This window comes from Leopardus geoffroyi, chromosome A3 (assembly GCF_018350155.1).
Source record: "Leopardus geoffroyi isolate Oge1 chromosome A3, O.geoffroyi_Oge1_pat1.0, whole genome shotgun sequence".
In the NCBI taxonomy this organism is placed as follows: domain Eukaryota; kingdom Metazoa; phylum Chordata; class Mammalia; order Carnivora; family Felidae; genus Leopardus; species Leopardus geoffroyi.
The window spans coordinates 131465763-131533759 of record NC_059336.1 but is presented as its reverse complement, the minus strand read 5'-3'; the positions used below and the strand labels follow the sequence as shown (position 1 = coordinate 131533759).

Here is a 67997-nt window from a genome sequence, read left to right as displayed (position 1 = left end):
ATGAGTCACTTGTGGGGAAGGGGAATCTGAGGGAGCGGAGGAGGGGCCTAGATGTTGGCAGCCTGCCATGGGCTGACCCTGCAAGACCCAAAGGGCCCAAGTAGAAGATGATTAATTAAGGAGGCGGGTTGAATTCCTGCAAGAGTAAACCGATCCAGAGCAACACAACACAATACAACACAACGCATCCCAACATAACACAGCACAACACACAGTACAATCCAACCCAACCCAACTCAACCCAACCCAAGAGCAACACCAGTGAGCATGATGCCAGATTATCCAGCATGGGATATGGTTCTTCCTGATGGAAGTTTTCTTTCCTACTCCCAGTATCTTCCAGGCCCTGCAGAGTGAGCACAGTCACGTTCCACAGAAGATGTGCACCCTCACGTCGCTCCCCGCTCACCGTCCGGGGCAGGTGCTGGCTGCCACCTGTACCCCGGGGGAAGCCCAAGGTCTGCAGATGAAGGCGACTTCCCCGAGATCCCCAGTGGTCAAGAACTGGGCCTTGCCTTCCAGCCAAGCCCTTTTCACTCCATTTCCCTTTGTGTGCCAGAGGCAACATCTTTAAAAAATAAATATTCATGCTAATGGGCCTCTCATGACAAGGGAGAAAACACTGGCGCCTTCGAGCCTGGGAGACTGGCCATGCGATAAACCTGGAGGAGGGGACCGTACTTTCGAGAGGGGGACGGGAGGGTCAGAGAGCTGACCGGGCAGATGGAAGCTGTGGAAAGGACCTTGCCACTTTGATGTTCTCCCAGGGTAATGTCGCCCAGTACGGGAAGGTGTGGCCTCGTCAGACAATTCGAATGTTGTAGCAAACTGGGTGGGTCCGGCCTGGGAAACCAACCAAGGGAAATCCAAGTGAGGAAATAGGGTGTGATTTCCTTCATGTCTGCTTGGTTCATGTTCACTATACTTTGTAGTAATTACTCTAATTAGTGGTTTGAGCATGATGAAAGAAAATAATTATGAGTATTTAGAGCTGGTCAGTGGGTTACAGACTGGACAACCAAGCCTAAGTTTGGCTGAATTTACTCGATGTCATAGTGAAAATTCACTACATTCCTCGTTACATTCATCTGGCAATAGTACCCCATGTGACACGAGTTCGGAGCCACGTAAGAGCAGTTTTGGAGGCAGGGTCCCTGGCGTGATTGATCTCTGTGTCCCAGCATCTGTGACCGGCGCCATACCGTGGGGGCTGGTTGAGGGAATGAAATGAATTCGCATAGAGCTCCACCATACTGCATTCAGAAAGGTCGAGCACCTTTGTTCTGTATGTGAAGCCTACCTCTCAGGCACATGAGAACAAAATGAAATGCTGAAAATGCACTATGCTCTTGGGGTCAGGGCGACCTGGTCGCTTTTCCTTCGTGAGTCCTGGTAAAGACAGACTTCCGGGTGATGTACTAAAGTGGGACCATTCCTTGGGCGTGCCCTGTCCGTTACTACCTCTGTTTCACAACTTATTATTTATATGATTACGCTTCCTCCCTTGCAAGATGGGATCAAAACCACTTAGCTGATCACTCTGTCAGGATTCGATGTATGTATTCTGTCCAGCACGGGGCAGGGGCACAGGAGACGCTCAGTATATATCCGATGTCACTCCGCAGCATTATCGCCCCATTCTTGTCTCCTCCTTCCAGGGCTCCTGACAAGCCCCTGCTTGTTCTCCACTCCTTCAGGTCAGCTCGCCCACTCTACCCTGAAGTCTCCCGGTCTCTCCAGCGTGCAATCAGATCTCAGTTCTTCACAGTCTTGTAGCACTGCCTCTTGCTTGGTGCACTTGACCGTCTCTCTAAGCTCCCCCGTGGGAGACCAGGGATCACATCATCTGCTTCTCTCTTCTGCTTCTCTTTGACCCAAGTCTTAGAGCATGATTACAATTAGTTAGGTACGATTAGACCATCCGGATTTGGCCACTTACTAGCTGTGTGGCTTTGAGTCGCTCACTCTGCCTCTTGAGCCACAGTTTTCTTGTCTGTGGAAAACGGCCTGATAACGTCTACCTTGTAGGGTTACGGTGATTAGAAAGAGTGATTTTTTCGGGGCGCCTGGGTGGCTCAGTCGGTTAAGCGGCCGACTCCGGCTCAGGTCACGATCTCGCGGTTCGTGAGTTCGAGCCCCGCGTCGGGCTCTGTGCCGACGGCTCAGAGCCTGGAGCCTGTTTCGGATTCTGTGTCTCCCTCTCTCTCTGACCCTCCCCCGTTCATGCTCTGTCTCTCTCTGTCCCAAAAATAAATAAACGTTAAAAAATTTTTTTTGAAAAAGAAAGAGTGATTTTTCAGTGCCTGGTGGGGTTTTTGGCACAGAGAAGGGGCTCCACAAACAGGGGACAGACGATGAAGATGAGGGAACTATGTTGATAGTAGCAACGAGTGACAGTAGTGACGATCTAACCAGATGCTTGCAAATGATGTTTCTTATCCACCGTGTCTTAACCGGGATGAATTCAGCTATAAGGAATTCTGAACTTTGCAAGAATCTCACGAGAAAGATGAGGGAACACGGTAGGAACAAATCTCGGAGGACTACCTGGGTGCCGGCTGTTTTATCGCTGCATGAAAGTCAGCCACTGAAGCCACAAAACCCGCGATAATAACTAATTCGCCCAAGATGGCACACTTAGAAGGGAGCACAGAGCCGGGAGTTTAGCTCAGGTTCTCCCGATCTCAAAGCTCAAGCTCTTTCATGGTCGGCTGTGGAAACAAGGAGCGACTCTAGGAGAGCAGAGCGGGCTTCGGTGCCCACCTATGAAGTGTGGGGTTACAGCCCTCTCACAGTGTCCTAGGGACGTGGTCCAGTTGGAGTTGGCTCAGGCCGTGTGAATCTTTGGCAAAATGTCAGTCCCGGGGAACGAGGGAAGACCCTACGAGGCTGAACTGATGTTATAATGCGGGAGTGTGAAAAGCTTGGGGCTCCAGAGGCTTGGTGCCTTGCAGAAGCTTCTCTCCTTCAGGGCTCTGTAGACACACGGAGCCTTGGGCCAAACTCTGTTCCAAAGAACACAGCACGCGGGAAAGTCCCGGGGGATGAGGTACGGTCCATGGCCCGAGCGCAGTGATAAATGCCAAAGCTCCCTTTCTTAGTGAAGGCCAGTTGTCTTCTTCAGGATCTTCTTAGGAACAGGTCAGGGTTAGACTTAGGGGGCATCGTCCTCGGACCTGAAGCTCATAGAGTGGGAGGTCACGTAATTCACACGGAACCCCCAGAAGGTTGTAGCATCGCTTACTTCGGAGGATCGCGGAAGCGACACGATTTTCCCAAGGTTCTACAGCTCTTAAGTGTTAGAGCAGGGGGTTGAACGGATGTTCTTTGCTTTTGTTGCTTGAGGTATTTGCCCTATTCCAGAGATGGGAGAGGGGATTCCAGGAGACCGGCAGGGACGCGGAAGGGAGGACGGTCACAATGTTTATTTGACACAATTGGGTGAGCGGATCGTCAGGTGGAAAGCTGAACGCCAAGCCCTGATGTTCCTGAAGAACTTCTCTGAGTGCTTTAAAACTGGACGTGTGTCTCGTCCTTTAGGACCACGCACGTGATGTCTGAACTCTGATCTCTCATTGAAAGTAACGGAGTTTCGGGAAGGTTGGTCTTTGGAGCCAGATGAAATTGGTTCCAAACTCTAGTTCCACTATTGACTAACCTCTCTAGACTCAAGTCCTCCATTGAAAATGGGTATAACAAAGTCTGCCTCGTAGGATCACCGCGCGGGGTGGGGTCCAGGGTAAAGAAATCGCCTCGCCCTTCTTGCCGTTTCTGCTGTCATGACCCTCTTAGCGCTCTGCCGTCTGGGAGGCTGCATTCAGCAAGGACTTCAAAAGGAGAGAGAGATGGAGACGGAATAGAGGAGGGAGAAGTAGGACAGAAGGAGACAAGAGGAACTGCTTTCTCGGGGATGTGGGAGGGAGCTCACTGTCCGGAAACCAGCTTCTTTTCCTTTGCGCTGTCCTTCAAGCTGTAGGGCGTGCCCTGCGTGCACAAAGTGTGTTTGCAACTCAGCTCTTCGACCAGCCTCTCCCACAGACGGAGGGGCAGCCTCCAGCCTCGTGCCTGGTGTGCAGTCCCTGGCGACCGGTGACTTCAAGGGCTCGGAGAGACTTGTTGGAAAATTCCAGGGCCGGCTCGACACACGGCGGCTACCACTACGGTTTCAGCCCGGAACCTGGGGTCCGTCGGGGTCGCTGGGCCCCCTTTCTCCAGGGAGAGAATTTTCCAGGGCCCGTCACCTGCCTACTTCACAGCTGAGTCTGGAGAATACGTGCCCTGATCTGCCAATGGGTTTGTGGCCAAATGCCTCCACCTACGATTCAGTCAGGCGTTTGAGAGACGTTTATCAAGCACCTACTATGTCAGGTCCTGAGCCAAGTAGTCACGGTGCAACTACTGTGCTAATGATTAGTAAGGATCTAGTTGCCACTTTTTGAAGATGCAGCCAGGCCGCAAGCATATGAAGCGAGACGCAACAGCGGCAATGACGACGTTCACGGTGTTTTAGCTCCGTTTTAGGCTGGATACTCGTACTTCTGTTCCTGTGTCTACACCTCTTGTAACAGGGAGATCAGTCAGGAACTGATACAATTGCTATCTCTCTCTCTCTTTTAAAAAATTTTTGAAGTGCTTATTTATTTTTGAGAGAGAGAGAGAGAGGGGGGGGGAAGGGGCAGAGAGAGGGAGAGACCCAGAATCGGAATCAGGCTCCAGGTTCTGAGCCGTTAGCACAGAGCCTGACGCGAGGCCCAAACTCACGAACCGTGAGATCATGACCTGAGCCGAAGTCAGACACACAACTGACTGAGCCACCCAGGTGCCCCTCCCACCTATTTTTAAGTGTATTTATTTATTTGATTTATTTATTTAGAGAAAGCGAGTGAGCACGAGCAGGGGAGGGGCAGAGAGAGGAGAGAGAGAGAATCCCAAGTGGGCTCCACCCTGCCAGCATAGAGCCTGAGGTGGGGCTCAAATTTATAATCCATGAGATCATGACCTGAGCCAAGATCACGAGTCGGTCGCTTAACTGACCAAGCTATCAGGTGCCCCACGTTTTCTATCTCTTAAACATTTCATCGCTCGTCACCTCCCCAGGAAAGACAATGCTTAGAAAGAAATATTTATTTCAAATGCTAAGTATTCCTCACGTGCCACGAACCTACCGCTTCTCTTCCTGGACGTCTCCTGGCTGAGGGAGCTTTGAGCAGTCGTCTGGGATCCTCATGCCAGCTTGGTATCGGCCATGTGTCCGTGAGGCAGACGCAGATGATTTTCCGGTCAGGTGTAACTGTAATGTATTTTCTCAACAAAGTCTGGCAGGCAATCCCATCTCTGCAAACGCGTATCACATCTCATAAAGAAACCATGCATATTGCATGAGCCTCCAAATGTAGAAACAGATACTCATAAAATACAAGTCTCAAAATAAAACCGAAACATTTCAAAACAACAGCAGTGGCAACGCCACTAATTTATTTATTTAATCTTTTTTTTTTTTTTTTTTTTTTCATCGAGATCAAGGGGGAGAAAAAGAAAAAAACCTTCCCACAGTCCTCGGGCAGAACCTGAAAATCCCAGCAGCCGCGGTGAGAGCTTGAGATGGGTCCTTAATACAGGTGTGGGAAAGCAAGAGACAGGCAGCCTCATGAACGAACAATGTCACTGAGCAAAAAGTTCTCCTCCTGCTCTGGAAGTCGGCAAAGAGAACAGCAAAATCAAGGCAGCAGTTTTTTTCACAACAGGGTGAGAAGATCTCGTTTCTAAATGATTTGAGGTCTTGGTGCCTGTGGGTGGGGGGTCGGGTTCCACCCGGGTCTGGTCATTTTCACTCTCCGGTCTGGTCGTTTTCACTCCCTGGTCCCGTTTTCGCTCTTGCTTGTGCGGTGGTCCCTGGCAGGTGCTGGGCTGCTTTCCTGCTTCTTGTTTTAGCCGGGTGCCTAGTGCTGTGCCCGAAGACCTGGGGCTTCATGATTGTCGACTGGGGACATTTCTCAGACCCTATCCCAAGTAGTTCGCTCTAATTCCACATCTGTCTCACTGCAGAACACATGTTAGTATCTGTGTTAGGGAGATATGTTAGAGATAACCTTGAATGTGCTCCAATCTACGAAAATCAGTAGCATTTTAGAACTTGGTACTTTATTATTAGTGCCCTGGACATCTGCTGATTTTAGGTTTCTAGAATCTCTTTCTCCTTCTTATAGTAACCACTACATCCCTTCTTTTGGGAAATTGACCTTCCTTTCTTCTTTCCTTGACGTTCTGGGACGTCCAGTCACAGTGGTGGTAGGTCGTAGGAATTAAAAGCAAAGACTGATTTGAGAAGCATGTGGCCGAAAAGGTCAGCCAGACTTGGTAGCTGTTTGCACGTGAGAGGTGAGGACACCACGGGGAGTCTGGAGGGACTCCCAGGTTTCTGGCTTGGATGACCGTTGGGGCCAGAGAAACAGGGTGAGAAGCAGGTCACTGAGGGGACCCTGAGTGTGAGGGGTCTGTGGACTCTCCGCCTGAACTTCTCCCCAGCACTGTGCACCTTGCACCCCTGCATTTTTGCTCAGGCTTCCCCCTCGCTCAGGCTCGCCTTGTGAAGTCTCTCCCCAGCGAGGATTGATCGCTTCTCCCCTCCGTGTTCTCTGCATCCCACGCAGATTTAGGCAGAGTTTCTAGAAGCCAGTACTCGTTGATTTGCCGGCCTTCCTTTCTTCTCCCCTAGACTACGTGCTCCCAGCACCCGGTGAAGGATGTTTAGGTATCGTGGAGGCTCTGGGGGGAAACCTACTAATGTCATGCCTCCATATTTTCACGGGCAAGAGTGATACCAATGCACTCATTCGACAACCACCTTGAGGGATTTCCTGGCTGTGGGATGGGTCTGTGCGAAGTCGCCCTCACGCCCGCTTCTGAGCCTCATTTATGTCCTGCAGCTGTTTCTGTAGTTCTGTGGTCACAGACCAGAGCAGGACCTCGTGGCTTCTGGTCGAGAAGCCCTGACACCTTGGGTTTATGATCACAGGGCTGTAACGAGTGAAGCCAATACTTACAGGAACCCCATGGGGGGACCTGTGTCCCCCTACCTTGACCACCCTGGCCTGCTGGTGTCAGCAAAGGCCACATTTCAGCTAGCTTTGCTCAGGTACAGAAGCCAGGAAAAAAGAAATCTGTCATAAGAGTATAAGGGTGCACACACACACACACACACACCACACCATTACGTTCACTTCAGCAACTGACAAACATCTGTTTCTTTGGAGGAAAAGAGGGATCATCCCCATTCCTGTTTCCAGGTACCTGTGGTGTTTGACATTAGGATTGCCATTAGATTTTTTTTTTCTTTTCTTCTTAAGCTGTTTTGGGGGCGTAGGATCAGATGGGGAGAGGGGAAGACAGAAGTTGCAAATCCTTTTTTTGTAGTGCTGGGGGGGGGGGGGGAAGAACACACCCAGCAAATTTGTGGATTGATAGCACACCTTGGCCCTGATCCCAAGTCAGCCTCAATTTCGGGGTCAGCACTCCATGTTCCCTGTGCTCCCTCAAAGCGCGGTCTTGTGAATTGCAGAACTTTTGGATTGACCCTGGTAAACAAGCAATTAACAATGGTTTCTGTCTGTTTCTGTCTGTTTCAAAGTCTAGTACCTTGAAATAGCAATTAAAAGCGATGCCTACCTGGTCACATGGAATTCACAGTTGGACTAATTACTACCCTCTGGGCATTTGATAGTTTTGAATGCATTCTACCATCAGAATCTGAACCCAATAAAGTGAAGATAAAAGGTGGGGGAAACAACTTGTTTCCTATCTTTGGCCCGTTTCTTTCTGTGCAGCGGTCTTCTACTAACGCCAACCCCCCACCCCCGGTGATAGAACGTTCCTCTTTTCCAGGGAAATCCTTTCGTTTTTCCGGCTGCTGCTCTTGGGGATTGTGTTGCTGCTGCGGGGTTTTCCAAGCCCACAATGCTGAGGGCCACTCTGCGTTTGCAGCCCGAAGCACCCCTCCTGCTCCGCACACACTCTGTCTCCCACAGATGTGTTGGTGCAGATGTGAATCCTCTCTGAAAACAAACTGAAGATTATTTCAAGAGTCAGTCTAATGAGTAGTGAATATGAGCTGATTACTGTATTTGCAGAGAACCTTGTTTTCCCCCAACATTGTACGAAAGAGCCGCCTCGTGTTTCCTCGTAGGCTTGTAAATGTAAGCAATCAGTGTGTTTATGTAAACATTTAATGATGTCCACACTCGTGTTTATGAATCAATGGGCTATCATAATTGCTTCTGTGTGAACCGATAGACACACGCGTAAACAGGACCCACGATATCTTAGGAGGCCTCCTCGTGGAATTCAGAAAAATATGGTGATCAAACAAACATTTATACCACATGGAAAAATCCTCTAGGAAGAGTGATAGGATTCATGCTTGTCTACAATATAGTCAATGATAGATATTTTTATTTGTGACAATTTCTTTGTGATTGAGGTGTGTTTTTTTTGAACTGTGGTGAGAACACTCAACTGAGATTTACCCACCTGAATTTTTTTTTTAATTTTTTTTCAACGTTTATTTACTTTTGGGAGAGAGAGAGACAGAGCATGAACGGGGGAGGGGCAGAGAGAGAGGGAGACACAGAATCGGAAACAGGCTCCAGGCTCTGAGCCATCAGCCCAGAGCCCGACGCGGGGCTCGAACTCAGGGACCGCGAGATCGTGACCTGGCTGAAGTCGGACGCTCAACCGACTGCGCCACCCAGGCGCCCCTAACCACCTGAATTTTTAAGTACAACAGTAGAGCAATGTTACCTATAGGCAAAATGCTGTACAGCAGGGCTCTAGAACTGACTCATCTTGTGTCACTGAAACGTTATAACCATTGGACTGTTTTCTTCTCCTAGTGACTTGGGTTCTTGGGCTCTCAAAACTGCTTTCGGTCTTGATTTTCTGATTCCACCAGGCATTGGATTATTTGCTCACGACCTCACAAACGTTCCCAGAACAGACACTTCTTGATTTTGGGCTGTGCCATGTGGTTCAAAGTGCGGAGTCACTGACAGAGACCTGGCTTCGGTTTCTGACGGTCTTGGGTACAAATCAGAGTTTCTCCATTTGTTCGTTGACTCTGGGCAGGTCCACGAGTCTCTTGAGTTCCAGCTTCTTCAGCTCTAGGATGGGGAGATTTATTTACCGGATAGGGCTGGTGAAGATTTTTTTTTCTTAGCATACCTTAAAGTTTCTGGCGGATTGTAGGTGCACAACAAATGGTCATTTCTTCCCATCCCGCTTTCTCTACCCGGAGGCCTGTTCTAGAGCAGATATGAAAGAGAACCAGAAGAGCATTCCCTGAAACATTTCTGGCTTAAGTAGCTGGCAAAGCCAAGTAGCGTATGGAGACAAGGGAGAGAAGAAGGCACGCCGTGATGGTATTTTTGGCGTATACACCTAGTGTTTGTTTGTTTTTTTTTTTTTAACACCTGGGCCAATTGATATTCCTTCAACCTGAAATGCTTTTTCTGGCCTATTCCTTCAAGTAGCACATGTCCTGCCCCAAGCTTTTCTTTATGACTTGCCCTGCCAGAGTCGCATATGAGCCCACGCGCCTCTGGACTTGTACGATCCCTCTCGTGTTTGTCTTTGTATCTTTTTATAGCTGTTGTAGATTTGGGTTATAGCCTTCGCTGGAATTTACTGAGAGAAAAGCCACCTTTTGCTTCATCATTGTGTGTGGGCACCGAGGAGACCTGGCGAAGGGCTGTGTGTGGTAAGTTGTGGTGGAGAGAGAGGTGTGAGTCTGGAGGTTGGAAAACCTGGGTTTTGATTCTAGCTTTGTTGTTTATTGTGTGGTGTTGGGTGAATCCCATAGACTTTCTTAGATGGTGTTTCCTCATTTATGCAATGGTTGCAATAATCCTATTGGTCATTCTTTTTTATAAGTGTCCCCTAAATCCCACTCAAAAGGGGTGCAACACACAGGTGCCCGGGTGGCTCGGTCAGTTGAGCATTTGACTTCTGATTTTGGCTCAGGTCATGATCCCAAGGTCATGGGATCAAGCCCCACATCGGGCTCCACACTGAGCGTGGGATCTGCTTGCGATTCTCTCCCTCTCTCCCTCTGCCCCTCTCTCCTATTTGTGCGTTCTCTCTCGCTGATAATAATAATACTGATGATGATATTAAAAGGGGATACAATACAAACAAGATGAATGGAATGGTTTCTACTCTACCTTCATTATGGGACTGTTGGACAGCCATGGGAGACCACAGTTGTGGAAGTATTTGATAAATAATAAATGTTGTACACATGCTACTTAGAATCATTAGAAGCTCATTAAATATTTCCTGGATCAATGCTTAATGAAAATAAGATCCCTTCCCCTTTCTCTTCTATTGGCCTGGGAAGGAGGGTGGCAGGTTGAACATACACCTGTGGGGACAGGAGAAGCATCTCTCATTGGAAGGGGACAGTCGAAGGAAGACAGCATCTGACACAGAGTAGGTGCTAAATAAATCTGTGTTGAATACGGTTGATTGAGTTAACATGGTAGTGGTTGGAAACCTATCTCTTAATGCAGGAAAACGCCGAGAGACCACAACGAGCCAATGGAACGTTGATTAGACATGTTCCTCTGGCTCTGACATTTCCCATTTCCTTTCCATGCGTTATTATTATGGTTTATTTTTTAGAGCACTTTATGCTTACTTATTTGCTAATGTCTTCACGTGTTTGTTTATTTATCTGATTAATTAGGGTCTCTCTCCCTTTGCTAGATGATAGGCAATCTCCGTGAGGCAGCGATCTTTGGCTGTTTTACTCACCCCTGTATCCGCAGTGCCCAGAAAGGTGCCGGCACAGAATAGGCACTTCACAGATACTTGTGCAATTGATAAGTGATGGATTTTATTGTCTTCCTTACCCAAGGAAGATATTTAGAAGAAACATCTTTCTGGCCCCAGGATTTAAAAAATTTTTTTCCCCTGCACGTGGTCACTCTTACGAACCACCCAGTAGGGGAGACGCGGTTATGGAGGGCAGGATGGGGTACAGGGGTGGGGGTGTTTTTAACTCTCTTCGCTTTGATCAGCCTCACTTGTGAAGTGTCCATTCCTCTTATTATTTACTGTTAAATTTCTGGTTTCCTGCTTATCCCCGTCTTGGATTATCTTGTCTATTTATTGGTTAACTTGTTTGCCATTTGTCCCTTCCACTCAAAGCCAAGTAGTGATCTGAGTCCGGACGGCTTGGGGTTGAATTTTGGTGCCGTCACTGACCAACCGTATGGTTCTAGACAACTTGCTTAACCCCTCAAAGTCATATTTTCCTCAGCTGTAAAATGGGCATAATTGCAGTATTTGTCTCCCAAAGTTGTTGAATTTCTGAATGCACATAGGGCACTGAGAAGAACACCAGGCACATAGTAAATGCTCAATGAAGTGCTGTTATTGTTTGAATGTAAGTTATAAGACGACAGGGGCGTTAGTGTTCTAATCTGTTATGTTGCGCCCAGTGTCTGGGATAGAGTAGTTACTAAATATTGAGAAGCCAGTGAATAAATATGTCAGAACAACTAGTTGTCATGTAGACATTTGTCTTAACATCCTAGGCACAAGGAATTTTATGGAATAAACATTTTTAGGGAGCACCTGCTATATTCTAGACAGACTCTATTCATTCCCAGGGGAAATCTATCCATTTCTTTAGCTTTAGCAAACGGTTATTGACCACTTGCTCTGTGCTAGGGGCTGTTCTAGGTGCTGTGGACAGTGGGGACGAGTCAGACACAAGCCCTGCCCCCAAGGAGCCCGTAGGGTGCAGAGGAAACAGTCCTGGGAGGTGAGGCCAGATCTGTGTCTTCAGGAAGCTTCTAGCCGAGCCTGGAAGTGATCAGGCCAGAATGCCACTGTGCTCAGTGGAGCTGCACCAAGGGCTGGGGACCCCGAATGGCTGGTTCCAGGGCAGCTGGGGACTAGAATTCTATGGTCTAAGCTGCTCAAAGTGTGGCTGCCGGAATCTGAGAGACAGACTTTCACAAAAATTTTACAAATTTTTTTGTTCAAAATTTAAAAAAATTTAACAAAATGTTTAACAAAATTCTTGAGTGGTCTGCATGCCCAGTAAAGTTACTGACTAAACAGGAAAGGCATGATGCCTGTCTCACAGGCAGGAAACGGGCACCTGTCATTTTGGGGGCACACGTAGGAAACTGTACAGAACTGAGCTAAGCGGAAGTTGATGTTGGTGAAGTGTGGAGCTGTAACAGACCTCACATTCCCATATGTTCCTTTAAAATGGGAGAACAGACCAACACAATATCTTCTAGATCCATCTGTGTTGCTGTAAATGGCAAGATCTCATCCCTTTTTATGGCTGAGTAGTATTACATTGTATGTAAATTACCACATCTTCTTTATCCATTCATCAGCCAATGGATACGTGGGCTGTATTCATGTCTTGACTATTGTGGATAATGCTGAAATAAACATGGGGGTGCATGTATCTTTTCAAATGAAGTGTTTTCATCTTCTCTGGGTAAATACCCAGGAGTGGAATTACTGGTGTTTTTACTTTTAATTTTTTGAGATTGAATCCCTGTGTACGCCCGGAACTGATGGTGGGTCGACTACACTCACATGAAAATAAAGTGGGAAAATAGATTTAAGGGATCATTCGCTAAAGGACATTTAAGTAGATAAAAAGTCTTGTTAGAGACAAGTTATGAACTTAGCTTGGTACTATGAAAAGAAATCCAGGGGGTGACAAAAGTCTCGGGAAAAGTGGGGTGTCTTCTAGGGCTGACCCAGATCCGAGTCCTGGCTCTATCCTTCGCTGGCTGTGTGCTCTTACTCAACGATTTACATTTCTGAGCCTCAGCTTTTTTATTGGAAAAAAAAAAAAGGAATGCAATATAGCTCCTTTATGGGATGTTTTTGAGAATTAAATGTTATAACACATATAAAAAGAGTGCTGCATATTCTAAAAGCATAATGGAGTTATTGCTATTGTTCTTACTAAGCTTTGTGCAGAAAGCAAAATACGTTTCAGAATATGGCATCAAGAAACTTTGTTCCTGGTCCCAGCTATGCCACTGAGTAGTCGTGTGGCTTTGATGATGGCAGTGGGAGCTGAGATTTGCTGAAGTCTCACTACGCCCGAGGTTCTCAGCTTACGGCTTTCACGCGCCACCCCAGTCAGTCATCGTAAGCCCTGTTGGCTCGTGGATATTTTCCTGTTGCAAATAAAGTCAGTGAGGCTCAGGGAGAGTGAGTAACGTCCCCAAATCTAGGACGAGCTGCATGTCTGTCTGGCTCCCGAGCTCTCTTGGCTTCAATGTTTCTCCCTGTAACATGGAAGGAGATTGAATCAGCTTTCTCTCCAAGTTTTTTTTTTTTTTTTTTTTTTTTTTTTTTGACGAGATATTCTGTGATCTAATTAGGTATGGAAACATACATAAATGAAGACAGCAAGCATGGCTTTCTGTCCATACTCCCTTGTCTGGCATGGAACCAAGGCAGAGTAGACAATCGAATGGTGATTATTGAAATAGCCCAGATAAATCTCTGAAATCAAGTAATCACACTCTGAGCATGCCTGCATCACTATTTTTTATTTAAAAACACTTTATTATTTCTTTATTTCTTCTTTATTTTATTTTTTTATTTGGAGAGACAGAATAAGCGGGGGAGAGGCAGAGAGAGAATCCCAAGCTGACAGCATGGAGCCCGTTACGGGGCTCGAACTCACAAACTGTGAGATCATGAACTGAACCGAAACTAAGAGCCGGGCGCTCGACTCCCTGAGCCACCCAGGCGGCCATGCCTCACAATTTAGATGCATGCATCTAAGATCTGCCTTCATGGCCTCAAAATCCCAAGGACTTACGCATTCTGGTGAGAAATAGTGATTTGGACCAGTCTGGGATGGGGCCTCTTGGCTAATGCCCTTGATGAATGTTTCCTGAACGTTCCCCGTGCCAGGTTCTGGATGGGCGGCAGGGGTACAGGGATGGGAAAAGGCCAGTCCCTGTCACAAAGAGCCCATGGCATGTGACCGTGACGGTCACGGTGTGCTGGGCCGTGGCATCTAGGGTAGCACAGACTCGAGCGTTCAGATGTTGAGCTACAGCCCCTGGTGAGGGGCCTCCAGGGAGCCTCAGGCACAGACAATTGAGCCAATGTCAGCAACGGTGGAAGGCCACTGCGCATCAGTAAACAGGAACTAATTACGGGACTTTTTAAAGGTATATAATAATTTTGAAATCCCAGCTGCAGTGATCGTTCATGCTTTAACAAGCTGATGAGTCATCTCAATGCAACAGGGACCAGAGTTCTTTGAACTGTATTGCTTAGATCGTTTTATACTTTCAGCTTCTATTTCCTTTAATTCTATTCACACTTTTCATTGGCTGAGCACATCCTTTCTTCATAACCGTGAAGAGTCACTGTTGGCCTTGAAGATGATTATAAATCCAGAATTTATAGCCCCCAGGTTATTTACATTTTGCCTGAGGAGTAAGATTTGAGCCGTCAGCCCTCAGACAAGCCTTTCTTGAAGACGCCGCCCTCGTCGTTAGTTGTATTGTCTTCTAAAAATACACGGTCATTGCCCTCTTCATAAGGGGTTGCGATTGTCCATTTATCTGTTTTGTCCCCACTACACAGGGCTCAGCGAATATGTGTTGAACTGACTTGATCCACATTTCCAGGTGTATTCGTTTCTGACGGCGGGTGTAACAAAGTCCCATAAACTGGGTGGCTTAGAACAGCATGATTGTACTCTTTCATTTCTGGAGGCTAGAAGGCCAAAGTCAAGGTGTCGGCAGGGCCCTGTTCCCTCTAAAACTCTGGGTAGAATTTTTCCTTGCCTCTTTTTAGCTTCTGATGGTTGGCTGGCAATCTTCAGTGTTCCTTGGCTTGTAAACGCCTCACTCCACCCATCAGCCTTCCCGTGGCTTTCTTTCTGTCTTCCCATCGTCTTCCCTCTGTGCAAGTCTGGCTCTATGTCCGCATTCTTTTTATTGTAAGGACATCAGTCATTTGGATTAGGGCCCACCCTTAATGACCCCATTTTAACCTGGTTAAATCTGCAAAGACCCTATTTCCAAATAAGGTGACATGTCAAGGTACTGAAGGGTTAGGACTTCAACGTATTTTAGGCGGATGCAATTCAACTCTTTTTTTTTTATTTTTTTAATGTTTATTTATTTTTGAGACAGAGAGAGACAGAGCATGAACGGGGGAGGGTCAGAGAGAGAGAGAGAGGGAGACTCAGAATCGGAATCAGGCTCCAGGCTCTGAGCTGTCAGCACAGAGCCCGACGCGGGGCTCGAACTCATGGACTGTGAGATCATGACCTGAGCCGAAGTCAGACGCTTAACCAACTGAGCCACCCAGGCGCCCCGCAATTCAACTCTTAACACCACGCTAGGGAGCTAGGGGTGTTAACAAGATTTGGTTAGCATTGCAGAAGGCTGCAATGGACGTGGACGAGGCTGGGGGCTTCCTGGGGGCTTCACTTGAGGAGGGAAGGCTGTGAAAAGCCAGCCTTTAACCAAAGGCTGAGCCCCTCCTTCTGAGGCTCTGCTGAGGATATTTTGCCTCTTATCTTGCCAGAACATTGCTTTATAACTTCTGGGTCCAGCCTGCTAAATAGGACCCTGACATCTACCCAAAGGGCTAGAGTCTGCTCCTGCCTTTCGGGCTCCACTCTCTGACTTCAGTCATCAGCATCGTCTCTTTTGCGATCTGGGTCCATTCAAACCAACTCTGGGCTCGCTTTGCCCTGTGGGCTCCTTATAGCAGTAGATACAGCAACATGGTTTCCTTTAGTTGAGAACCTCAGAGATCCCTCTTTTAATACCTAAGGAGAGGTATAAGGCCCGTCATCTCTGGCTCTCATGACAGCCCCACAGGGGACGTTGCACTGGGGTAGGGTGGAAATGATCTCTTTGGAGTAAGAGACACGAGGGAAGTTTTTATACCTATTCCTGTTGATATCTGAATAAACCAGCCTCCGAAATGGCCACCAGCTCCTTTGAATCAAGCCGGAAAGCGGGAGTGGACGAGACAAAGACAACCAGGTCATGGAACATGTTCCTCTGCTCTCCTGTGTGTGGCTCTCTGGGCTTTATGCCTTCTGCTGCCTGTGCAGGGCTCTGGAATGCTCGAGTGCTCCATGGAGCGCTCTGGCCTCAAGGCTGAGGGGAATCCATCATGTTTCAAAGTAAGTGGAAGATCGGCCTTCCAAACCCTGCCCGCGAGTTAGCGTTCCGCTGCCTCCTCTGACATCCTGGTTATAAATGGTGTTCTGAAAGTTTCCAAGGTTGGGCAACCAAAGAGAAACCCGAGCAATAGGCTTGACAGACACGTGTGCTGACAGAGAGACTTCATTAGTGGCCAAGGTCCCAAGTCACTTTGGTGTCTCTGGTTCTTATCTCTCTCTCTGTCGCCTCAGAGGCATGTGGGAGGCTGAGAGGCTGGGAGGGCAGATACCACGCTGGCTGTTTTTGTCAGCCAAGCCGCAGAAGGGAACCACACGGCCCCGAGGCCAACCTTGGCCGACCACAGGGGCCAGCTCTCAGGAGGGACCATGGGGACAGCAAGGTTTGGGTTTCCGCTTTCTCACAGGAAGACTCAATTGACTGCCTCGGGACCACAGGCGCCTTGCCGAGCAGGGGTGACTCAGCTTCCTCTGTGTGCCACACGGCCTCGCTGAAAGCAGGAGCCCTGACAGCCTGGGGTTCCTCATGCCCGTGTGCTGCCTTTCCAGTTCCTGCTCTAGAAAACCTCCAGAAAGTATTCAAGTCTCTGTTTACCTGAAGACTTCCTGGGCAAACAAGTCTGCCCCTTGAATGCCCACGGCGTTTGACACTTGACAAGAACCATTCCTCACTCGTTGGTTTAGCCGCTGTGCACACCTGTTCTGAGCTGGTCGGGAGGCCCTTGCCATTGCTGTTACACAGATGAGGACAGCGAGACCCAGCCCAAGGCCACATGGTGTGTTGACGGAGGGATTCTGGGATACTCACTCAGGACCTTACTGCGTTCTCTCCGATGGTCATGTGCCCTTGTCATGTGCTCACCGCGTATGACAAAAGCGTTTGCTGACTGAGTGGCTGATTGTCATTTTCCTCCGTTGTGAGATCGATCATGAGGGCTGAGTGAGCTGTCATGGCGGTGTGGGAAGGACACAGGCTTTAGAGAGACGATTCAGTTCAAGCTACCCTGAGACCCTTATTAGCTGCGTGATTTCAGATAAGGAGCAAGTTTTGCGAGCTGCAGTGTCCTGTGAATGAGGGACATAAGAACGCTGAGTTTCAGGGCAGTTCCAAGATTTAAGTGAGACCATATGGGTCAAGGGAGAGCATAGCGCCTGCTACGTAGAACGAGTACGACAATTCAAGGCTCTCAGTCACGCTTAGCTTCCGAAACTTCGGATCGAAGCAAATCTTGCAGACATTTTCTTTCTACGTGGAGCAAGGCCTTTGCTTGGTATTTTTGAAAAACTAAGGACGTACACACACACAGTAAATAAAGCAGGGTCCTGGCTCCTTGAGTCACTATCGTCGGGAAATGAGCTATGTCACATACGTGAACGTCCTAGTTCAAGACTCCGCGTTGACCTAGTTCAGATAGATAACATTTTTAGCCTTTTTTAACAGATGCGTTGTCCTCGGCATCGGGGATTCTCTGTGTCTGTGTTTCTCACTCATCGCTGACCATCCTACCTTCATTGCACCTTGTTCTTGCCCACCTTTGAGGGGCCCCAGAGACACTCACCGAGGGGAAGAAGGAGCGTTGGGTCTGAAACTTCAGGCTCAGAAACAGTACTCAGCATTTTGAGAAAACGCGTAAGCAGTCAGGATGTTCTTTCTTAAAAGACACTCTTTCTTTATTCCACCAATTAGATGTTTCCTGTGGGTCCACAAGTTTTCTTTGAAGTTGAATATATATCTAGGAGATGTTGACCCTCTTGATGGTCAAATCTTAGATGTCAAGTTCCTTATAGTTAGGAATTCTGTTACAGTCATGACCATATACCCAGGGCTGGTTCACAGCGGATTCTTTTTTAAAAAATTATTTATTTATTTTGAGAGAGAGAGAGAGAGAGAGAGACAGAGGGAGAGAGAGAGAGAACATGTGTGTGAGCAGGGGAGGGGCAGAGAGAGTGGGAGAGAGAGAATCCCAGGCCGGCTCTGCACTGTCAGAACAGAGGCTGACGTGGGGCTTGAACCCATGAATCGTTGAGATCATGACCTGAGCTGAAATCCAGAGTCGGCCACTTAGCCAACTGAGCCACTCAGGCATCCTTCGTATCAGATTCTTAATGAGCCGTTCTTGAAGGAGCAAGACTGAAGCATTCATTCCTTCATTTAACAAGCATATACCTTGAATAAACCAGAAGAATTGTTCAGATGGATAAGTCAGCAGACTGCTTTCAGGAGCCCCAAACAGGCATGTTGCCTGAACAGAATAACGGGGCGAGACCGGGTCAGGAGACGAGGACATCAGGCAGAGGGGCAAGGTAGGGCGCATCGTGGTTGAAGGTGGCAACTGTGAATGAATCGAGTGAGTCTCCTCACTGGGTGTGGACCAGGTGACGAGAAGAGAGAGATCTCCCACCGTAAACAGCCAGAGCCAAATGAGCGAGGAGTCATTTGACCACGGAGAGGCTGGCGAGGTGTTCTGGGAGAGCTGGGGCTGGGAGGTGCCGTGCTTCTGGGAAATCAAAGCCGCTCACTCAGCACAAATACAACCTCACCTCACATGTAGGAAAGGGGCTGGCATGATTAATACCTGCGGAGGACCAGGGACTATTGTGACCCTATCTGCCAGTGGGGACTTTGAATGTTGATGCAGCCTTTGCCTGACTGAACAAGAAGGGTGTAAGCACTTCCAGGGAGGAGACGTTTACTTTGTGGTTGAGTGACCTTTTTTAGGGCCACTGTTGTTTCTTGATAAGGAGGGTTTAAATAATTCAAAATTTTTGTATTTTTTATTTCCAGAATTACACTGTGGTGGGAAATGGGAGAACGTGTTAGAAGTCACGCCCGTGACTTACATAGACGTTCACTCTGCATTCATTTGGCACGTTTTATTGAACACCTATCCGGTGCGGGTCTTGAACTGGGAGCTCAAAGGTGGGCAAAGTCTATCCCTTCCACTTCTAGTGGAAGAGGGTGACTCACAAATTGTGACAGTACATTGTGCTGAGTAGAGAAGGGGGGATAAATAAAAGAAGGCAGAGGAGGGGGTGCTTAATTATGCTATTAGCAGTCAGAGGAGTGTCACGGAAGATGTGCTGGGTTTTCAGGGATGAGTAGGAGTTTTCTAGTTGCGGAGAAAATAGCACTTTAGGGGCGCCTGGGTGGCTCCGTCGGTTAAGCGTCTGACTTTGGCTCAGGTCACGATCTCACGGTTTGTGAGTTCGAACCCCGCATCGGGCTCTGGGCTGACGGCTCGGAGCCTGGAGCCTGCTTCGGATTCTATGTTTCCTTCTCTCTCTGCTCCTGCCCTGCTCACACTCTGTCTCTGTCTCTCAAAAAGTGAATAAACATGAAAAAAAAATATATTAAAAAAAAAAAAAGAAAACAGCACTTTAGGTAGTGAAAATGGCTTGGATAATTGCCCAAATGCAGGCAGATGCCCTTGTTTGGGAAATAGTGATTAGAGTAGTGTAGCTAGAGTAGCTTGCTGAAAAACATAAAGGAGGCCCGGCAGATAGACATTGAATTTCAGATAGACATTGAATATTCTTTTAACATCACCATGTCCCACATATTGAATGAGACATGCATATACTGAAAACATTATTTGCTGTTTATCCAGACGCAAATTTAGCTGGGCATTTGTATTTTTATTTGCTAAATCTGGCGACAGTAGGCTAGAGTACAAAAGCGGGTGGACCATCTGAATTCAAGTCTTCGAAATCCATGCCAGAAAATTTCCACTCCGACATGGCAAGGTGGTCTCGGAAGGTCTTTAGACTGAGAAGTGACGTAATTAGATTTCTGTTTCGGAAATATTACTGTGGCTCCATGGAGGGTGATTTCGAAAGGGGGAAGCCGGAAGTAAGGACATGAATTTAAAAAGAGCGAAAACGGGGCCCTGACCTGGGACAGTAACCGAGGGATCGGCCAGCAGCACACTCCAGGGATATTTTGGAGATAGAAGCAGGAGAACGAGCTGAGCAGGAGAAGAGAAGTGGTGAGTATTTGTGTTGGCGTTTCTTCCTAATTGCGGACACAACGTATTTGTCCTTGAAGGTTTATGTCCTTTTTTCAGGAAACGTTTCTTTCTTTTGAGAGAGAGACAGCATGAGCAGGGGAGGGGCCGAGAGAAGGGGAGAGAGACTACCACGTGGGCCTTGATCCCGGGAACCCCAAGGCCATGACCTGAGTTGAAACCAAGAGTCGGAGGCTCCACGCACTGAACCACCCAGGGGCCCCTAAAGCTTATGACCTTCTGAACGTTCATTCCCAACAGATTTGGGGGAGCGGATTCTATGGAGCCTGGGTTATATACTCTGGCTAACCTCCGAGGCAGACAGTGACATCTCGATTACACGGCCAAGTCCATGCTGGGTACAGGTGGAAACACTTAGGGCCATAACGTTAGAAGGGTCTATAAAAGGCAATGTCTTCCATACTTTCTCAGGAGAGATTTATTTTTCTAAAGAAAGTGTATATTTTGGAAAGTAGGGACAGCGTTTATTTCCGAGCTGAAATGCACCTCCCGAGTTATAGAACATACTTGAGTTCTTCAGACTTGCAGGGAAGTCACAGAATCGTGTTAGAAGAAATCCCATGGTCCCTCTCCTCTTGTTATAGTTGGGGGGCTGGTGTCTTCGAGAAGAGAGACGGCCGGTGCAGGGTGGCGGACCCGAGGCTGGCGCATAGGATTCATTACTCCTGCTAACGTGTAAACTAGGATTTGCACGATGCTTAGGCTTTCTCTGAACCTTTCGAGTTTGGAAACGCGGTGCCGTTCTCTGTAACTACCCAATTGCAAAGAATGTCTCCTGGAGCTTTTTCAGTTAGAATGTGAGTATTAATCCAAGTTGTTTTGAAGGGGCTTCGTGAAATTGTGTCACTTAAGAACAGCCACAGTCTTGATAGTCCTGTTGGAATAGATCGGCACCGTCTAATTCCTGAAGGTGTTCAGAGTTTTGGGAATTTGGAAAAAGAAGCATTTCTATAAATAGGAAATAATCGTTATTTGTCGGATGCACTTTGTGTTGCCTGATTCTGACATTTTGGCAAAGGTAAACTTTCCTTTCAGCTCTCGGAGCCAAGCTGTGTTTAAAAAGAATGGAGTGAAAAGTATTGTATTTACATCTCAAGGATGAAACGTCTCTCCTTCTTAGAAATCTTAGGAATGCTGTCTGGGACCACAGCACAGCCTGCCCATGCTTCTTTAATTCCTGGGAGGCCTTCCCTGCTAGAACATACCAGAACAACGCCGCATTCCTGTTGGAGGGATTTGCACCCAATAAAGGACATCAAAGTCCTCTCTCCTCTCCTGAGCGATGAGAAACCACAACCAAATGCGTCCTGAGCTATGAGTTATCTGTTCCACATTTTCAATCCTCCTGGACAACTTGAGTTTGTTTTTAATATCCTGGTTCACTGGACATCTGTGCTTTCATATCCGGTATGCGGTGCCTTCCAGCCCCTCCTGGGACAGGAAGGTGTGGAGAAGCAGAGAGCAGGGGTTCTGGATTGAGAGGGTCCTGGGACTGTGGTCTTTACTGGTATCATTTCTTTGTCTTTTTTTAAATAAATTTTTAACTTTATCTATTTATTTTGAGAGACAGAGCGAGTGGGGGAGGGACAGAGAGAGAGAGAGAGAGGGGGAGAGGGAGAAAGGGGAGAGAGAATCCCAAGCAGGCTCCGCACTGTCAGCGCGGAGCCTGATGCGGGGCTCGAATTCACGGACCGTGAGATCACGACCTGAGCCAAAACCAAGAGTCGGACGCTTAACTGACTGAATCCCCCCCGGGGCACCTCTTCACTGGTGTCATTTCTAACCTCCCCACCTCTCGTGACACAGCCCTGGGCCCTTCACGGGGATTTGCCACGTTCATTCCTCCCTGTTAACGGAGACGAAAAGTGTCATAAGCCGTAAGTGCTAATCACCAAGGGAGGCGTCTAGACAGGCAGGGCCCCAAGTGGACTCTTAGGGTTGGTACCGAACACACTGTAAATAAGCCAGGCCACGATGGATCAGGTGTCTCCCAACCTCACCACCCACGTCTGCCCTTCCGGCTCCCCATACTGGACCCCGTTGATATACTCAGCAGTAGGTGTTGAATATCTTTGCGCACCGGTGTTCTGGGTGTTGGCGTGTTTGGTTTTGGCAATGAACAAACAGGCCTGCATGCGCCACGTGTTCCTTGCCCCTGACCTATTGATAGCCAGGGGCCCCAAGTTCTTGGTGTCGCAGTAAATTCGATGCGGGTGTAAAAAAAAAATGCTTCCGTTTTCATTTGAGGACAATCTAAAAATTAGCACAAACTATGATCTGGATTGATTGCAAGATTGGCCTACAAGGGTCCTGCTGTAGGATCTCGGCATCTGGGTTTACATTTGTGTCACTGAGCACATCAGAGCCGGCGACTGTTAAAATGACAGTCACCTTCCGGTGTGCTGTCTCCCAAGTTGGAGGCCAGCAGCGTTCTCTTCTTTCGCATGCGTTGTATGTATTCCTCAAATTGAATTAGTGCTGGTCTACAGCAGCCTCCACACGACTCCCAAACTTTGACGACACAGGTTTTGTGGGAGGCAGGAAAATGGCCCGCCAAAGATGCCCACACCCTAATGTCTATGAATATGGTACATCCCATGTGTACAGGTGCAGTTCAGGGAGATTATCCTGCACTCCCTGGGTGGCCCTTGAAAGCGGGAGTGAGGCACACACCCCAAAGAGCTCAAAACAGATAGTCCAGCGAATATGGGCACATGTACGTTCACACCCGCCCTATTCATAATCCTCAAAAGGTGGCGAGGACCGATGTCCACGAATGGTTGTGTATACACGATGGAATAGTACTCAGTCCCCGAAGGGAATGAAATACTGATAAATGCTGCCGTGTGGCATCTGATACACGTCAGAACTTATTCCTCCGAGCGGAGCAGGGCTCACTTGGGTCACTGGAGCTGAAGGCATCTGGGCTACCATGTCCGCTGATAAATGCCCTTCTTCCTACGTCTGACTCTGCCAGAAGGGCCCTGCTAGGAAACTATCTTGGGGTTGGAGGTGAGGAGGGGTTTTGAAGGAGAGAATGACAGGCTATCAGTGGCCCCGGTGACCGAGTGTCTGGGCCCGTAGGCAGGGTTTCTGGAAGAATGGTATAGTAAGTGGCTTCCAAGTTTCAGTTTGGAAACCTCTACACTTTCCTTACACCCCCAAGAAGAAAGGACTAAACTATGCTGTACGTCGTTTTGTCTTAAAACTTCCTCTCTCTGCATTTTCCTAACTTCTGTAAAAATAACGTCACGTTGACACGAGAGTCATTTGTGAAAATATAAGCCAATGAAATGGAGTTTATAAACTTTAAGAGAAGTAAATGTTTGGATTGTCTTGTTTCAATGAAGATGCCGTGCCTTTGGCCTTTCTTTTTTTCTTTTTTAATTTCTTTATAAGTTTATTTATTTATTTATTTATTTACTTACTTAAATATGAAATGTATTGTCAAATTGGTTTCCATACAACACCCAGGGCTCATCCCAACAGGTGCCCTCCTCGATGCCCATCACCCACCGCCATCAACCCTCAGTTTACTCTCAGTATTTAAGAGTCTCTTTATGGTTTGGCTCCCTCCCTCTCTAACTTTTTTTTTTCCTTCCCCTCCCCCATGGTCTTCTGTCAAGTTTCTCAGGATCCACATAAGAGGGAAAACATATGGTATCTATCTTTCTCTGCCTGACTTATTTCACTTAGCATAACACTCTCCAGTTCCATCCACGTTGCTGCAAATGGCCAGATTTCATTCTTTCTCATTGCCAAGTAGTACTCCATTGTGTATATAAACCACGACTTCTTTGTCCATTCCTTTGGCCTTTCAAGAATAAGGGGACTCTGTTCTGTGCTTGAATGTACTGTGCCCTGAGATTAACTTCTGAACGAGCAGAAAATGGAAGGGACAGGGGAAGGTAAAGGGATGAACGGGAGGGAGGGGTGGAGAGATGTGGTAGGACGCACAGGTTTTGAATTGGAGAGGCCTGGATTCTGACCCCAGTTCTGTGCTCACTGGCTGTGTGATTTCGTGGAAGTTGATTAACCTCTCTGAACTTCGGTTTCCTTATCAATAAAATGACTATAATTATAACCGCTAATTTGGTTCGGGGGACGATTAAATGGGATAAGGTGTGTGGCTTTGCCTGGCCAAGGAGGCCCTCGAGTGAAGGAATGCTAACCCTTGGTGGTATTACTCTTTCTGACTTGCCTGTGGATTGCTCTCCAATTCCAGCATACCCTCGAGAGTCTATAGTCACCCAAGATAGTGTCATTCTGCTGTGGCGTCCTCGGCCTCATTTTTCAAGCCACCCACTTCAACTTCTTTAATGACGCTGGCCCTTATCCCACGGGTTAAGAGGGGCCCTTCTCCCCTCCCTCCTTCTTTCCCTCTTTCATTTGAAAGGTATGAAAATTCTATTATATTCCAAGCCCTGGGTTAGAAGTAAGGGTTGTGAGGTCCCAGGGACTTGGTCTTGGGCCCTCGGAAGTTCACGGTCACGTAAAAGAGACACAAAGGAGAGAGCCGGGAGTCTGGGTCGCGGAGGTGGGGGAGGAAGTGTGCCATCCCCGAGGGGACATGTCGTCCTGAAGCCTGGGAGGATTTAGTGGGGGGTCAAGTGGTACCACTCCAGGAAAGGGGGGTGCGCTCTGGGGACAGGGGCTTACGGTTCGGGGGCCAGCTCGGTGCTCAGAGTGACCAGAGTGGAGTGAGGTGACCAGGGGCACGAGGAGGTGATAATGCAGGGGTCAGGAAGACCAGGCAGCCTTGGGCCTCTGCCACCCACACAAGGGGTTCACACCCCCCTCTCCCAGCAGCAGGGGAGGGAGAATGGGGTGCAAAGCTGGAAGTGGACCAACATCTACACTGCCGGGGAAAGATTTGCGGAGGTGGTCGTATCGGGGAGAGGGGTCAGAGACTTATTTTAAAATCCAGCCGAGGGTCGGAGCTTAGAGACAGGGCAGGTGGATGGGAAGAGACGGGATTCAAGAGATGGTTGGGAACAGCTTCGCCAGGAACAATGTGGCATGCTGGGGAATGGAGGCCCCGAGCACTGCCCTTCAGAGTGGGAAAGCAGGCCCGGGGTGCCTTTCCTCACTTCCTCCACGGCAGTGGCTTGTCTCTGGGCAGACGCGACCGTCTCACCCCAAGGATGACCCGGGAACTGCCTCCTGTCACAACGGGAGGCCGTCTGTAGACACACATTGCGCCAACCGATGCTGGACACGGAATTCCCACGGAAGCCAAGATTCCGTGGTCAGGCTATTTCGAGCCAGTTTTCTTGCTCGTGGGCAGGAAGTTGTATCCTTGGTCCCTCCCGGTCAGCTTGAGCATCTCCTGCTCCTCCTCTGTGTCCCGGCCACGGGCTAGGGGGAGATAAACGTGGCCGCCAGCTCTCTGTCCCCCTCCTGCCAGCCTTTCTGGCCTTGGTCTGTGTTCCAGTTACTTCTGTGTGGAATCCTGGCGGCCCAAGCGCTGTGTCGTCGGCAGGCTGGCCAGGACCCCGGGCCGGTCTCCACTGGAAATTTGGAGTTGTCTTAGCTTAGTAGGACGATCTGAAACTCCTTTGCGAGGCAGACCCAGGCCCAGCGGGTGGGCCCGTGGCCCCCTTGTGTCCGGGCAGCTGCGAGGGCGCATCAGGACTCCAAGTCCAGGCTGGGTTCTTTCATTTTCACGAGTACGCACACCATCGACCAATGGAATGATTACCGTCCAGTCGGCAGCTGGCACTGCACCCGTTTGGGTTCTTCGCCCACAGCGTCGCACAGCGCCTGCCATGGGAGAGGCACAATGTTCCAGCCTAGGGAAATGGGAAATCCGGGCTGCCATGCTGGCCCTGTTCCGTGTTATGATGAGTGGTGAGGCCCTTGTGCAGGTCTCTGAAAGTCTCGGTGTCCCCATAAGAATGTTGACACAGCACGGGATAAGACGAATGTTGCCCAGACAGCACGTTGCATGGCTTTTGCGGGGTTGACCCGGTCCGTACCCATGAGCAAAAGGGCATGTTAGGAATTTCTATGGTGGAGTATTATTCCACGGTGTGGATGTACCAGCTTGTCTATCCATTCAGGACTCGATGGACGTTTGAGTCGTTTCTGGCTTTTGGACACGATAGACGAGTTGCCGTACGCAGGTCTTTGAGTGGATGTACGTTCTCACTTCTCTCAGGCACATCCGTTCGTGTGGGCCTGGTAAGGCTGATGGTAAGTCTGTGCCTAAGTTTAGAAGCAGTTGCCAAACTAGTTTCCAAAATGGCTGTTTTAATGATTCGTTGCTTTAGAAAGTGAACTTTTGTTTGGAGACAACTGGAGACTCACGCACGGTTGTAAGAAATAAGGACCCTGAATGACCCGGAGAGCCCATGTGTCTTTGACCCCCTTCCCCTGGTGGCACCGTCTCCCCTGGGGCTGAGGTACAATGCTACAAGCCAGGATGTTAGCATGCTTGTGATCAAGATGCCAGCCGCCCCCCCCACCCCCAGGATTCCTCGCACCGTCCTTTCCCAGCCCCTCTTTCCTTCCCATCCCACCCCTTCCTTAACTTCTGGCAACCAGTAAGGAGTTGTGTGGTCGTTATTCCAAGAATGTTGGAGAAATAGAGTCATACGCTACGCAACCTCCAGGCATTGGGGTTTTCTCACCCAGCGTGATTCTCTGGAGGTACATCCAGGTCGTTGGGTCTATCAATGATTCGTTCCATTTTACGCGCAAGGAGTATTCTGGGGCTTGAGCGTGCCTCACTGTTTGCCCATTCTCCAATCGAAGGACATCTGACTCGCTTCCCATTTTAGGCTACTAGAATCAAGTCGCTGTAAACATTCGTGTATAAGCTTTTGTGTAAACACACACACACAACAACAACAACAACAACAACTCCGCTATGCAATTGCTGGGTCATATGGTAGCTGTGTATTTAGTTTTATAGGAAGCTGCAAACCGTTTTCCAGCCCGGCTGAATATATTGCTACCAGCTGAACGATTCATTTTCTTCAGTTTCTCACCAGCTTTTTATTTCTTCAGTTTCTTCTAGGCATTTCCTTCCCCCTGAAGGGCTCAACACTATGCCCCTGAAATTTCATTTCTACAACTTGAAACTATTATTTTTGTTACGCTTTCCATGACGCAGCTCAGTGTCCCTCAAGTGAAGTGTTTTCAGAAGTCAAAAACAAAGAAGGATAAAAGTTGGTGTTTCATGTACACTGGTGGGTTTGGTACCCAGAGCTATCTACACAGCACTCTGCTTCTCTTTTCCACTTGGCTGCTGGGATGCTCAGCACCGAGTGTTACGTGAATTGTCAGAGTCCCCCGTTAGCCTCCTTTTATTCCTTGTTCATTTCACTTTATTCTGCTTGCTCTAAATAATTTATTTGCCTAAGTTGTCTTGGGCATCCTTACTTTGTGTTCCCGTAGACGCTTAACTTAGTCTATCATCACTGTGTTCACAAAAGTGAATTAGGACCATGCCCACGGGTATGTCTCAAACCTTGTATAAAGAGCTCCTTCAGAATAATGTTCCTTGCATTGGCCTGTTTCCCCTAAAGATGTCTTCTGAGTGTTTATTTATCCATTTATCACGTATTTCAGAGAACCTGCATGGATTTTGCATGGGTTTTGCCTCAACGAGGTCACAGTCTAGAAGGGAAGGTTAAGCGATGAATCTGAGTAACCGTAAAAGCAGGCAAATAGTGCTGAGCCATTTAAAAGAATTAAGAGGCTTGAGGAGTTCAGGGATGGGAGAGATTATGTCTACAGAAGAGAAACGGGAGGCTCCTTTTAATAGTTTCATGACTTAAAAATGTTAATATCTGCAGCATCAGCTATTTTAAAACCTTTCAGGAGTTAGCTGGAGTTGTATTAACTTCTGTGACCAGTAAGGGAGGTGCCCCAGGGAAAGGAGCCTGTAGGTTATTTGGGGGAAGGGGGAAAATGGGCTGTGATGGGGCTAAGGAGCCAACCAAGAGGGGAGGCAGCTAGGGAAAGGAAGATCATCGCCTGTCTTGGGAAAACCCAACTCCTGTTGAGTAGTGAGAGGACTATGATTTTGAGACAAATGAAGGCACATCTTATCCGTCTGAGATTACGCTGAAGAACCCGCCACTTTTAGAAATCCCAAAAGTGGGAATGGGGAGGGGGTTAATGGCTCGGGGGCATCACAGTGGGAGTGTGGAGAAATGGCTGCTTTTCTGGGGTCCTGAGAGAGGAGGGCACCTAGACCCGTGTGGCTCCTGCCTGCAAAGTTTCTGCTCTGTTCCACAGGCTTCTCACGTACGGTGAAGGCAGCACACGTATGACCTCAGAGAAGCCCAGGGAACCCTGAGACCCACACAGGCCAGGCTGGTTCCCTACTGCGGATACTTGAGAGCATGTTGTCCAGTGTTTACTGAATTATGAGCAACAGAAGTCCCTTTCTGAACTATCATCTAGCTGTGCCTCTCCTGAGTGCTTTAATCTTTTGGATTCTCCAGTCATATTTGCCTCTTTTGCATTGACTGCTACAAAATCAGAACTGAATTTGTGACCCAAATCTTGTGAATGTACATGTCCGGGCATAAATTTAACGAGCAAGGCTCACTTCAAGTTTGGCCTCTCTTTTCTTGTTTTGATTTCACTGCTTCCTTCCTTTTTTAACGTGCTGTATGCTCTTCTCTTAAGACTTTTGAATCCCAATTTTAGAAATCAGAATATTGAGGCACAGAGAAGTTAAGTAACTTTCCCAAAGTCCCAAGCTAGCGACAGACAGAGCCAGAGCCAGGATTTGAACCTAGCAAGGCTAGTCCGTCTTAAGGAGATTTGCATAATCATCTCAACGTTATTGTAATAAAGTCCCACCAAAGCACAGAAATCTAACACAGATTTGGATACAGTTACCCCACGTGTGTCACTTAAATTTACTGTGCAAATTCCTTTACATCATTTGAAAAGGGAGCTGATAGCATCTGTCTCCCAGGTTGAGCTGAGGATTAAGTTAGGTTATGTGGGTTAAATACGTAAAACAGTTACAGTGCCCTTGACCCTAGTTAAATAATGACCAAGAGAGCTCTGGACAAAGAGGAAATTTGGGTCTAACCCCACCTCCATTTCCTGTCAATGAAATAGGGTGCTGATGTTTTCACAAGCTCACATAGAGACATGAAAATGCATCGAGAGTCACCCATGGCTGAACGATGTCAACGGTCATCAGTCTGAAGGGGCCATCGGACCCGCGGACCTCCGAAGTGTCTCCCAGGCTGGTTACAAGTCAGGTTTTTTGAGAACCGACTGTAAGTTGTTACAGGTAAAATGGGACGGTTCACGTAGTTGTTGGAAGTTTGGACTTGGCCAAGACTCTATGGAGGCTTCCGTTTTTTATTTAGATCTTACTTGGATGAGAGGGTTTCTTTGCCCTTTGAAGGTCTTGCAGGCATCTCAGACTCAACATATCTGAACATGAGCTCGTTTCATCTGATTCTCCCCTGTAGTTTCCTCTCAGTCAATGGCACCACCATCTACCATGTTGCCCGGCGAGACATCTAGGGTCGTCCTTTGATTCGGCCTCCTGCCTTACCTCCTTCTCTGAGCGCGAGCACACTCAGCTATCAGATGTGCTGAATCCTCCGGACGGCTTCTCCTGCCGCATGCTCCCCTTTCTCTGTCCCCTGCATCAACCCAGTGTCCCACCCAGGAACTCGTTTCTCAAGGCCCGCCTCTAGTCCCGAGAAAACGGTTTCCGTGGTCGTCCACATCGTCATCATCATCACGCCCAGAATTTATCAAACACTTACTTGTGCCGGCACATTTAAGTGTATATGTATATACATGTGGTGTGAGAATATATATATTCACTTGATTTACAAAACACATAACCCTTGCCATGTGCCTCATACTGTTTCATGGAAATCGTACATACTGACCCATTTAATTCTCACAACAACCCAATCGGGTCGTGGTGTTATTATCTCCATTTCACAGATAAGGAAACTGAGGCAGAGAGGTTAAGTAACTTGCTCAAGGTTACACAGATGGAAACCGACGGAGCTCCAACTGGAACCTAAGGAGTCTGGCTCCGGTGCCACAGATCATCATCATGACAGCTGCTATTCCAAGACCGTTCTGAACCCCATGTCTTCCAGAATTAAACCCAAGAGGCACAGTGGGGTTTTCCCCTCTTTTCGTGGCAAATTCCAAAGACGTGAAAGAATAGAGAGGTATAATATATAATGCACAATAGCAGCAGCCAGTCCCCTCTTCATCGGCTTTGTCCAAAGCTTCCTATAATCGGTTACAAATTCTCACCCCGGCCTCTGCGTTCTTATCAGGTGTTTGCAGTTAGGAGATAAAGACCCACGGTATCTTCAAATCAAGCAGGCAGTTGAAGTGATGAACCTTTCCTTCCTAATTGCAGCCGAAACCACAAGGTGGGCCCCCCATCGTAAGCAGCGAGGGGAAAGGAGAAGGCCGGTTGGGGGGAGGGAGGGGCGGTGTTGCTGAGACGGCGTGAGCATGCGAGTCTCCGACTCAGCCTCTGTGGCTCACCAGGCCCTCCCCGCTGACCCACTTTCTCTGGCCACCAAAAAGAAGAGAGATGTTGCAGAGATGTTATAATGCGGGAGCTGATAGCATCTAGTCTGTTCCCACCAGATAAGCATTCCCAAAGCTGCCTTTTGTCTGCCAAGGCAGAGGGGGCCAAGGTGCTGCCGTAATGAGTTGAAACAATAGCCCACTATGAGCTGTGGGACGTCTGTGCCCTGTCTGTCCCCTGCGCAGTCCAGGGTTTCTTGGCTTCTTGGTCTGGGTTGAAAGGCTGACATTCATGGTAGTGAATAGGACATTTTTAATCGCTGGTCTATACCCCACAGCATTCTGCCCAGGGACAATTGAGCAGGGCAAGAAGAATGATAATAAATGAGCTCAAGACTTCAGGCTCCCAAATTAAGGATGCTGTTGGTGGTTACAGAGAAAACAATCTGACGTGTGTTTTTATTAATCCTCTGCCCGTGCATCTGGGACGAGCGTACAGACGCTAAAATTCGAGCCAGACGGCTCTGGCTCCCTTCGGAAACTGCCGGATCCCATCTTCAGAAGTAACAGAGCACCAGTTCCTTTGTTTATTTTCCGGAGTAAAATACTAATTCATGCAAATGAATCACTGAACTAGGTCTGTTAGACAGCTTCTCATTTTCTTAATGGTTCCCATTTTCTGGAAACCCAAGAGCACGTTTCTAAAGATGTTAATCATCCAGATTTTTCCACATGTATTTTATGCTAAATCTCTACTGCTTGGAATGCCCATAATGGTTCTTCTTCGCTCTTGCTTCTCTGTCTTCGAACTTGATTTCCTTCTTTACCAACCTTCAATTCTTACCAATCGTTCAAGATTCACCCCAAGTTATAAACATTTTAAATCTTTCGAGTTCAAGATTATTTTTGAAATGGGAATATTTATTTTCTCATGGGAGTTGGCAAGGTTTCATTTCTTTGGTGAAATAAGAAGCCTGAACTTAACTTTTTTAATTTGATGTGTAACGTACATGTAATAAACTACATAGAAAGCCATTATCTTAAGTACAGCTTGTTAAAACCTTTATAGACATCTGTATATCCAGCATGCAGAATAAATGCAGAGTATTCCTGCGATCCACCTTTTCCGTCCCTTTATTATCAATACTCCACCCTTGATAAAACCACATTTTGACTTCTCTTACCACCGATTAAATTTTCCTACTCTCGAACTTCGTATAAATGCAGTATGCCCTTTTTTGTGTCTGACTTCTTTTGCTTGAAGTAATGATTTTTAGATTCATCCATGTTATGTCTTCCTCAGTGGTTGGTTATTGTTTTATTGCTATGGACGAGTCCATTATTTGAGTGTACCAGAATTTATGTATCCGTTCTTCTGTTGATAGTTGTTTTAATTGTTTCCAGCTTTTGGCAGTTGTGAATAAACTTGTTCATACTTTTTTGGTGGACAAATATACTCGTTTCTCTCGGGGACAAAGTGGTAAGTGTGGTTGGTGATTTTATCCCCCAACAGATTGAAAGGAAAGACCCATTGATCTTGTCCTATGTTACTAGCACTACTGTTGAAATCCTTCTAGCTGGATCAACAGCTGGAGAACAGGTGGGTATGAGCAAGTCTCAGCTCAATTCCCGGCTTCTAGAAAACGATCACCTGGCATTCTTCTGCTCCACCAAGATGCAACTTCCTCTTGGGGCGCCTGAGTGGCTCAGTCGGTTAAGCGTCTGATTCTTGATTTTTGGCTCAGGTCACGATCTCATGGTTTGTGAGTTTATTTATTTATTAAAAAAATTTTTTTTAATGTTTATTTATTTTTGAGACAGAGAGAGACAGAACATGAACGGGGGAGGGTCAGAGAGAGGGAGACACAGAATCTGAAACAGGCTCCAGGCTCTGAGCCGTCAGCACAGAGCCCGACGCGGGGCTCGAACTCACGGACCGTGAAATCATGACCTGAGCAGAAGTCGGCCGCTTAACTGACTGAGCCACCCAGGCGCCCCAGGTTTGTGAGTTTAAAACCTGTGTTGGGCTCCGCACTGCAGCATAGAGCCTGCTTGGGATTCTCTCTCTCTCTCTCTCTCTCTCTCTCTCTCTGCCCCACCCCCCGCCCAAATAAATAAATAAACATTTAAAAAATAAAAAAATGTTTAAAAAACATTTATCCTACTTACGGTTTTCCTGGTATTTGGAATGGTTACAAATTAAGATGTATAACTGTCATTTTCAGGAGGCAAGTTTCTGCGTGTCTCTAGTCCTACGTACAGAGGTTCCTTGTACAGTCAGCTGATGCCAGGATTCCTGTGTTTGGAAGAAATACTTCGACAAGTGGTCGGTGTTCAAGGGGGTTGTGTGTTGACAAGAGGTAAAATTTAAAGAGGTTTGCATGAGACCACGGGAGGAATCATTCGGCCTTGAGAGTAGGGAAGAGGAGGAAGCCAGTAAGGCTCAAGCCCTTTGGGGTGTTTCCAAAGCACTTTAATGTGATAACATCCACTATCACGTTTAAAAATGCTGATGTGGTAGACGGTATTACTGATCATCTATATTTGGTGCCACTTTCTGTGGGAGGATTTTAGATCCCCACACGCTCTGAACTCAGGCTTGGCCATGTGACGTGCTTCGGTCAATAAATCGTGAGTGAAATTGATGTGCGTCATTTTCCAAGCAAAAGCTTGAAGAGTCAGTGAGTGATTCCCTCTTCCGTGAAGATTGGCCGCGTTCCAGGTAGCAAATGCTCTGTCAGCCTCCATCCACAGAGAAGAAGACGGGCAGAGAGCCAGAGGCAACCGTAGATGAACATGTAGGGCGAATAGACAGTAAAACTACATTATTGGAAGCCGCTAAGATTTGGGGTCATTTGTTAATTTAGTCTTACCTGATTGAGTCAGCTCGGTTCTGCTTTGTAAATTCTCCTTTATTCCCTGCGGCTCCAGCCATGGAAATCTCTAGCAAATTATGCTCTGCTCCTAAGTACATTGTATGAATAATTTTTGTTGTTGAATCAGGGCAGGGGATGCATTTTGGATCCGGGTTGAGGCAGTGCTGAAGTCACACCTACTGAACCAGAAGAGAAAGGATGATCTAGAGAATGCTAGCATCCCTGGAATGCACAGAAATGGTAGGAGACACTTTGACATTCCCAGGCCACGGAGGGCGAGGTTGAAGCCATTTTAACCAGATATTAAAAAAGCTAGGGACTCCCCTCTGACATCTGGGTAACCTTTGATGGAGCTAACTTGTCAGACAAAATGTACCAGTGCTATTCTACATAATTTTCACGTGTAGTTATTTTTCCTTTTCTAGATTCAGTTTAGGAGGTTAAAGATGGCGAGGGCGTTGGTTGAAAGGACCTGACAGGTTAAGAGGAGAGATGGCTGGACATGGTTAGTATAAGCCTGGGATCTCTGAAGCAATAGACGATACTGGGGATTGATGAAATGGCCTCAAATCCTTGAGATTGTTCCATTTTCATTTTGAGAAGCGGGGGTTTACTATTTACTGAACTTTGGCCATCCCCACCGCCCCCCCGCCCACCAAAATTTCTTCCAAGTAGGAGGAAATTCCAGCCGGTGTGGCATTTAGCTGCCTGTCAGGTTGAATCCCCTGTGAGCCCTGAATTGTCACCTTTTTCTTTGTTTTTGCTGGAATTTTTATAAGGGCGGGGGTGGGAGAGGACTGGGCCTCCCTCCGTAGCGAATGGTCTTTGTCTTCTGTTTAGGAGAACGCAGCAACACAGACAGGGCTGTAGTGGCATTTCCTTACTCAACACGATCTGGCTCTTTATTTATTCAAGGCGCAGGAGTTCTGTCGTTTTGAGGGAGCACAGTGGCGACATGACAGTGACGTCTCGGCTGCAGCTGATGGTGGCCATCTAGGCTGCCTCCCCACGTCCAGGGGCCTCTTCCCTTGCCCAGAGTCAGTGTGTCTTTGTCATATCCACCGGTGCCAGCAGAGAACTCAGAGTGTCACCTGCAGAAGGTGACGCGATGACTTGGCACCTATGATGACTCCGGTGTGCATTTCTCTCCCTAGTTCCTCTAAGGTCCGGACTCAGACGTCCCGCTGCTGACTTGACTCTGCCCTTTGACGTCTGACAGGCATCCATCCACTCTGACTTATCCAACACGGAGCTCGGCTCCCACCGCCCTCCCCGCCGCGGTCTGTAACCTGATTGCATTCCTGTTTTTCCATTCTCCCTCACGAAAATGGCAGACACTATGTCGCCTCCCACCTTCTGGAGAAAAATGCCCAGTGGGGTGTTTTTGTTTTGCATCCTCAGCCACCATATTTCAAAAATATATCCCCAATCTACCCATGGTTTCCTTTACACGTAATCAAGCGGCCATCACCTCTTGCCTCGACTACCGAACTCTCCCTGAAACCCGTATCCCTGCTTCCCCTTCTGTCTTCAAATAGGCCATTCTCCATACAGGTGCCAGAGAGTTCTTTTGACAGTTTAGATTGGGTCACTTTTCTCTTGCCGTGCTGCCTTTGGCACTCCACTGCTCCCAGGACGAAACCCAGATCGTGTCCCGTGCCTGCAAAGGCTCCAGCCCGCAAGACTGAGGGCCGTCTTGTTCCACTCTCCCCCGGAGTCCTTACCCCCCAGCCACACGGGTCTTTCCTAGTGGGCCAAGTTCTCTCCTCCCCAGAGCCTTGGCCTCAGGGTTCCCTCTGTCCGGAGAACTCCTCCCTGGCTTCCTCCTGTCTGCTTCCTCACAAAACCTAGGTCTCAAGGGTCAATGCCACTTCCTTCAAGAAATGTTCCAGTCTCCCCCAGGCGTCCTCTGGAATATCGCCCTGCCTACCTCTTGTACAGAATTTACATTTATTTATTTATTCATTTAAGTGTATTTATTTCGAGAGAGAGAGAGAGGGAGAAGGCAAGTGAAGGAGGGGCCGAGAGAGAGAGAGAATCCCAATCTGCACTGAAGGTCCAGAGACTGATTCAGGACTCGAACCCACAAACTGCAAGATCATGACCTGAACCAAAGTCCAGTGCCTAACTGGCTGAGCTTGCCCAGGTACCCCCAGGATTTACCAATATTTAAATGATACTGTTTTTTTTTTTTTTTTTTTTTTTTTTACTTGACTGGAGTTAGTTCCTCCTCCCCTCCCTCCAAGTGAGGCTATTTGAGGACGTGAACATTACCTTGCTTGTGGCTCTGAGCCCAGCTTTGAGTAATCCTGGCATACAATGGGTACTTAATAAATACTTCCAGAAAGAATAAATGAACAGGTTGTGAAAGCGTGTTTTTTCTAGGGATGTCACATGGTCCTCGTATCCCCTGCACTGAGGTCAGAGAGGCAGCCAGCAGCCTCAGCAGAGCCAACGATCGTGGTCGATGGAATGGTGACCTCGCCACCATGCCTGTGACCCGATCCCCGGGATCTGTGACTGTGTCTCCTTACACGGCAAAGGGACTTTGCACGATGGTCTTGAGATGGGAGGGCTCATTCCAGGTTACGTGGCGGGCCGATGTGATCACGAGGGGCCCCATGAGAGGGAAGCGAGAGGGCGGGAGTCGGAGAAGTTGAGGAAGAACGGGGAATCGCGATTGTTACATTTGCAGTAGGAAATGAACGGCACGTTGTGGCTGGCCCTCGGGGGGTCTGAGATTTCCAGGGGATCAGACAGTGGCCCCGCTGTGAGCTGGAACAGGAACCAAAGGAATGATGAGGCCCCTGTGTGCTTCTCGAACGAACACGTCCCACATGTGGTTTCACCACCTCTGCGTTCCCATTGTCGGACACCACGAATGGCACGTTGTAGGTGCCTGGCAACTGGTTCTTGGGCAAATGCGTGTGGTTTCTCCTATAGGCTCCCTGAATATTTAGAAGACACTTTGGGAAGGACTGGGAATTCTCAAAAGAGCAGGTGGGACAAATACAGCCGGTCCTCAACAGCTAGAGTGGCTCAATCCCGACAACGCTCTCAAATCTCTAAATGCATGAATAAAAGAATGGTAGCCTGGATTGTTCATTTCATCCCCAATCACACTTCGATGAACAAGCACCTATTTTCTGGGCATATATTTACACGAGAAATCGTTTACATTTCATTAATACCATTTTTTTTTTCAACGTTTATATTTATTTTTGGGACAGAGAGAGACAGAGCATGAACGGGGGAGGGGCAGAGAGAGAGGGAGACACAGAATCGGAAACAGGCTCCAGGCTCTGAGCCATCAGCCCAGAGCCCGACGCGGGGCTCGAACTTGCGGACCGCGAGATCATGACCTGGCTGAAGTCGGACGCTTAACCGACTGCGCCACCCAGGCGCCCCACCATTTTTTTTTTTTTTAATGCGAGAGCTGCTTTGCTCTCTCTTTTATCTTTCACAAAATGTGTCACGAACACAGCGATGGGAGGTCAGTCTCAAACCAGGTGAACGTGTGGCTGCCGGGGAGTAGCTTGGCTCACTGCTACCCTGGTGACTTGGTGGCCGCACACTCGAGATAATCTCTCAGCAATGTGCAAATGAATACTCATTATGAGTCTGGAATCTTCGGGGAACAGAAGACATTATGGTGTTAAATCCTGAATCTATGTCTGTGATTTATTATTGTGTGCCTAGAACCATCTGGCCCTGAGAAACACAGATTAAAAGTCTGGGGACTCCCTGAAGCATCCAGAAATGGGTGGGGGGCACTTGTCTGACCCTGGGGTGATGACTAATGTCTTGGGGGTAATGCCCGGGTGACACTGTCCTCAGACAGGTGGAGGGGATTGGATGACACTCTTGTGGGTCGCTGCTGGTTTTGGAGATAGGAATTCCCAGTAGCAATTTTTAGTTGTTCGTGTTACAACTTTTATTTTTGCCCCTACCGACTGTTTTTCTGGGTTTCACTGTTCAGTATTCCTTTCCTTTATGGAAGTAGGATTTTTGAAACCTTTCAAATTCAGAGCAGTGGTTTTGTTTCTGCTCTTCCCACCTTCCCTGGATGAAGATTTAAGAATGACTTCTAGGTCGGCAGGTATCGTTTTGTAACTTGGGTTTCATGCGGTCTAGAGAAAGTCCTCCAGGTGTCTGATCAGTTCTGACACCTCTAGATGCCACGACCCTGGGAATTAGTCACACCGAGAAGGCAAGTGGCATTTACATCCCATCCACTCCCCTTTGGAAACTTGCAGGGAGGGTCTCCTGCAGAGAAATGGAGATTGGTATTCAAAGTCAGTGACTGGCTCATCCCCCAGGATCACCAGAAGCTGTTCCCCCAAGACCATTTCCATTTCCATTGCCATGGCAGGCTTTGAATAGAACCAATACATGTTGGAAATGCAAATGGGTTTCATTGGAGCAAAGTGAGTGACAGGGTAAGCTAGTGTCCCGACTTTTTGCCGGTTGCTTCCTGCCACAATCTTTCAGGCAGCTGTTCTGGACAAAAAAAGGATAGCTCCAGATTCGCATGGCCAGGATAAGGGTCACGATGCTCTTAAAGCCCCATTCCAAAATTCCTTCCAGCATGGTGTGAGGCATGACAGATGCGAGGAGCATATGCCCTGCAGACTCCCCAGGGTCAATCTGCTCCCGATACGGTTTTTAGCATAAATGATGGAGCTAAACACTCCGAGGAAAGCCAACATCAGTATCAATGCTTCACACACTAAGATGTGCTTCCATAGACACCACTTTATTTTGTTAACCCTCCTTGTCTATCCCAGAAGGAGAAATGAGGCATGGCCGGGTGAGGACCCGGGCCGGATCTGATCCCCCCTGGCCTGCCTCCAGCACGGGTCCAGCTTGGTCAGACTTTCGGAGGAATCCCCTCCACCCTCAATGTCTCCTCTTCGGAATTTTCCATCCCCTAACCCCCCAAACCCGCTCCTTGGCTGTCAGTCCTCACTTCTTATACTTGGGCTTGGGGTTGAGCCTAGTCCTATCCTGAGGTCTCTTTTCCCCCGATGACAACAGTTGTTGAATACGATCTGCTTTCACCACTTTAACTACTGTCCAGCTCCGGTTTTCATGAACAAGTGTTAATAGGCGCGTTAGGGACGACAGCCAACATCCGGATGACACAGACCCCGTTCTAAAGCGTTTCGGAAACTGTCGTCTAATTTGAGCCGCATCACCACGCTGTGAGGCAGGGATGAGAAATCCTGCGGATCAGAAGAGGGTACGTGTCTCTCCATCCAGGTTGGGTTACCTGTGGACATTCATCGCGGAAGGTGGTAGAGGGAAAACTCACCCCAAGTCTAAGTCTTTATCCTTTCAACTTGGACTCAAACAAAGAGACTTTTTTTTTAATTTAATTTCCTGAGAACTGGGGGCCAAGGTAGTCTCTGGAGATTTTAAGGGAAACGATGACAAAAATAAAAAGGACTAAGATCTTTGTAAATGCTTTATTAGTTCACAAAACCCTTTCACGTACGCACCTTTACATGGGATTCTGGGGAGGAACCACGTCCCGATGTTTTTGCAAATGAAGAAACCAAGTTTGGGAAGTTAAGTAACAGAGCTCTGGTCGCCAAGTTAATAGGTAGCTCAGTCCTGTGACTTTAGAATTTGTGACCTATGAAACCATGCCCCTCTCGAAATAAGTAGGTCGCCTTCGATTAGAATGGAGGGACAAAGCAAGTTTTCATAGATTAAACAAACCAACACACAAACAACCTCAAACCGAAACAAAAAATGCAATAGGTCTACACTGGGTAGAGCGTTCCTCAGAAACTTTCCACCCTCTCTGGTCATCCTTCCTCAATGGCTTCCCCTCCCCCCCCATACTCATGTCGACTTTCTTTCGAAGTTTTGGTTTCCATCACTTAGGTTCCCAGTGGTCACCCTGCCACTGGCGATTTGTCTCTCACCCTCCAAGACGCACAACCTTTTAGGTTTTGGGATTTAATCTTTATTTACATTCTCATCCTGGGTTGTAGAATCCAGTTAGTTTTATCTCGACGATATCATGAGGAAAATGCATTGAGTAATACATTTATGTTTTCCAACAGTCTCTACTTGTTGTGTCTGTCCCCAAACAAAAATCAAAGCAAACCCTGATGCATGATTTACACACGTTGCTAGACAACTGGATGCATGCTAGTATGTATACAGAATCTCCTCAATTTGCATAGGTACATTTCATAAAATACAGACAGAACTATAATCAGTTTATACCCCAAAGAACAAAGAGTAACATGGGGAAGCTATTCTTCCCTAAATAGAAACCTCTTTATTATTTATCTTGTTATTAAAGTATACCTACTAACCCGTTAAAAAATCCAATGCAGAAATGTATAAAAAATAAAATGGAAGTGCCTTATGATCTACTCCCATGAGAGAACTATTGGTAATAGTTTGGCAAATATACTTTTAGCTTTTAGATTTTCTAACAGGTATAAGTACGTACATGTGAATATTAGATTATTTTTGGTAGAAGTGGAGTTATAAGCACTAATGTGTATTTTTAAATTTAACAGCATATCAGGAAGATCTTCTCATCTCTATTTATATATCTGTTTATATGACCATATACTTACATATTCTTCTGTATTTATATCTATATCTTTATCTCCATATATATGTGCGTCCATATGCATATCTTATCTTTTTCATTTACATATAATATTATATTACCTGGATGTGCTCTAATTTATTTAATTGATCCCATATTGACAGATGGCTTGGACATTTCAGTGTTTCACCATCAAAGATAACGATTCAGGAGCGCCTGACTGGCTCATGTGGTAGAACACATGACTCTTGATCTTGGGGTTGTAAGTTTGAGCCCTACGTTGGAGATAGAGATTACCTAAAAACTAAAATAAAAAAAAATAATGATGCAGTGAATACACTTCATACATACATTTGAACCACTATCCAGTTACTTCCTTAGGCACAAATTTCCCCAAGTGGAATTGCCATTCTGACACCTAACTGCCGAATTGTTTTCCAGTCAAGTTTGCCAGTATACAATTTCCATCAGCAGGGTAGGTGAGTTCCCTTCTCTAGATCCCTGTGACGATGCTAAGCATCATCAATCCTTGAAATCTTCCGAGGCAGATTTTTTTCACTTAATATAATTCCACTCAAGCTCTAATATTTTCCCTTTGGAAGATAATCCAATTAAAAGTGTAAAAAAAAAAAAAAAAAGTCAGCCACAGCGGTAAATCTAAATATAATGTCAATTAAAGTTATGCAGAGTGAGCTTGGCCAATGATGAGTCCTAAAAAGCTGTTAGAAACACACACAGATGAGACGTTCCCTTTCCTTTGAACAATGGCAGCCAGGGGAAAATCAGAGAGACTCCCGGCAACAGGCAACATGGCATTTGACATGGCTTTACAAAGCAAGCAGGAGGGTGTGGTGCTGTTTCAAATAGTGCAGAACAGAAACAACAGAAGAGGAAATACACTACGTACAGGTCTATATTCTTCATCTGGTCCCAATTATAGTGCAGGTGCATACCTCCTCCTCAGTCTCGCTGACCATCCATCGTTATTCCATCTGTCCACACATCTACGTAGGCATCTGTCCATTATTCAGTAGCTGCTATTGTGTTCACTGTGTTGACCGAGTCAACACGCAGTGTCAATTTCTGTGCCAGATGTCCTCAGGGCCCTGTGTCTCTGCCCCTCTCAGCTCTGCATGCCTGTGTCTGGCTTCATTCTGTAAACAAGATCTGACCTCGTGGCTATTGGACCTACATCCTGTTATCTTCATAGAACCGCCAAACAAAAGATGCTTATCTTTCCCACGTTCACGTATCAATCCCAGGGAAGGAACTGATTAGCTTTGCTTGGAACCTGTTCCCCTCATAGAATAATTCTCTGTGGTCAAGGGATGGAGTGTTTTTATCGGCTAACAGGGGTCCTTGGGCAGCCCTGTTCTGAGAAAGACATGCGCTGTTGACATGATTAACAGGAAAAGGGGGGTCAGTAATGGGATTAGACAGAGCTAGAGCTGCCGATGTTTTCCATGAGAGGGAGGTGGGCGTAAAGTGTGTGTGCGGTGCTAAGGAAGCACTAGGAAGGGAATGCACTGTGTGCAAAGAGTTAGGAGTGGAATTAAGGGCAGAACAAAAAGCAAAATGTGGTTGGGAAATCATGAGTAATTTTGTTGGGCTGGAGGATATGATCTGTGGTGGGAAATGGTGGGCTATGAGGCAGGAGAGAAAGTCAGGAATGAAATGGAACGCTCAGGACTTAGAACAGCATCTCCTTGGAAGAGAGATAGGAGATAGTGTCCATTTTGGAGGGTGGATTAAAGGACAGGGATTTGGGATCGACCGAGGGGTAGATGGATGGCAGTGTTTGCTTCGAAGCTGGTGCAGCTGTCCAGGTGACTGATGTAAGAAGGTAGGGAGACAAGAAGAGAAAAGTTCATGTGGCCAACAGCAAAAGAGACTTCCCGTCTCTTTGTAGAATTTCACACTTGGGGCTGGATCTCCAGTATCTCCAGTGCCCCGCTGGTCATCCGCCCAGGAGTTGATGCGTGACTCTTTCTTTCTAGGTAAGACCTCTCTCTTCCTAGGCCCACCTGCAGGGAAAGTGTGGCCATTTCTGAGTTGTGCCCACCTACTTCCTCACCCTGGCCACAAACGTGCCTCCCATTCTACCTTTAGCTCATCCTCAGGCTAGGCTTTTGCAGTCTGCTTTGTGCTCCAATGAGCACCTTCTTCCTCATTATTTTCCCAGAAAAGGACTTCCCATTCCCCTTTCCTGTGTTTGCACAACTGTAATGGGACATATTAAAATTATGAGACAATTGGGGCATCCATAAAACTCTTTTTTAAAAAAATTTTTTTAATGTTTATTTATTTTTGAGACAGAGAGAGACAGAGCATGAACGGGGGAGGGTCAGAGAGAGAGGGAGACACAGAATCCGAAGCAGGCTCCAGGCTCTGAGCTGTCAGCACAGAGCCCGACGCGGGGCTCGAACTCACGAACTGCGAGATCATGACCTGAGCCGAAGTCGGACGCTCAACCGACTGAGCCACCCAGGCGCCCCTCCATAAAACTCTTGAGTGAAGCATCCTGGGATGTTTGAATCGGTACAAGAATCTCCTAGTTCATTCATTAAGCATCCACCTGGGGCGAAGCACTGTGCTGTCACTTTGCATATCTTATCTCATTAATCATCAAACAGCCTTGGAAACATTCATTTACTCAGGCAGGCAACATATATGTATCAAAACCCCATTATGTGCCAGGCATGTAATTCCAGAGTAGTGGAAATACTAAAATGAACATGGAATCAAGATCTTACCGTTACGAATATTATAGTCTAGTGGGCAAACTAGGCAATAAATAATCAAATATACAGATCGGTGATATAATTTGGGGTCTTGGATTCCTCAACGCACCTTCCCCATGTAGCCCATCCCCCCTCCCACAACCCCTCCAGTAACTCTGTTTGTTCTCCACATGTAAGCCTCTTCTGTTGTGTCGCCCTCCCTGTTTTTATATTATTTTTGATTCCTTTCCCTTGTGTTCATCTGTTCTGTGTCTTAAAGTCCTCATATGAGTGAAGTCACATGATATTCGTCTTTCTCTGGCTGACTAATTTCGCTTAGCATAATATCCTCTAGTTCCATCCACAAAGTTGCAAATGGCAAGATTTCATTCTTTTTGATGGCCGAGTAATACTCCATTGTATATATTAACCACATCTTCTTTATCCATTCCTCCACCGATGGACATTTGGGCTCTTTCCATACTTTGGCTATTGTGGATAGTGCTGCTATAAACATGGGGGTGCATGTGTCCCTTCGAAACAGCACACCTATATCCCGTGGATAAATGCCTAGTAGTGCAATTGCTGGGTCGTAAGGCAGTTCTATTTTTGAGGAACCTCTATGCTGTTTTCCAGAGTGGCTGCACCAGCTTGCGTTCCCACCAACAATGCAAAAGAGATCCTCTCTCTCCGCATCCTCGCCAACATCTGTTGTTGCCTGAGTTGTTCGTGTTAGCCATTCTGACAGGTGTGAGGTGGCATCTCATTGTGGTTTTGATTTGTATTTCCCGGATGATGAGTGATGTTGAGCATTTTTTCATATGTTGGTTGGCCATCTGGATTCTTCTTTGGAGAAGTGTCTATTCATATCTTTTGGGGGGGTGGCTATTTTCGATAAGAAGGTCAGAGAAGGTCTTTCTGAGAGGTTACCTTTGAGGGGAGACCTTCCTTAAGGGAGGGATCAAGCCATACACAACCCGAGGGAAAAGGCACAGAGAACAGCATGTGCAGAGGCCCTGAGGTAGAAAGGGTTCAGCTACTTTGCAGAAGGGAAGACCGGTGTGTCTGGACCACACTGAGCAAAGGGACAGGGAAGGGAGATGTGTTTGGAGGGCATGGGCCTTGTGGGCACGCTCAGAATTCTGGATTTTGCTTTACCTGTGCTGGGAGGTCACCTGTGAGGTCTGAGATGAAGAGGGCCCAAAATGCGATTTACTGATGTTTCAGCAGATTGCCTGGATCTTGTGAGGAGAAGAGATGGGCAGTGGGGTAATGAGTGGGGCAGAGTGAAAACAGAGAGAGCTGTTAATCACTGCCGTTCAGGCAAAGGACGGTGGTGGCTTTTACATTCTCCACTTAACAGGTGAGGAAATTGTAGTGTTTGGGATTTATACTGTTATCACAGACTCTCTAGCCTTTGAAGGAGTGCTAGGGTCTGAATCAATCACTTTTTGAACCAGGTAAGAATGAGAGTTTAAGTGACGTGCCCAAGTGCAAACTGGCGATTAAGGGAAAGTTCTGGATTCAAAGTCCAGTCTGCCTGGCTCCAATGCCAGAACACTTTCATCAGTGCCAGAACGCCGTTCGGAATAAAACACAAGGTGATTTCTCGGAATCATTGCCCATGAAAGAAATTATCTTGATTGATAATATTAATCAAACAAGAAATAAGAGAATATTCTCTCTCTCTCTCTCTTTACCATTGGCTAACTTATTACTTCATTTTCAGATATTGGAATTATGATACCATTTTACAGAAAAAAAAATTAAGCGTAATAACCAGGAAAAGGCACTAATAGAAATCAGTGAAGCAATAACTAATATCCCTAATCAAGGAGTATTGAATCTCTAACTTTTAATATTTAAAAAACTGGTTTAGTATCTAATGTTTGTGTTTCAGGTACTATATGCTTTGCGTATGGTATAGCTTAATCCTTAATACGAAACTTTAAGCTGGTATTGTTTCCCCCAATTGATTGGAAAAAAGGAAAAATAAGGCAGGGGTGGCTCACCAGTTAGCATCCGACTCTTGGTTTCAGCTCAGGTCATGATCTCGCTGTTCGTGAGTTTCAGCCCCGCATCGGGCTCTGCGCTGACAGTGTGGAGCCTACTTGGGGATTCTCTCTCTCCCTCTCTGCCCCTTCTCTCGTCACTCTCTCTCTCTCTCTCCCTCTCTCTCTCAAAATAAATAAATAAACTTAATTGAAAAAAAATTTTTAAAAGAAAAAATAAGACTCACAAAGTTTGAGTGATTTGCCTCCAATCCTAAGACTGGTAAAAGGCAAAATCGGAATTAAAACAAAACTCTGAACTCTCTCTGTGTGGAGGGGAGGTATTTGGTTGTGGCATCCAGTGGTGTAGCTCCTTCGGAGCTCCCTGACCCCCGTCACCCTCCCCCACATCCATTTCCCAGTCAGCCCAGTACAAAAGCCCAAGGCTCAGAGTTACCAGGGCCAGTAGCAGTCTTATGAGGCCAGTGCTGTAGGCATAAGTCAGGATGCTTGAGTTGTGTACTGTTTTCTTTGACTCAGTCACTATCCCATCATGACATTAGTTTGAACTGAAATGACCACGATGGAAAATAAAATAGACCACCTTAAAAAAAAAAAATCACACAGCAGGTAAAGAAGATTTAAACAGGGCAGGTGGTGTGTGTGTGTGTGTGTGTGTGTGTAAACAAAAAATTCTTATTCTCAGACTCCCTGATGTGGACAAAAGGGTTGAAATCATGAAAGGGGAGAAAAAATTATCCCTTTTGCAATATAAATTTTTCTCTTTCTAATTCTCTCTTTTCTTTCTTTCTTTCTTTCTTTCTTTCTTTCTTTCTTTCCTCTTTCTTTCTCCCACCCCTGTTCTAATAATTCTGTTTTCAAATATCATTTTTGTTGTTCCTTATGTTATTGGCTTTTTTTTTTTTTTTTTGCAAATGATTGAGCTTATCTGAGAGAGTGGAAACATTGTCCAGATTCTCACGGTTTAATAGCTGGAAAGGATAGACTTTTCCTTCTCATCTATCATTCATGGTTTGGTGCTGTGAGTTCACAAAGCCAGGAGCTTTCAAAAAGTGGAAAATAATACCGGGGAAGTAAGGAGAAGAAGAATGCTAGCATTCTGAAAGAGACTTCCAGCAGCCTGCTGCCCACTCATATGACACGACATAATCATTCTGCTGGCGGGTAGGGAGCAGAAAATGAATAGATAATCGTACCTCCAAAGTTCCATATTACCTCGCGTGAAGGGCAGACGCCCAGGGGACTGACGTACTCGCTTTCCTTAGCAATGGGAGGCCTTTACGTCTGCAAATTAAAGGAAACAATCTGAAGGGCCTTACTGGTTGGAGCATCTCAAAGAGCTTGGCACAGTCATGTCTGGTGTATGGAACTCACTACTTAACTCTCTCCTTCGAGCAAGGTGGTTTCAAAGCAAATGAGATACCAGTAAGGCAATACGTGTGGAAAATTACAAGTTGTTGTAGACCTAGAGCAGGTCAACTGCACATGATGCTGAAACTAAATGGTTAATCCTCTGAGACGGCCACAGGGCCTTGGCACAGCTTCTTCACCAGCTTGGTGCCCACTTCCCATGATACCATGAGCATCTGGGATGACCCTTCCCAGAAACTATGGGGCCTAGTTACCCTGACGCAGTGTGTCAGTGGCCAACGGGATCAATACTCTGGACGCCTAAGTTCTACTTTCCTTGTCTCCTTTATGGATCAGTAAGTAGATGGGTAAAGTCTAACTCTCAGAAATGCCCCACATAGTGAGAGTCGACATCTCTGTCTTGATCGTAGTTTTTATATCCGTAACTTCTTCTCCACATTGACATCCTTGAGATTGATCTTCACGATTCATTTTTTCATATTAAGTTTGTCTTATTCTTCAGGTCTGATGTGTGTCACTTACTCTGGCTAGAACTTCCTTCTCTTATCAGGCTCCTGGGTGGCTCAGTCCGTTAAGCTTCTGACTTCGGTTCAGGTCGTGGTCTGTGAGTTCGAGCCCCGCGTCGGGCTCTGTGCCGACAGCTCAGAGCCTGGAGCCTGCTTCCGATTCTGTGTCTCCCTCTCTCTCTGCCCCTCCCTTACTTGTGCTCTGTCTTTCCCTCTCAAAAATAAATAAACATTTAAAAAATTTTAATAAATAAAAGGAGGCACCTGTGTGGCTTAGTTGGGTAAGCATCTGACTCTTGGTTTCCACTCAGGTCATGATCTCTTGGTTTGTGGGTTCGAGCCCTGCACCAGGAATTTGCGCTGATGGTGCAGAGCCTGCTTGGGATTCTCCGTCTCCCTCTCCCTCTGTCCTTCCCCTGCTTGTGCGCTCTCTTTCTCTCTCTCTCTCTCACAAAATAAATAAACAAACTTAAAAGAAAAAAAAAAAACCACACAACTTCCTTCCCTTATCAACTATGATTTGCTTTTTCTTTATTCTGGGAGCTTACCTTCCAGTTCAGATAAGCTTCCTGGACCCCATTCCTTGACATTCTCTCCAAGGGTAATGCCAACAATGGATTCACAATGGAGTGCAAAACGAATGTTGTCTTCTGTTCTTCGTGCACTCACGTGCACCACGTCTAACAAACCTGGAAACACAATCACGTGCTGTACTGACATGAGGCTCGAACTTACCACCCGTGAGATCGTGACCTGAGCTGAAATCGTGAGTCGGATGCTTAACCCGCTGAGCCACCCAATCCCCCCTGGGTTTATTTTTCTAAACCTACCCTTAGGCTCTCTCCTTAAATCTACATCGCATGCTTTCATGAAAACTTGAATTCAGACTTCAGAAGTCCTATCAAACGATGGCAATGTAATGTCGCGAGGTAGCCAAATTGATGCTCATATTAGGTAAAAGTGACTTAAAATAAAATACATTTACAGCACCGTGGTGGAAACAAAAGAAGCAAAATAAGAATAACTATCCGATAGATTTAAAATTAACACCCATCTCAGTAAAAGAGCTTAGAGAATGGACAGATTGCTTTAAAATAGATTTAAAGAGTCAGTGTGGAGTGCTAAGAAATCATCCACGTGTGAGGTTGTGATTCTCAGCGCCTACTTCGGAAAATTTTGTCATTTAGATAAAAATTAGAAATGTCATACAGCCTTTAGGAAAGTGGGGTTCCTCATCGTTGTCTGAAGGGTAAATGAGAAATAAAAAAGCAAAAGTGTGGAAGATGAGAGCACATTTGATACCAATAGAAAGGATCCACAGGATTATTGGAAAAGTAAAATCCATTCTGAGGAATGGATTAAAATGCTGAAAGGCATATAAGAAGTCTGAATACTGGCCCTGTGTGGCACGGTGCACAAAAATCGCCACTGTGTGAAGATTATGACTGAGGAAACTTAGCATTTTCATTATTATTATTATTATTTTTTGCAAATTTACTCTTGAATTGTCATCAACTGTCAGAAAAACATGGGTGTCCTAGCCCAGAATCCAGTTCAGTAATAATCGCTTAGAGTGCTATCACCTCCGGGGCGGGGGGGGGGGGGGGGGGCGGGGTTTAGACTAGTAGACCGGTGTAGACCCTGGTGTTATAAAGAGCCCGAGAACCCGCAAGGAGAGTTCATAGCTTCTTGGAGCTCTGTCCCTTTGCTATAGAGTGTGGGAAATTGTGTGAGCCGATGTATTTAAAAATTATTTGTCACTGTAAAGCTTGAGACAACTGTACAGGAATATTCCAATACGTTATTATTATTGTCACTACTATGGTAGCTGAATCCTGTTTCAATCTTGCCTGAAACTATAATTTCTTGGGGGGGGGGTGCAAGAAACACATTATAGCAGCTGCTTACGGAAGCACAGATACTCTCACTGAAAAGAATCTCTCTGTAGTTCAGCGTCTTGTCCTAGTCAGTAACCTGTTCACTGGCACTAGGTCGGCCGATGCCTGCTGTGTATCATTCACTAAAATACTTGACTAAGCAGATTCTTCAACTCAAGAAGCAACACCCCAACTAGCTGGTGCTGGTGTCGTCTCCATGTTAGTTGAACCGAACTGAGCCGCCTGGAAGGCAAAAGTGTTTTTTCAGTGTTTACAAGGCAGTGCGTGGCATCAGCAGCATAGACAGAGGTCTTTAGCCAATCCAGTCGCCTTCATGCTGCCCCGTTAATAATTGCGTTCCTTTTTCAGAGCAGCTCATAAATATGTTACCACTTCGGGCCCGTGGTTTCAAACTGCATAAATGAAAAATGATCAAGGCTTCCTTCCTCGCTGCGAATATTTTAAGTTCCAACATTAATAGGCTCATTTCTCTTTTCTAAGCACCAAAATGAGCATGGAAAATAATGGGTTTCACTTTCCTGATGCCAGAGAAACTACAGAAATGTAGAAACATTGAGGGTTGTTGTAAAAACAAAAAAACCCAAAAACGCAACCAAATAAAATAAATTCTTGCCTCCTGCAAAATGCCGTCTTTTAATCTGAGATAAACCATGGGGTTTCAACGTTATATTCACTTGTACAAAACTCACATGACATCTCTTCTAGGACTGGGTGAGGTGGAACTGGCCGTGGATGTGTACTCAGAAATTGTTACTGGTGAAAATGCAGCACGAAGGGTGACAGCAATGTTCAGAAGAACACTGGTGTTGGGAACAATGGCCCCGAGATTTCCGACGTTGAGAAAGTGAAGGCCAGCGGGAGGGAATGAGAGCAAATATTTACTGAGCACTTGCTATGTTTCTGAAGTTTCCCAGGGGATATGGTTACCCACGTTTCACAGAGGAGAAGACCCAAGTGTCAAAAACATCCATCTGTCACACCCCTGATCCCGGACAGTTTTTGTTATGCTGTTTCACTGTATTTAAAAAAGAAAAAAAAAAGATAGTAGGGGCGCCTGGCTCAGTCGCTTAAGTGTCTGACTTTGGCTTGGGTCATGATCTCATGGTTGGTGGGTTCAAGCCCCGTATCGGGCCCCGCGCTGACAGCACAGAGCCTGCGTGGGATTCTATCTCCCTGTTTCTCTGCCCCTCCCCCACTTGCTCTCTATCTCTCTCCCAAAAGAAATAAGATTAAACTTTAAAGAAAAGACACTAAAGTAGAAACAAATATTTTGAGAGGAGAGAATAAGCATTTATACCAAAGAGCCACAATCGCTTCGGTTAAACCGAAGCAGGTCCCGTTAAGGGTGACGAGAGGGGACTTGTTCTCCTGAGCATCAGGTGAGCTAGGCTATGATGATCATTTGGACTTCATGAAACATTTACTTTACTAAAGGCAAATAATAAAAGAGAAAGGTTTTTAGAACGCGAGTTGTGATTTTGGCTTAAAAAATGTGGCCACCATAAGACCCTAGCTTTGTGGTAGGAAGTCATCAACAAATGGGTAATTCATCCAGGTCCTTCCTACTGGCAGTAGTTTGTGTGTGTGTGTGTGTGTGTGTGTGTGTGTGTGTGTGTGTGTGGGCGTGTCTGGTTGAAGGAGAAGACGGGAGGCTTCTCTTTTCTGATTTTGCTGCAAGCCAGGCTTACGCATGGACGATGACTGAAACCAAGCCTGATCAATGTAACTCCACCTTGTTATGTAGTAAGCAGTTCATCCGGCTTCGATATCCGGTATGGGTTTCATCATCCTTGGACACTGTCTTTGTGGCTTCTTTGTGCTTCCAAAAGATGGTCTGAAAGCCTGCCTCATAAAGACAGCGTGACGCGGTGCACAGAACACGGCATTTTGAGACCCAGGATTTGGTCTCATAACAGACTCTGCCGCTTTGTGGCAGCTTGACCTTCATCCCCACCGTCCCTGCCCCACGGTCAAGTTCAAACCTTTGTCACCCCTCTCCTGGTCCTCTTGCCTCTGGTTTCCTACTCTCTGGTTTAGTCAGCTGCTATTTCTGGATAAACTATCCAGTCCACATAGTTTGTCATTTCAATGCCCTGCTTAAGTCTTTAAGATGATTCCTCATCTGGGGCGCCTGGGTGGCTCAGTGGGTGAAGCGTCCGACTTCGGCTCAGGTCATGATCTCGCATTCGGTGGGTTCGAGCCCCGCGTCGGATTCTGTGCTGGCAGCTCGGAGCCTGGAGCCCGTTTCAGATTCTGTGTCTCCCTCTCTCTCTGCTGCTGCCCTGCTTGCACTCTGTCTCTCTGTCTCTCTCTCAAAAAAGAAAAAAAAAAAACATTAAAAAATGAAAAAAAAAGATTCTTCATCACCTAAAAAATGAAATGTGAACTGGCAGGCCCTTTGTGATCCGGTCCATGCCTCCTCCTCCAAGCAGCCCCTCGCACCTCGCTCTTTGCGGCCGCGGATGAGGTCAGATGCGGTTTCCTGGTAAGTCAGGGTATTTTGGGCCTCTGTGCTGGATTTGCCTCATGATCCTGGCGATGCAGCTTTCAAACTGTATTAACCTTCCAGAACCCCTTTTGTTGCTCCCCATTTCAGTTACGGTTAGTTCTTTGGAGGAGAGGAACCGCCGTTGTCCGTCTCTTAAACCCTCACGACACCGCAATGATCTACTCACTTGAGCGCCTGGCTCCTCCAGGGATCTGAGCTCACGGACGGACAGACTGTGGCGTGTATCCTCTCCATGAAAGAGCCAGGTCCGCAGCCTGGCACAGGGCTGCCATTCAGACAGTATTTATTGAACGAATGACATTACTTAAGTCTTCTTGTCTTAAAAACTCTGAATTTATAAGATAGGAGGAAAGACAACACCCGCCTCAGGGAGGGGTTGTGAGAATAAAATTAAAAAAAAAAAAAGCGAAAAAGAACTTCTCAATTGTAAAAGTCGTTATGCATCCTAGTTTTTATTATGTTGAGGGAGGTCCTGGGAGTAAAGCTTTGTCTTTTCTCTTATGGGCTTTTATGACTCCACAGATTTGATTCAAAGAGGCAGGAATTGGACCAAAGTCTAAGGATACAGGTCTAAAGATTCCTGTAATAGACAATGTTTAGTGTAATTATTAACATTTCGACTTGCTGATGAGGCACACACTGCTTTTTAATTATCTTAGCTTCAGGAAAAAAAAAAAAAAAAAAGAGATCCATTAAGAAACGAAAGCTTCCTAACAGCTTGGTAGAGCATTATTTGTTCACAACCACTAGCAAATGTATTTTGCCGAATGCCGCAAATCCAGTTTTTAAAGACTGAACCACATCTAGTAATAATTTCATAAATATTAATGGAGAACATGCAAGTGGAAAGTTAAATTAAAATGCTACCAAATGGCCAGCAGGCAGCAGAAAATGAGCAGGAATCTCTAATCAGTGGAATTCATGGTTGTGTAACTTTCATCCTCCCATTAGAGTACAAAACAGAAGTTGATTTTTCTCCCACTTCAAATCAGTTCATGTTGAGGGAAAATGCAAATCAGCTCAATTACTGAAGATTTAGAAACAGGCTATTCTTTGTGGTGAGTCTCCTTTGCCTGGTCTTCGTTGAATGCAATTGGCTGGACTCATCGACTTTATGACTGTGGTCTTCTCATTGGGTTGCAGGGCAAGACTTCATAAGATTTTGGGGAGGGAGAGAACAAGCAGTATTTTCTATTCATGCCTCATTGGTTTATCGTTTTTAAGTTCTGGAGTTTTTCTGATTCCGTCTTTCAACCGGCATGTGGAAGATAGGATTGACAAAAAGATTTCAGGCTGGGCTACAGGAAGAGGCTAGAGTTCTGATTAGCTGGGCTCAGTGATGCTGTGAAAGTTAATTTTGGATTATTTGTAGGATCGGCGTGACTCCTCTATCCCATATTGTATTCGCCCATTCATTTATCCGCCTAGGTGACAAACGTTCACTGAATCCCCGCTATGGACCATGTCCTGTGCTAGGCACTGGGAATGGAAAGTTGAATCAGATGTGGTCACCTGGTTTCCTCCACAGATTTCCCAGGCTAATATAGTACTTACCTCATAGTTGTGTCGTGGTATTGAAGATGTTATTAGAAGTGAAACGCTTAGAACAGTTGTTACACATGGTGTTGCCTTATAGGAAGCACCGTGTGATGGTAGGGGCAGGGCAGTCGCAAGAGGAGGGACTAACAGTGTGGAAGAGAAATGGAGAAACTGAGAGAAATCAGACCACTATGGTTTCATATTCATGCATATTTTTCTTACGAGAAAAAAAGGAGGGATTGAAGCATGAAGGGCGGGAGAGTGAGATTATCACGCCCGTATTCCATAAAGACCATTGTGGCTGTCATACGGAGGGCGAAATTAAGCTGACAGGCTAGAGGGCTCAGGATGAGTTATAAGGCAATTAAATTAGGCGAAGACAAAGAAGGGAGTGGGCTGAACAAAGAGAATAGCATGGAGGAGGAATAATGGGGGGAATATTTGAGATTTCGAGGAGGGAATTGGTGAGTATTGGTAATTCATCAAAAATGCAAGGCAGTGAGGGAAGACGTGGATTCTCTGTCGATGTCGAGGTTTCTAGAATAGGTGGCTGGTAGACAGTTGAGCCTTAAAGGAAAAAAGTGAAAGTAGAGGAGGGGTGGGTTTTTTTTTTTTGGTGAAAAGACTTCGGGTTCACAGCTTTCTTAAGAACTATATCACTCAATAGAGAATGCACTTGGCTGGATTCAAACTCTGCCAAACCAGCCGTGCAATTCTTGGACAAGACACTTGACCTTTTTGGATTTCCAGTCCCAAACTCACCTAATGGGATTAATGCCATCCTGATTCAAAAGGCTGTTGAGAAAGTGAATGGAGACCATGTCTATGAGAGCCTCTTACTTGGGATAACAGAACTTAGTATGTGCTAGCCGATCTGACTCTGAAGAGTGGTGACGATTTCACACCAAATGGTTTGTTCTGTTTCTTGCCCAAAGGACAAGAGCTATTCATATACTTGTTTATTCATGCGCTCCATTATTTAGCTATTTATTCATGCATCTCTTCTTTTTAAAATTTTTTTACATGTATTTATTTTTGAGAGACAGAGAAGGACAGAGCACAAGTGGGGGAGGGACAGAGAGAGAAGGAGACCCAGAATCCGAAGCAGGCTCCAGGCTCCGAGCTGTCAGCACAGAACCCGACGCGGGGCTCGAACTCACAAACTGTGAGATCATGACCTGAGCCGAGGTCGGATGCTTCACCAACTGAGCCACCCAGGCGCCCCTACATCTCTTTGGCACGAATTTATTGAGGCCTTTCTGTGGATATGTGTCAGGTGCTTTGACAGGGAGGATTCGCTTTCGTAAGGAGGGATTCCTTTAGGTGGCAACTGTATCTCTGTGCTAAAACCATCATCAGATTTACTTTGATCATATCTGTAACCCTCCTCAATAGTATGAGAATGTAACAAAGATGTCCTTCAGCATTTCAAAGGACCCGACCTGACCCTTCTCACAGCTATTATGACAACAGAAGGTAACACTGGATGGTTGCCAGTGAGTTAATATGTATTTTCAATTTAATGAAATTACTTGGTGGAAAAATTGTTAATTGTTATGAGTAGCAAGAATATTAATAATAACTAAAATCTATCAAGTATTTTCCAATGACTTATACTCACATCTACTATCTCAATTAATTCTATGAGGTGAGTTCACCTCTATGAGGTGAGTTCATCAAACTCCCCAGAGTTTGCAGATGAGGAGACTTGGCCTAAGTGAGGATAAATATCTTGGTTACTTGATAGAGGTTAAATGTCTTAGTTATTTGATAGATTGAGCTGGGACTGGTACCTAGGTTTGTGTGAATGCAACTCCTATTATATTTGCTTGTAATGTATTATGATTGAGTAAAATGTTGATGTAGCATGTTGCCCATATTTCAATATGTTCAGAAGGTAATGTTATCTTGACTTCTCTAGTCTGAGTCGATTTCCTCCTCTGTACGTGTGTGTGTGTGTGTGTGTGTGTGTGTGTGTGTGTATAGTACATACACCTCTTTTAGCATACAGCCTACTATTCTGTTGTTCAATTGACTTACTTCTCTGTTTCCTTTCCTCTAATATGAACTTCTTAGAGGCAGGGACCATGTCTTTTGATCTTGTACTTGGCAAACAATGAACAGCTGGAACACATTTGAGGAAGGAATGTGTGTATATATATTAATTACAGATTAAAACTATTTTCTAGTGCTCATCAGAATCTTTCTGCCTTTGATAAAACTAAGGATTTATATTGATGATTGTACTTGAACTGATGTAGAAGGTTAGGCTTCCAAAATCTTGTCAAAAGCAATCTGGCCTGAAAAGCCTCTGATGCTCAATGATGAACTCTCTCTTTTGTGTTTCCATGTCGTTGCCTCTATTACTGGAGATTTATTTGTAAATTAGAGTTATTCGTCTATCTCATTTCATATATCTTGATTTAGCTGCACTGACATTGACTTCAGCTGACAGAGCTGCATGGAGACTGTTGTGCTTCCCCAGGAGCCAAAGATGCTGGAGCCCTTCCAGCCAGGGCCCTTGTATCCACCTTGAGGTGAAAGTCTTTCCCCCCCGAAGCCAGTCTGAAAGGGCCGGAAAAGGTAACTATACCATCAGGTGCCCAGAGATCAGTGCAAAGACCTCAGAAAGAGGGAAACACAAGGAAATTCAACACCAACAAAGGAACATAACTTTCCAGTAACTGACCTCAAAGAAATGAAGATCTACAAGTCACCTGGAAAAGAATTCAAAATAAATTTTAAGGAAGCTCAGTGATATTCAAAAGAACGCAGATAGACATCTCGATGAACTCCAGAAAGCTATACCTGAACTAAATGAGAAGTTTAACCTGGAGAAACACATCATAACAAAGAACCAAACCAAAATTCTGGTGTGAGGAATACAGTAAACAAAATGAAAAAATAAAACATAGACCTTCATAAGGCAAAAGAAAGAATCAGTGAACTTGAAGACAGACCTCTTTTTTTTTTTTCAACGTTTAGTTGCACATAAAGTTAGCCTTTATTAAAGATAATTGTTTTTCTTTTTTTATTATTTTTTTTCAACGTTTTTTATTATTTATTTTTGGGACAGAGAGAGACAGAGCATGAATGGGGGAGGGGCAGAGAGAGAGGGAGACACAGAATCGGAAACAGGCTCTAGGCTCCGAGCCATCAGCCCAGAGCCTGATGCGGGGCTCGAACTCACGGACCGCGAGATCGTGACCTGGCTGAAGTCGGACGCTTAACCGACTGCGCCACCCAGGCGCCCTGAAGACAGATCTCTTGATATCTAGTCAGAAGAGAAAAGGCAAAAATTAGAATGAAAAAGAGTAAAGAAATCCTACGAATATTATGGGACACCAGAAAGACAAACTCCTGCATTATGGGAGTCCCAGAGGAGAGGAGAGAGAAAGGGACAGAAAACTTATTTGAAGAGATAATGCTTGAAAACTTCTTCAGTCTGGGGAAATATATGGCCAACCAGGCACAAAAAGTTCAAAGAATCCCAACCAGAGATTTTCACCAAGACACATTATAATCAAGCTCTCAAAAATCAAAGCAAAGAGAATTTTGAAAACAAGAGAAGGAAGGTTCATCACATACAAGGGAATGCCAATAAGACTATCAGCAATTTCTCAGCAGAAACCTTATAGGCCAGGAGAGAATTGGATGATATATTCAAAGTGCTCATGCATGCGTGTGCGCGTGCACACACACACACACACAAACACACACACACATGTCAACCAAAAATACTTTACTCGGAGCCCTTTAAAATTTTTATTTCATTTTTGCCATTTGTCTTCTAGCCTAGCACCCTTGGCCAAGTGTTTTGGATTCTCTCTTACAGTTTCCTCGTCACTTTCCAAAAATAGAATGATAAGAATTCTATTGGATCACAACATTCAATGACCAAAATTTGATTCTTAAGTATCTGACATATTTAAGTCTGAAAAATCAAAGGGAGGCCATCAAAAGGTTCTCTGGAAAAACAGACAAGCTCAGTGAACACAGAAACAATTTCCAATTCTTCTATCGAGGCCGGGGTTTGGGGAGCATAGTCTGTGTGCCCTGTGAAAGGGATCAGGAGGGCAAAGCCCTGGACTGCGACTGCCATGCTTAGTGGGTATTTCTGCTTCCCTCTGGATTCTGTGAAACCTCTCTATGACCTTGCTAATAAACCCAGAATTTCGCTTATGTTAGAGTAAATAAGTCACTTGCAATGGAAACATTCTTTAATAATGTACAGTCTTAGTCACTGTTCTTCCAACTGTAAAAATTAGTTAATTTCTCCAAAAAAAGTGCTTTTGAAACGTACTAAATGAGATGATATGTATAGATGCCCACTACAGGATTCGGCACATGGTGGGCACTCTCTAACCATGGATTGCTTCCTTCCTTCCTAGCGGAGAGTAGAGCTGGAGGAAGGTATTTAATATATATCCACCAGTCCAAACATCTGCTGTCTAAAGGGAAAATTGAGGCCCCTGGAGGTGACATGACTTATCGATCTGCAACTCCTGTCTCCAGTTCTGTAAATTTACATTCTCCACTTTTTCCACGTGCCGATTTTCTTCGATAGCGTGGAAAGTGAATTCTATGGTGGCAATGGTAAAAAAAAAAAAAAAAAAAAAAAAAAAAAAAAAAAAAAAAAAAGAAAAAAGACGTAATAGAGAATTAGACACCTGAGCTTCCTGCATAGATATCTCTACAGTACAAGTATTCATCAAATATTCACCAAGGTCTTGCTGTTGTTAGAACATGGGGTATCCAAAAGTGTGAAGCACGGATCCGGCTCCCAATCTACGTTGGAAATAAATAAGTAAATAATAGCCAGGTTTGCTAGTCAGTTCTTATTTTAGCTCTTGTGTTTGTGGTAGACAGGGAAGGATTTCTTTATATTTTAAGCATGACGACCTTCTAGGATAGGTTGGATTAACCCATTTTACAGATGAGAAAATGGTGGTTTTAGTGAATTTAGACAAAGTATACGTAGTAAGTGTCAGAGCTGGTGGGGAGGAGAGCAAGGGACAAGTCCTTGTGCCTCCTGTACTTGTGCCTGTGACATTCCAGCTGGAAAAACAGTCAGTCGGACTGGAGTGGAAAAATTGCCTCAGATCATTTGCTCCCATGGAGCTTTCTTCCCCCGATTTCCCCAGATGCCGTCAGCCTCAAAATCTGCCTTTCCTACCCCCTAGCTCTGTGAGTCAACTTCATTAAGTTCAAAGAATCCCTGAGTAGTTGTACATTGAATTTTAACCCTCAAGTGAGTGGTGACTGGAGGTCACCCTCTGTGCCGGATACAAGCCCGTCCTATGGGATGAATGCCTGAAAGCTACAATGTGGACCGGAAATCCAAATCCAACTCCGGACTGCTTCCGCCACGTCAGGAGATGGTGGGATCAAAACTTCATTTAGGGCTGATGGTTGAAATGAGTTATTAAAGATCATTCTTTAATAAAGAGTGGTAATGATCTCAGCATTAACATTTCTAATTTCACTGAGCCCTGATTAAACCTTTTCTTTCGGAAGGAGGATATTGAAAGTTTGAGACAGGTCAATTATTGAGGGGAGAGATGCTCTCCAATATTTATGCGTAAAGCTGAGTTATGCACGCTTTATAACGCACACCAGGTGATAGTTGGGGAACAACCTCCATCTTAGCTAGTCAGGTGTCCCTCCAACATTCTTTCAAGAGAGGGATTCGAGGGAGGCCCATATTGATTTTACTATCATGGGACTTTGCCCTTGACCCTGAAGCCTGGGTTTACTGTTGTGTCTTCCGTCTGTCCTTGGAAGGGGAAATTGTCTCGTTACCTGCCCTTTTCCCTCACCAGTGACAGCCCCTCAAGGACAGCGACGATGATGTAAGTACCTTTATGTCCTCCGCACGAAGCATAATGCTTGGCACGGAGTAAAAACCCAATACATGTTTGACAAACGAAATGACTAAAGGGCTGATTAATCTGAATGGCTCCCGTTTTCATTTATCAGCATCCCGACATCAATCCTGTATGCTCCCAGATAATTTATTTCTTTTTTAACCTGCAGAGCAAAATGCTTTAGCAAAGCACGTAGGGTGGGGTGGAAGGGAAGTTAAAGAAAATAACCCACCGAGAATAATAAAATGCAAACTTACATCTCCTGAATTTCAGAATGAAAGGTGGCGTTTCAGATCCCATTTCCCGTGTGAATTTTTGGCTCGCGTTTTCTAACAGGAAAGCTAAAAATGGATCTTTTCACAAAAGAGGTATTTTTCTTCTTGGCCTGGAAAATCAATTTCCATGTTAATCTTGCTCCTTGGAATGTCCTCCCCCACCCTCTCCCACCTAGCAAAATACTCTTCATCTTTCACAGCCCAGCTCAAATGGCAGCTCTTTCAATAACGATAATCACAGCTAATATCTAAAGAGTATTAACTCTGGGATGGGGCTGTGCTAAGTGTTTTACAGAAATTATGTCCCTTGCTGTTCACAAATCTCCATCAGATCAAGACTACGGTTTATCATACATTTGCAGATGAGGAAGCTAAAGGCTAGAGAGGCGATGTCACTGCTGGAGCTCCATCATTAAGTGGTTCGTAGGTTGGAACGCATGGCTCTTGACTTCAGTGGGACTTTAACCACAAGGACACACTGTCTCCCTCTGAGGCCACCTGTGACTCTTCAGACAGAGCCAGCCTTTCTCTTTATTAAGACTCAGCACCGGCCCTGGCCAACTTTTAATCCGCACATCCTCCAGTGACTACCACAGCCGGTTCTCCATGACTCCAAGCTCAGCACTTACAATAGCAATTTAAGTAACAGAGTTGGGCCAGTCTTCTAGAAAAAAAAAAAGGTCTGCTTCTCTCACTCCTTTGCTCCTTGGACTCCCCCGTCTTTGGCCACTGCCATTGTAGTTTCCTTTGTCTCTGCCTCATCTCTGCTGATCCAATTTCTTACTCATCTTTAGTTTTTACTTGTCTTCGACATGCTCTCCATCAAGACCCATCTTGTGTTCTCTCTGTCTAACAGGGCACCAAGAGGGGAAGACGTACATATGCAGCGTTGTCCTAAAAAGGGTGATGAGTGTGTTTTATTTTTTTATTAATTCTTTGCAAGTGATGACTGCGGTCTGGGACATTCGTGCCTATCCCCACAGCCCCGGTAGAGCACAGAAGGCATTTAGAGCTCAGGTTCAAGGTGGATCTCCCCACCTGACCCTAACTTTTCTGACAAGTGATGCTTATCAGTCCTGAAAGGTGTTGTGAGTTAGACTTCCTTTTCTCCAATCACGTTTCCTTCTTAGAAGAATCCTTTCACATATAATCTCACCATAGATACTTCTGAGGTAGTCAAAGATAAAAGCATCAGCATATAAATCACATCCTGGCAAAGTGCGATGGGGGCGGGTGGGGGGCACCCATGGGACTTGGAAGGCTAAAGCAAGAGAGAGAGCGCCTGGGGTTTTGTTTTGCTGTTTCCACGGAAGGCAGATGGGAAGCATCCCCGAGATTAGTGTAAAATCCTCACCGTGTTAAGAATTAAATAATGAAATGGTTCTCTTCTCCTCAGGAGAGGTAAACTCATATCTTACAAAAGTCGCATACGCACGTTTTCTTCCTATCTCAGATATATCACGTAAGTGGACCACCTTTTTCTGTATATACTAGTGTCATGGAAAATAATCAATTCGGAGGAACCATGAAAACATGGTTAAGAAGACGGATAATCGCTCGTCAGCCGTGGCTTGGAGCAGGGCCTAAACGCCCCGTGCTTTGGTGTTTTCACTGGAAAACTAGGGTTAGTGACAGTAACAACTATTTTATTGGATTGTTGTAGAGACTGAATGATTTAATACATGCAATGTCTTCTCGTGACTACTAATACTCGTTCACCATTATTATTACCCAGTGGAGACAGCACTGACTTGGGAGAGAGAAGACTGAAGTCTCATCTCTTAACCAGCCGGGTAGCCCCAGGAAACTCAATCTTGCTGGACGGAAGAAAGCTTCCACTGTGGGCCTTGCTGGAAGGTACAGCTTCATGTGATGCTATGGTCTATGCTGCCCTCGGTTTCCCAGCAGCTCAGGCTGCCTACAGCCGATCATTGTCGCCTCCAGCCACAAATCTACTCTCCCTCTCCCTCCTTCCAGGCTTGTACCGTGTGGGCACGTGGTACCCCCAACCCCAGCAGTGGTGTCTCCCACCTGGCACCCTTGCTCACGCGGTCCTCCTCGCCTTGCCACTGTCTGGCTAACTCGTCTGCTTAGAAGACACTTCTCGGAAGGGCTTGCTGACTCCCTGAGTCCGATTAGAAGCCCTTCCTTGGCATTCGCTTTACACAACCCAGCGTCATCATGGCGTATTTTAATGTCCGAATCTTTCACCAGAGGGGCACCTACATGGGGAAAAGATTGTATCTGTTACATTTTTTAACTTTGTTTTTATCATTATTTTTTTTTATTTTTTTTTTCAAAATTTTTTTAACGTTTATTTTTGAGACAAAGAGAGACAGAGAATGAATGGGGGAGGGGCAGAGAGAGAGGGAGACAGAATCCGAAGCAGGCTCCAGGCTCTGAGCCATCAGCCCAGAGCCCGACGCGGGGCTCGAACTCACGGACCGCGAGATCGTGACCCGGGCTGAAGTCGGACGCTTAACCGACTGAGCCACCCAGGCGCCCCTATCATTATTTTTTTTTAAAGCATGCATCTTTTTAAAGCATCTGGTGCCCAGAACATCTTGAACACGTAGTATGAGCTTCACGAATGTCGGTCAAGACGCTGGCTGCATGGAAGGACCTTTGTCTTCTCATTTATTTAAAAAAAAAAAAAAAAAAAGGAAGGGGGGAGTTGATGTTCCCGAGCTGGGGCGGGGGAGGGGTGACAGCGGCTCACGAAAATCACCCATTGGGTTGCTAATTCTACACGAACCTGCCAACAGCTCATGAGAAGCCCGGGCCTAGATTTTTAATTCCACCTCGGTGTCCATGAAGGTCGTACAGGGTGCGGGGAGGGTGGGGAGGGACAAGGAATTCCGTGAAGTATTTCTCACATTTTTGAAAGCTAGATGGCCTTGCTTATCCATCAAGATTCTATCTAAGCCAAGTCAGCTTCGTGTCCCTTTGCTTTTAGGTGGAATTGTGTTATTTCAAAGGCCTCCCCCTTATCTTTCATGTTGACCAGATATTCTGATGGCAGTTAGCTTTTTGTCCTTGACTATTTTAGAATGATAATGAAAATTAGTTATTATTTTATACATGCACTTTTACGGGTCGGAAAAACTATTCCAACACTGACAACGAGCAGCGGTTAATTCAGTAACGAATTTACCTGGAGGTTCCCAGTAGGGACAACTGCAGAAGAGATGGCGGCCATCTTGTTCCTTTTCTGGCTTTTCCGGAAGCTCGGTGTATTTGTCTGCTAGGCCTTCGACAACAAGGCACCACACAGAGTGGTTTACATAACACAGATTTGTTGTCTCAGTTTCGAGGCTGGAAGTCTGTGAGCAAGATGTCAGTCAGCACGAGTGTCACCTTCTGAGGGCTGGGAGGGAGAATCTGTTCCACCCTCTCCTTTTGACTTGCAGACGTCTGCGTTCTCCCTATATTTTCTCACATCAGCTTCTCTGTCTGCATGTCTGCATGTAAATGTCCCCTTTTAATAAGATCACCAGCTATGTTGGATCAGAACCCGCCCTAATGGCCACACTTTAACTTGAATGCCACTGTAAAAAACCCTATCTCCAAGCAGAGTCACATTCCGTGGTTCTGGGGATTAGGACGGAACCATCTGAATCTCAGGAGGGGCACAATTCAACCCATCACACTGGGGGACTACTCAGACCTGGGGTGTTGTGACCTCCAGCATGGTGTTGGCACCTTCAATATTTACCATTCACCACGGACCCTCCAGCCTGACTTCATGCCTCATGCATTTAGAGAGAAGCACTTGGGTAACATTTCCTGAATTCTAATTCCTCTTTTCGTGCTGCAAAGCTGTTATTCTCTTTGGTATCTCCTTTCATCAACCTGGCTGCCAACCAATGTCTAAAAAAAAAAAAAAAAAATCCCAACACTGCAAGCTGAGTTCCTGCCTCGGGTCGATGTGGGTTTATTGATATTCCAGCATGGTTTCCTCCGCGATTTATGCTCTGCAGTTTGTGAACCACAGACCCAAGGGGAAAGGAGATAGTGAAAGAGGGGATTTTTCGATCACTTTATATGCAGTAAGTGAATCTCAATTTCCTGCTATGTTATTTCAGAGTCCTTAAATATCCTTTTCTCAGCCTGGACATTAGAAATTACAAAAGCTCTACATTCTTCGGAATGAAATATGAATCCTGTAAGACCCGGGATCAGAGCAACCTCTTAATAATGGGAACGTAGCTGCGGACATATGCATCCTTGTCTGATTTGGGGTGAAGGGAAGATGCCTATGTTGGGATCCGAAATGGTGAGAACAGCCTCAGTTCTATGAGAGACCTTATCGTTTCTGTATCTCAAAGGCAGGAACCATACCCCTCATCCTCGTTTCCCCCCGTGTAGGCACAAAGTGCAGGAGAGCGAAAGAAATGGGGATGGTTATTTAGAGTGTTGCTCTCTGCTCAGGGCAGGACTTCTGAAACCATACAAACCATGATGGAGTAGGGAGCTCTGCAGAGCAAGATTTAGACTAGAAGGAAGCGCACAATGGTAGAACTGGAGAGAACTCCGAAACTATCTGTAAGAAAGAACAGAGACGCGCACCTCCCTTTCTTAATGTGTGTTGGTTTCATAAGAAGACAAAAACCAGGCGATTGTCTGTAAGAATACGATAGCTTCTAACATTCTATTTCTGGCTGAGCGTAGAAACAATTACAGGTGGCTTGCACAAACAGAGAGACAGACAGGGTGAGGGAGACAGACATGGAGGGGACAGGATGGTGGAAGTTTCCATCCCGAGCTCGCAGAATACCAGCCCATTGGCTATACAAGTCTCCAAATGGATTCACTTAGTAACGAGAGCTCACTAGAAAGAAAATGTGACGTTGCTAGAGGGTTCTGCCCCAGAAGCTACGGGCAGTTTGTTTCCAAGCCTTGAGGCTTGCACAGCAGTAATTAGCAACAGCAATAAGTACTTCAGATGTGTGGCACCATTTGTGGGGTCCTCTAAGCAGCCCTCCAAGGCCGGGGTGGGGAGCTCCAATGACGGGCCAACTTCTTCCGATCGTAAAGAGTCCGCAGTTGGGAATCTGAGGTCCAGGCGCTGCCTTCCTTGCCCATGCCTAGCTGGAAGAACCTGAGCCCCCCAGGAAAGCCCTCAGAGACAGGACTAGAACTCGGGTTTCTTTGGCAGCAGCCGAGAAGTGCGTTCACCTCACCGTTTCCCTTTTCTCCTAGACTATGGATTTTCTTAGGTCAGCTCTGCCCTGTGACTTCTTTGATAGCGGGAAGTCTGTCTTCTCTATGGTGGGTTTTGTGTGCAGACCGGCTGAAGAGACGACAGAGAAATTGCACCACCTGAAGGGATTATTTTTTTTTCCAATTCGTTACCCTCAGGAAGCTTTTGTATTTGTGGCCCAGATCCAAAGACCGTGTTCTTCAGCGAATCTCTGGTCATCAACTCGACTGGATTATTCCCTTCTCTTCTTGGCGTTCTCCCTTGCATGCTTATTTACTAACTATCCACTAATTGGGTGTAAGCATTGGGCACTCCTGATGACGGTCCATGCTATGAATTTCAATCTGGTGGTCAGTGCGGTGGTCCACCTAAATCCACCAGATCTAATCATGCCATATGTAAAACCCTTCATTGGCTCCTCTACCTAAAAATCAAAGCCCAAGCTCCCGTAGCTGTTGAGGGGGATGTGGGTGGGCGCGAGGATGGGAGACAAAGCTGGAACAAGGCAGGGGTGGGTCGTAGAGGACCACCTGGTTAAGGAACTTGGCCTTGGGAGCAAATAAATCTGTAAAAGAAGGAGTTGAGCTAATAATCTCTAGCACCTAGTTTGCTCTCCATTCCGTGATTTGATTCATATCATAAGCCCAGCGTCACGGTACTTAGGACACCACCATGGGTTGCGTGGTTATTAAATTGCTGCTTTTTTGCAAGTATCAGTTCAGTTACTCTGTCCCTTTACTGTCGTGGTGTTGAAAAACATCAACGTAATACACGATGTGGTTCCTATCTTCCAGTAACGTACAAGTGTGGGAATTATGAGATCCACAATATGTTGCTTATATTATTTGTTGGGAACATGTTTATTGAATGTTATAGCTCTGTATTAAAATCATATGATCATGGATTCTAGAATCAGACAGTATGGATTCAAACTCTATATCACTTACTGTGTGACCTTAGGCAAGTCACTTGACTTCCTGTTTTCTCGTCTATCAAATGGGGATAATGATTACCCCTTAGCTTTTGGAGAGAATTAAAAGGGGTAACGTCACTGAAGTATATAGTGCTGGGCCTGGCCCATGGTGAGCAGCTGGGAAACATTATCTTGCTGTATTTTTTTTTAAGCTTTTAAAAAATTTATTCATTTTGAGAGAGGGAGAGAGAGAGGGCGAGTGGTGGAGGGGCAGAGAGAGAAGGAAAGAGAGAGAATCCCAAGGAGGCTCTTGCACTGACAGCTCAGAGCCCGATGCAGGGCTCGAACTCATGAACTGTGAGATCGTGACCTGAGCTGAGGTCAAGAGTCAGACGTTTAACCGACTAAGCCTCCCAGGCGTCCCCATCTTGCAGTATATTCTGTTGTGGCATGTGGCACTGAAGACATGACATCATACCAGGCAGACGTGCATCGCGCCATCGAGGGGTGGCGAACGATAGACAAATAACCAAAAAAAGTGATTTCTGTTGGAAAATTAGCACTACAAGAGAAACAGGCACCGTGCCGTCGGAGAGACAAAGCAGATCCCACGGTGGAAGGAGTGTCTGGGAAAGCCTCTCTGGAAAGGTGACATTTAAGCCCCCATTTGACATATGAGAAGAGTCATTCATTGAAAATGCCAGGCAGAGTGAGTCCCAGCGGAGGGACCAGCAAGCATAAAGCCTTTGCAGCAAAATGGAGCTTGGCATGCTCTAGGAAGGGACAGAGGAGCTAGTGTCCCACGGCTCAGTGAGCAGAGGGGTGGGGTGGCGGGAGGTGCCGCTGGGGCGGGTACAGGGACCGATCCTGCCGAGACTTGCAGGCCCGGGTCCAGAGTTTGGGTGTCATTCCCAATGTAAGGGACAAAGCGGCAAAGTGACATGGTGTGATTTTCATAGCCTTGCTTCATATGGACAAATGGTTGAGCTAACGTCTTCTGGGCCCTCCGGATCAAGGAGTGGGTGCGGATTTTAAAAGGCAGGGAACAAAATTGCAGGCTCTGGCAGAAAACCGGGAGGCACTTATTGGGAATGAGAATGGCCTTCATTTCTGGAAATATTGTAGGAAAACAGGAACCATCCCTCAGAGGCGCCTGACAATGCAATCCCGCTTCTGAAGGGCAGACACATATCCATGGTTGGTTGCATTTGGCAGAGCGAGAATTAATTCTAAGTGCATGCCCTGGGAGAATTCAGTTTGCTATTTAGTATGCCAGGCCCTGTGCTGGGCTAAGGACACAAAGATAAATCAGACACACGGAGTTACCGGCTCCTAAAAAGCTTCGTCTTCTGCTGCTGGAGGCTGGCTGATGGCAGCCCGTCCAGAGGGGCAATGAGGGCAGGGGCTGGCTGACGGATTCCATGCTGGCACAGGGAAGGGAGAGGTCTGCTCTCTGGGGAGCCCAGGAATGGTGTGACAAAGGAAGTAATGAGAGGAAGTCAGCTTCTCTGGATGTCCCTCACCTCCCATCTATCTCAGCCAAATGGATTTGCCCTCAATTTCATTTCCTTGGAGTCTAGTTTGCTCCCAAGGTGAGAAAGTGCTAATTTGAGACACTGACCCATGGTGTAAAGGAAGATGGGCTTGGAGAGGGTCATGTGCTCTCCCATGCAAACAGAGTATTTCGGGCTGAGCGGGGCTTACTAAGAAAAAGTCTTCACTTCAAGATCCCCAATTTTAGTTTTGAGAATTTTTGACCTACAATTAAGAGTCACGAGAAGAGAGGATTATGAGAAGTCATAGGACGTGAACCGTCCTTACAAACATCGTTCTTCACATTCAAGTAGCGTAGCTTATCAGGCATACATTTATTAATCTCATCATTTGCACACCCATCAATCCAGGCAACATTTCTTGAGCGCTTGTATAGCAGGCATCGTGCTAAATTCTGGGGTTCCGCACGAACCGGGCACCATCCCTGTCCTTAAGGTTCTTACGGTTCCAGGGAGAATCATATAAATAAATATGCTTCACCGCAGGGGCAGCTGGCATTTTCTGTATGACCCAAAAGGGTAACACTAAGACCGATAGATGCATATTACCAGCAGATGGAATTCAGTTCAATATTAAGAATGACTTTCTAACGGTTGAGGTGGTCAGGGGCAGGTAGAGTTTTCTGCTCCCATACAGGATCCTCTCCCCAAGATGGCGGGCACAAGGCAAACGTTAGTACTGCAGCTGGTCCATGTGGAGGACATTGCAGGAGGGACTGTGGGGTTCACTGTCAAGTGCAGCTATGCTCAGACCCAACCTTGGTTTAGGTAAGGAAGAAACTTCGTACGGTTTAGAAGATGGCGTTGGGTGACTCTTAAATGACAGATGGGCAAGAATCTACAGCCCTGCCGAAGGATTTGCTGAACAGCTTTGGCCCTTCACTCGTTGATCAGGTGCACCCACAGATACATGGGATCCTTAAGGATCTGATAAAGTGTGAAACCAGCTAGAAGCCACAGGACTCATACATATGTGAGAATATAATGAGCGTAGAACACAGATACGCCCAAGTGAGTCTTCTGCTTCAAATCCTCTCAGTATCTCCTTAATATCCTTCAGGATGAAGCCTGGGCCCTTGCCATCAATCAGAGGGTTTCTCATGATCAGTTCCTACATCTCCTTTCCCCTGTCCTCTTTCACTCTCCATGCCCCCCGTCAGGGTATGCTGCCTTGTCTCCGGCCTCCAGAAGCAGGGGTCTCCTCCGGGGAAGCCCCCACCCCCCCCACACACAGTGCCTTGTACAGCGATTGACAAACACCAACAGCGTTTTCCTACCGAAGCTTAGGAAGGGGTGAGGTCAGATCTCACGCTGTCATTCGGTCACGGGTAGGGCTGCAACCGCGAATATATTTCTCTCTGAAGTGGACCCTTTCACCACCGAGGCTTACACTGTAAAAATCGACATGACCTAGATTCCTTCTTAATGGGCTCAGGGCTGCTTAGTAGAGCTCAGCTTCTT

The 67997-nt window shown here is 46.3% G+C and overlaps 1 long non-coding RNA gene across 1 annotated transcript; it reads right to left on the bottom strand.

The window, feature by feature from the left end:
• Positions 1 to 40644: 40644 nt before the first annotated feature.
• Positions 40645 to 62677, bottom strand: LOC123581566. The gene is made up of 5 exons (XR_006703826.1): positions 62022 to 62677; positions 60899 to 61089; positions 58850 to 58977; positions 47328 to 47468; positions 40645 to 41324 (listed from the first exon to the last, which is right to left on the bottom strand). It is a non-coding gene; the product is annotated as an uncharacterized LOC123581566 (long non-coding RNA).
• Between the last annotated feature and the right edge of the window lie 5320 nt (positions 62678 to 67997).